General features: G+C 56.4%; 3 protein-coding genes across 9 annotated transcripts; all 3 read left to right on the top strand.

Annotated features, from left to right (window-relative positions):
- Positions 1-3067: 3067 nt before the first annotated feature.
- Positions 3068-22884, top strand: GRK2 (G protein-coupled receptor kinase 2). The gene is made up of 21 exons (XM_012452885.3): positions 3068-3198; positions 13399-13475; positions 15254-15327; positions 15472-15573; positions 15680-15754; positions 15894-15955; positions 16781-16832; positions 17105-17196; positions 17475-17574; positions 17656-17734; positions 17827-17957; positions 18266-18360; positions 18431-18538; positions 18751-18817; positions 19509-19609; positions 20088-20154; positions 20234-20329; positions 20606-20768; positions 21226-21362; positions 21450-21563; positions 21664-22884. The coding sequence occupies exons 1-21, from the start codon at positions 3086-3088 to the stop codon at positions 21826-21828; spliced, it is 2070 nt and encodes a 689-aa protein (XP_012308308.1). The 5' UTR covers positions 3068-3085; the 3' UTR covers positions 21829-22884.
- A 2712-nt stretch (positions 22885-25596) lies between these two features.
- ANKRD13D (ankyrin repeat domain 13D) lies at positions 25597-39593 on the top strand. 6 transcript variants are annotated; one of them, XM_012452893.3, is made up of 15 exons: positions 25597-25850; positions 26371-26506; positions 26614-26738; positions 28039-28084; positions 28164-28307; positions 28541-28730; positions 36223-36289; positions 36686-36767; positions 36983-37044; positions 37148-37278; positions 38111-38268; positions 38393-38509; positions 38599-38762; positions 38843-38934; positions 39229-39593. In XM_012452893.3, the coding sequence occupies exons 1-15, from the start codon at positions 25761-25763 to the stop codon at positions 39440-39442; spliced, it is 1818 nt and encodes a 605-aa protein (XP_012308316.3). In that variant the 5' UTR covers positions 25597-25760; the 3' UTR covers positions 39443-39593. The 6 variants fall into 6 exon arrangements, with proteins under 6 accessions (XP_012308316.3, XP_064220751.1, XP_064220750.1 ...); XM_064364681.1 differs by lacking the exon at positions 25597-25850 and having other exon boundaries at positions 25957-26506; positions 26614-26754; positions 36223-36298; positions 36686-36777; positions 37188-37278; XM_064364680.1 differs by lacking the exon at positions 25597-25850 and having other exon boundaries at positions 25959-26506; positions 26614-26754; positions 28547-28730; positions 36223-36298.
- Positions 39594-39685: 92 nt separating this feature from the next.
- SSH3 (slingshot protein phosphatase 3) lies at positions 39686-48707 on the top strand. Of its 2 annotated transcripts, XM_064364679.1 has the most exons (15): positions 39686-40095; positions 40266-40313; positions 41138-41175; positions 41794-42028; positions 43092-43216; positions 43296-43367; positions 43610-43675; positions 43786-43974; positions 44087-44180; positions 44407-44535; positions 44648-44694; positions 45630-45776; positions 45999-46199; positions 46283-46556; positions 47767-48707. In XM_064364679.1, exons 1-15 carry the CDS (start codon positions 39823-39825, stop codon positions 48043-48045), a joined length of 2217 nt encoding a protein of 738 aa, XP_064220749.1. In that variant the 5' UTR covers positions 39686-39822; the 3' UTR covers positions 48046-48707. The 2 variants fall into 2 exon arrangements, with proteins under 2 accessions (XP_064220749.1, XP_012308309.1); XM_012452886.2 differs by lacking the exons at positions 39686-40095; positions 40266-40313 and adding an exon at positions 40565-40726.
- The last annotated feature ends 12241 nt before the right edge of the window (positions 48708-60948 follow it).

Genomic DNA, 60948 nt, shown 5'->3' with positions numbered 1-60948 from the left:
AGGTTTGTTGAGAGAAGGAAGGCCTGAAGCTGGCCTGCAAAGGCAAGTTTGCAGTCGACCTTCCCAGGACCACCAGAGGGCAGCACCATCCCAAAAACCAGTCTTCCCCATGCCTGGGGCTCACACCAACCTCTTCTGAACCTGGGGCTTCCTGTAGTCCTTTTTCCTGGGCCCAGGAATCAATAAAGGGAGACCAGCCCCCCTCAAAAGATCCCAGCTTCAGGCCTGGCAGGGGGTGTGGATTGGGCTGTGGGTGGGAGGGGCTGAGTTTTCAGGTGGGGGTAGGAAGGTAAGGCCACCTCCTGGAACAGGACGGCTGGCATTTCAGAACCCACACACAGACTCTGGTCAGACAAGTTCATCAGGCAGAATATTTTAAATAGAGGCTATTCCCGAAAACCCTGGTCGACATGTGGCTGTGTTCACAGTCCAGAAGAGTCAGGGCAGGGCAGTGGGAGAAGAGGTTAGAGGCTTCATGTTGTGGCATCTGGTCTTGTTCCAACCCAAACTCCATGTGCCCCAAGAGCTCATTCACTCATTCATTCACTCAGCAAACATTGATGCCTTTGAGTCAGGTCCTGTGGTGAGCACTGGGAGCAAGGGAAGAACTAGGGGCACCAGTGACAGTAGGAGACAGTATGTACTCTTCAAATATATATATAGATGAGCATTTCCAACATCAGGATGCATTTTCCAATTGATGCAGACATGTAATTAGGCTTCACTCCCCACTGTCAAAACTTGCAATGATGCATCTTGCAACTGGTGATGGATAATAGGGCCTAGAAAGTGGTAGGTGTAGAATTGGAGATGTATATTGTTGGAGTCAGGAAGTCAGGGAAGACTACCTGGAGGAGGTGAGTCTTAGCAGATGAATAGGAGTTGACCAGGGAGGAAGGCACACAGAAGGGCTTCCGGGCCCAGGAAACAGCAGAGGCACAGAAGTGAGAATGGGTGGGTGAGTTGGTGGGGGATCTCCAGGTGCAGAGGATGGTGGCAAAACAAACAAGCTGGAGTGTCCAAGGTCCAAGTCCTTCAAGATCTTGACTTGCAGATTAAGGAGTCTGTTCACCTACTCTGCTTTGGGCAGAGTGGGGTGAGTCCTAGAGACCCTTCTAGGTCTGTCATTCTCAATATCCCTAGAAGGCCTGGAGAGCTGCTTCTTGGTGCCAAGCAGGCAGTGACTCCATCAGATCTAGATCTGGGAAGGGCATCTCTGGTCAGGGCCTGCATCAGGGCAGTGGCCGGCCATGGGGACCCTGAGAAGTAAATAGATTGAAGGAGATTCACAGGAGGTCAGAGAGTAGGCTACAGTGATAAATCAGATCAGAGAAGGGGAGAGAATGAAGGAGCAGTCAGGGAAAGGAAACCTGGGGCTCTGATATGGGTATCTGGGTGGCAGATGTCACCCACTGAGAAGAGGACCTCACCAGCTGTGACGTGCTCTGGTTCCAGGTTCTGCTGGGGCTGATCCAAGAAGGTAGCCTAGAAGTACACAGAGGTAGGAGTCTTGCTTTGCAAAAAGATCCTGGTTGCTGGTCTGCAAAGTGGTTATGAGATTTGAGCTCTATGTGCCCAGGGCTGGGAGGAGGGTCCTGTCACTTTGAAAGCAGAGAGGGGGTTGAGAGAGGGGCATGTTGAGATATGAATGCTGCCTTGAGATACTGGCTTTCCCCGCTCCAGGTGGACTCTCAGCAGGGTGGTTTTTCCCTGCCAGGCGCCACTGAAACCTCTGTGCCCTCTGGGGCTGGGAGAGGTTTTACCCTACATGTGGCACCATCATGAAGGAATGTCTGGAAGGGATGGGGTACAGGGAAGGGAGCTGCCAAGCATGCTGGCCAGGGACCTGGGTCTACGAGCCGGTTGAGGGGTGAGCTTGGGTGCAGGGTCCTTGATCCTGAGTGTGCCTCCTGTGCCAGGATTGGTTCTGGAGTAGGAGGGGTGGGACTGGGGATGGGGGAAGCCTGTAACTGGACTGCAGTTGTCAGGTCCCAGGTTCCGGGTGACCTACTAAGGATTCTGGGTCCAGTGTGGGCCCCAGGTTAGATGTCCTAGTCCTGAGTCTGTGTCCACAGTTCAGGGTGTTGGGTCTAGGACAGTGGTTTGGAGTCAGTAGTCCAAGTCTAGGTCTGAACCCTGACCCCAAGTCTAGGTTCAGGGTCATGGTAGTGGCCTGGGGTCAGAATCAAGGTTGGGGTCAGTAACCAGGATGGGATCGAGGTCATGGTCCAAAATCTGGATCTGGGACCTGTTGGGAATCTGGAGTGAGTGTCACAGTCTGGGTATGGCGTTGGAAACCCAGGGCTGTGATCTGAGGTCATGGTCAGAGTCTGAGGTGGTGGGCCAAGTTTAAGTCTGGGGTCCTGTTTGGAGTCTGGTGTCAGGTCGTGACTGCGTCCAAGGCCAGGGAGTCCGGGGTTATAGCCAGGGTCTGAGATGGAAGTCCCGGGATCGTGTTCCGAGGTCTGAATCTGTGTCTTGGTGAGTGTCCAGGGTCCTTGTGATCCACGTCTGGTGTCAGGGCCACGGCCTGATTGGGGAGCCTGGAATTCAGAGATGTGACCCGAGGTTATGGTCTGGGAGTGGGTCTGGGGTCGTCTTCGGTGCCGGGTTCCTGTCGTGTTCCAGGCCCGCGTCGCCGCCCAGCATCCAGGGCCGTGGTCAAGGCCGGGGGCTGAGCCCGCGGTCTCAGGTCTGGTTCGGGGTCAGGCTCCGCGCGGCCTCCAGGGGGCGCCGCCGCCCGCCCGGCTCGGCCCCTAGCGGGCTCGCTGGCGCTGTGCGCGGCAGGCGGGGCCGGAGGCGGCGGCGGCTCCGGGGCGCGGGCGCGCGGGCGGCGGCGGCGGCGGCGCCCCGACTGCAGTCCCGGCGGGAGCGGAGCGCAAGCCGGGGCCGGGCCCGAGCCGGCGCCATGGGGCGGCGCCGCCTGTGAGCGGCGGCGAGTGGAGCCGCGGGAGCCGAGTGGGGCCAGGCGGGAGGCGGCGGCGCCCGAGGCCGAGCGAGCCGCGGCCGGGCCGGGCCGAGCGCCGAGGGAGCGGGAGCGGCGGCGGCGGCGGCGGCGGCGGGAGGAGGCAGCGCCGCCGCCAAGATGGCGGACCTGGAGGCGGTGCTGGCCGACGTGAGCTACCTGATGGCCATGGAGAAGAGCAAGGCCACACCGGCCGCGCGCGCCAGCAAGAAGATCCTGCTGCCCGAGCCCAGGTGAGGAGAAGCCGCCTGCGGCCCCAGCCGGACCCCGCGGGCGCCCCGGTCGCGGCCCCACACCAGGGGCCCCGCGCTCGACCCCGCGACCCGGACCCCCGAGCCCGGTCCTCGAGACCCCCTGTCGGCCTCCGAGCCCGGAGCAGCGCGGCCTTGGCGCCTGCGGATCCAGACCCTAAGCCCCAGACCCTGGCGCCTGAGCCTGGAGCGCCCCAACTCCTGAGCTCCTCTGCCCCATCGACCCCCGGACCCGCTCGGGTACCCCCGGCCACCTTGCTGCCTCCTTATCGCGCTCCATCGGCCCCCCGCCCCGCCGGTCGCTGTCAGCCTCTGGCTCCCGCCTTCTCCCACAGGGGCCCTGTGCACCCCTTCATCCTCCTCCGAGCAGCCCTTGGTCCCCTCCCCTCCGCCGGCCACCATTTACCTCGCCTGACTATGTCACCCACCCTTTTGCTGTCCCTGTTCCCGGCACCCCCCTTGGGGTTTCTACTACCCCCACCCGTCTCTCCTCCTGTCTACACTTATGTGAGGTGTGGGGAGACAGCCAGTCTTCGGACTCTTCTCCCACCCTCTGGTGGGGTCGCTGTCCTGGAGTTGGGCTTGAGAGTGCTTTCAGGGCGGCGTGGTGTGCAGGACCTGGAGTGCTGCGGGCACCCTCCCCCTCAGACTGCGCTCAGGTGGAGGAAACATCCCCTGTGCCCTCTCCCCCACGTTCCTCCTCTGGCGGGCCCTGCATATGGTGCCCTGTGGGTGCTGTTGACCAGGGGCCCTCCCAGCACACCTGCAACAGCTGGACCTTAGCTGCCACCTCTCTGTAAGACAACTGACATCACACCTGGTATCAAAGTTTAGACTGTTGAGGATGTAGGTGCAAAAGTACACAGGATGTGGACGATTGCTGCGGTTTGTCCAGCATTTTATGACTGATAGTCTCTCTCCACTGTGTGAGCCTCTCAGCAGCTCGTGGGGTAGGGAGGACAGGTGTGGCTTTTGTCCCTGTGGAACAGGTGGGGAAACTGAAGCTCCAGAGGTGAGTGGCCTATCCAGAGTCCACAGGTAGTCCCAGGTGGCATCTGGCCAACAGATCAGGGCTTCAGACTTCCGGTTCCACATTTCATCGCCTACTCTGGCCTGTGCCAGGGAGCAGATGTGCCCGCCACGATTCCTTGTGTCGTGTGGCAACTCCTCGTGCATGCTTGACAGTTAGCCTCCTGGTGCCCACTGGGGCCTGTCCACACTGCTGTGGTCTTATCCTGTGACTCTGGGTCTTATCTTGCGACCCACCCTTCCCGCACTGGGCCTTGGTCTTCTCATCTGTGAAATGTGGATGGCGTGAAATGAGAGCTGTGACTCTGTGGTGTCTCTCGGCCTTTGAAGCAGCCGTCTCAGCCCCGGCTGACACTGCAGGGGTGCCATGCCTGTGGCCTTCACTGGCCCCCTCTGCCATGCCCTGCTCACTGGGTGTTCAGATTGACTGAACATCAAGCCTGAGAGAGGAAAATTGGTCTGCATTTTGAAAAGGCCGTTAGGGCCTTTATTTTTTTCTAAGACATTTACAATCAGATTTCTCAAAACAGGAACCAGACTGACTGTCAGCTGGGGGCTGTCCAGGGAGCAGTGACAGTTAGTACAGAAATGAGTTCAGAAATGACAAGCCACGAGGGAGGAAACAGGGGAGTCAGCCTCTAGGGCTCGAAACGGCTCTCCTTGGTGGCCACAGCCTCGAGATCCCCCTGCAGGATGGAGTTCTGCAACGTGTGAGGCGGGGCCTTTTCTGGAACTCTCTGCCTTCGGGTAATCTCTCCCCAGAATGCATTGCTTCAGATGGGGTGCCGCGTTGGCTGGACTCTGCAGGTGTTGGAACCCTGAGAAAAGAGATGTTCTTCTTCTCCTGTCCCCTTTCCTATCCATGGTAGTGATGGTGGTGATAGCAATAATGATAGGAATTATTACAGACTTGCTTATTTTGACATCTGTCATCTCAATTCAGCCAACAACCAACCTGTGAAGCTGGCAAGGTGATGCCTGGCATGTAGTAGTTGCTCAAGAAATACCAGGACTGTGTGATGCCCCATGCAGTCCTGAACAGAAACAAGGTCAGTTGGGATTCTAGAAGGACAGCAGGAGGCCCAGTCGGGCAGCCTAGATTTTCACATTGGGTCACCATCAGCAGCATGGCTTTCGGCAAATTGCCCACATCTGTGAAATGGACTGGAGGCGCTAGTGCCGAATGTCAGTATGCTGAGGCCTGGGAAGGGCTGCGGGCTGCCCTGCCTGGGGCTCCAGGGCTGGGGCATTGGAGGCAGGCCACCCTTTGCGTAATGCCTTGCACACCCAGGGGGGCAGAGGCTCCCCCACCCGGGAAGGTGATCCTGCTGTGTCTCATGTTTGCCTGGCACCTTCTGGTTTGCAGTGCTTTTTACTTCATTTTGTCCATTTGACAACTGTGGGAGGCAGACCCAGCAGGTGGGATTCTCCCCTTTAGCAATTAGAGTCATTGAGACTCAGGGATGGGAAGAGTCCTGTCCTCATCACAGAGGAAAGCTGGAATGGGGCCTTGGGTTTCTGGACCACACAGGCCAGTGCTGTTTCTCTGTTGTGCTGTACCCCCTCCACCCACACCTGCACACCACTGTTGTCGCCCCTGTCCGCATTTTGCAGTGTGGGCTGACTGGCGCACCTCATCTGGGGCCATCAGCTGTCACAGTTCACCAGGCTCAGCCTTCTCCGTGTTGGCTGGGATGGAGCTGCCCTGGCAAGGCTACTGCACTGAGGGGCAGCTCCACTTCAGGGCACCGTCAGATACAGGAACCTGTCTTCCCCATGCCCACAAGGTCAAGGGCAGAGGCAGGTAGAGGGGCTGTGGCTTCTCCCTGTGACAGGGTGCCACTGGGAATTGTTCACACCTTGGAGTGGCCCACCTTGGCAGCACACCCATGGCTCGTGCCTGGAGATGTGGCTTGGCCAGGAGCTGGGCTGGCATCACAGCTCTGCGTTCCAAAGGCTAGGGAATGGGAGTGGTTGGGCACGGTGCTACACTGAGTTGGCACAGGGGCCTCCCCTTCTGTCACCCTGTAGAATCCGAGGACACAGTCCCTTTCCCCGACTTTCTTGTGGAAGGGGCAGCGTAATGCAGCATTGTGTATCTGGAAGATGGGATACCTGGCTTCTCCCTCTGTAATACCACCAACTCACATGGGACCCAGGCGAGTCCCTTAGTCCCAGTGGGCCTGCCTCAGTTTCCACCTCGGTAAAATGAGGGGGCTGCTCCTTCACTCTCAGGGTCTGTGGTCTGGGCCTTGCCCTGAAGGAAGTGCTGTCTCCCTTTCCCGGCAGCCAGTAGTCTTGTAATTATCATCATTTGCTTAATATGACCACTAAGGCCTCACGTAATTAATCTCTGGGCTCCTAGCTGAGAACCCTGACTGGGCGGTCCCGGGAGGTTTCCCTGCCCTCCCCGGTGACAGTGGCAGCCCCAGCAGCAGATTGTCAGAGCTGGGTGCCTCTTGCAGCCTCCCGATTTCTTGGCTGTTTCCTGGTCCCTCCCCCACAGAGAGTTTCCTCCTTCCTGCCCCTTTCTGGCTTCCCCGTCTCCCCAGACTCTGCCCCTGTTCCTCCACTGCTGCCGCATTCCTGTTAACTCTTTGCAGCCAGAACTTCCTGCCTTCGATTTGTGGGGGAAGGGGTCCACAGGAAGCTTTTCTCCCTCCCTCCCTCCTTCCTCCATTCCTGCAGCACCCGCTGAAACCCTGCTTCTTCCAGCCTTTGTCCCTTACCCAGAAGTTTCCACTTCAGCGGCAGCGTTCTCCCGACTTCTTTCCCTGAAAACAAGATGATCTTTCCTGCAGTCACTCCCTCTGGGCCTTTGAAGCGCTGCCGTTCCCCAGGAATGGGACTCTGGGATGTCTTTCCCATCTGTTTTCCTTTCCAGAGCATGGGTTTCATTTATTTGCCATTAAGTCGCCCGCCCACCATTACCTGGGTAAATGGATTTGAAGGGAGTGTGAGCAATGCGGGTTGGAATCTGTGCAGGAGAATCTGGGATCTGTTAACTCAGAATGAGGTGTCCTATTAATGCATGATCAATTCCTAGTAGTAAGTTCCTGGTGACGTAAGGTGAAGGCACGATCCACAGCCAGCGTCTCCTCCCCATGCCTAGGTTACACCCAGGTGGGCTTGGCAGAGGGGCCGCGTGCTCAGGCTGCTGGTGGGTTTGGACTGCGCGTGGCTGGTTGCTGCTTTCAGGATATTATGTTCTTGCCTCGGAACACACAGCAGAAACCAAATCACAGTATAGCCCTTGAGGACGCACAGCCTCCCTCACACCTGCCCCTTCTTCCCGGGCCCCTTCCCGACTCTCCGCTGGCTCCCTATGGGTCAGTTTCTACTACTGGAGGGAGCTATATTCACGTTATTTCTACTCTGCTGCAAATGAGTTGCTAAAAATGAGGTGTTTGACTGCAGCTTTTTTCTGAAACAATAACATCCCTTCTCTGCTTTGCTGCTTACTGCAAAGGGACCTGTCTATGCTGGCAGAAGTGGCTTTTTCTGGTATTAACATGTTGGCAGCTCTGTTCCCTGGTGGGGACAGTTTTCTGACTCTAGAAACCATCTTGTGTTTGGGGTAGGGGACAGCCTCCTCCTGGGAACTGCAGGGCACGGAGTTCTGGAAGTTTGTTCTTGGTGCATTCTAACGTGATGTAGATTACGGTCTCCATGTCGGCAGGAAATTGCAGGGTGTGGGTGCTCATGTCATATTTGTGAAGAAGCCGTGACATTTGACAAGGCCGCCAGAGTGCCTCTTCCCAATCATCCCCGCAAGGGAGCTGCTTTGTGGCCGCCGCGACGTTCCGGAGCCCGAGCTGCTGCAGATCCTGGCTGCCTGTGCGGCCCCTGCTCAGGGCTTGCCTTGGACCTGACGGTTTGGGCTGGTCTTTCCCATTTGGTCTATAGGCCTGTCCTTGGTCCTTGAGCTCTGAGGACATTGTTGGCCCCAGGGAGAGTCATTGAGAAATATTAAGAAGCCCCAGGGGACTTCCTCCTGCTGCTGCCACCTTGGTGTCAGGTTTCCTGGAAATGCCACAGGGAGCACCTCTGCCGCAGCCACAGGCCCTGCTTCGCTGGCTGGTGAATGCTCGTCTCCCACGCCACGATGGTTCCCAGAGTGGCTGCACCAGACCTGCCAGGCTTGTAGCCTTCGTGCCAGTTCGCACCGTCCTGGATTAAAGCTTTAGCATCACTGTTGCACGAGGGGCACAGGAACCATGGCCCCTGGCTGCCAGCTGTCGGCCGAGGCTGCCTCCATCCTAGGTTCCTGGGAGTAGGGGCTACCCGCTTCCTGCAGCCCGTGGTCGGGGAAAGGAAGGCAGCCAGGCCAGAGGCTGGGCACGTGTCAGGGTCCTCTGACCCCATACCCAGCTCTTCCACAGAGGTCAAGGGAAGAGTGGAGGGTGCTGTGGTGGGAGGTCATTTCTCAGGGAGCCTTTGGACATTCTCTTTGCCACTCACTCACTGTGGGCTTTGGAGCATGTGGCCCAGTCAGCTTCCTCCAGCCTCGGTTTCCTCGCTGTCAGCAAGAGTGTTTGCCTCTGACTTGTCACCCCCTCCTGTTCACACAGCTATGGTCTCTGACCCTGAGCAGGAGCCACCTGAGAGAGCCCAGGCCACAGAGCGTGGCCTGGACTTTGCATTTCTTCTGAACCATGAGGTGCCAGAAGCTACCGGAAGTGCTCCCCTCAGTGCCCACTCCTTCCTGTCACCCAGCGCTCAGTGCTACAGCTGCTCACTGCCTTCTGTCACCAGCGTCGGACTGGGCCTGCTCTGGGAGCAGCAGGAGCTGGTGCAGGCTGTCCTCGCTGCCACGGTGCTGGGAGTGGGGCTGACCACTCCCTCCCAGGGCTGGGCGGGCCTCCCGGGCACTAAGTGCCTCTGTGCAAGGAGCCCTTGACTTTGGCAGGGCAGGCTTCAGGCTCTACCCTCTGGGCCGCAGTGGAGCCATGCAGTGCCTGAAGCTGGTCTGTGAGCAGGGGAGTCCCAGCCACCCCGCTCGGCTCAGCCCTGGCCACAGGCCCCGTCCTCCGAGGACACGGCAAGTGTGGAGAAGAGGCTCGAGCGAGACCGGTTACTGGGTGATTCCACTGTGGACTGTTGGTGAGCTATGGGGCGCTGAGGAACAGGGCTCGGGCCGCTGTCTCCCACGGCCCAGCAGGCAAGGCACGGCGGGCAGCATGGCCAGACTGGCATCTTAGGAGTCCCCTCTCCTGCCGTGTCCGCCAGGCTTTGTAAACGGCCAGTGCAGCGGTGGCGATTCAGTATCTCGTTGACATCTTCATTTTACAGGTGGGGAAAATTGACATTTAAAGTTTGTGACCAGGCCTGGCCTCCCAGGGAAGGAGGTGGGGAGGGCCATTTGGAACCCAGGCACCCATCCAACAGCCAGAGCAAAGGTGGCTCTGAGGCCCTTCCCCAAAGGCCTTGGGAACCTGAGGGTCCTTCTGTCTGGGACTGTTGAGGCCTCTTGGTTCTCCTGATGCTCCGGAGTGGATCTTGGAAGCCACGTGCCCCTGAATCTCAGGGTTGCTGACCTGGGTTGGGGCAGGGACACGCTCTGGGCTCACTGCCACTCCAGACTCTGCCAGTATCAGGGAGCGGTGTTGGAGACAAGGTGACCCAGCCCAGGAGGCTGCCCTGCCCCTGTGCCCTCCCATGCTTGCCACCCTGGCAGGAGCTGCCCCCAGTGGCATGTTCTTCCAACCTGCCAGTTCCCTTGGCTGCCAGACCCATGGGGATAGACAGGAAACCCTAAAATTGCCACTTTGGGGGCCTTCCATTCGAGGACTCTGCTCATGCCTGACCTTGTGTTTGGTTTCTTGCGGCGGCGGGGCAGGGGGGTGTTTATTTTATTTAAAAAACATTTTTTTCTTTTTAAGGAAGAAAGTAGAGTGCTGTGGGCTGGGAAGAATGCGGTGGCCATGCCCAGGGGTGGCTGCTGAGGGGAGAGACGGCCTCCGAGCCCCGGGTCCTGCTTCCTGCTGTTCCCTAGGAAGGAGAAAGGCCGTGCCCGACAGGTTCCCCTGGCTGTTGTAGGCAGGGTCACTTGGCGAGCATGCTTCCCCCTCGGAGATTTTGTGTGTCCAGTTGAGAAGTGGCAGTGGCTCTTCCCTGGCTCCTAGGTGGCCATTCCCTCTGCCAAGCTGGCAGCATTTTTGCAGGCTCCCGGGAATCAAGTCTGGAGGTCAGTGGGGCTTACTGCTGAAGCCCCACAGCTCTCATTCCCAGGACCATGCCTGGCTCCTAGTGGGTGACCCCCACAGGCTGGAATTGTTTTGCCTGTCATCTGCATCTGCCGTCTCTACCTTCCTCCTGACCAGCACCTGATCATACCCACTTGACCTTCCAGTGCCCCAGAAGACTGGCATTTTGTGATTTTTTTTCATTGCTTTTTTTCATCCCCTTCTGTGTCCCAAAACTCAAAATCTGGGTGCAAAAGCAGAGCACCCAGAGCTGAGGCGAGGGGTGGCAAAGGCCCCACCTTCCCGGCCCACCTCCCACATGAGATGTGGGCCCCTGGCCTTGTGGTTTTCTCCACGCCCCAGTCTCCCAGTGCACAGCCTGTGCCCCAAGGCCGCCCAGGGCCCAGGCCTTCTGTCTGTAGGCACTGAGGGCAGGGACTGTGTCTTTCTCAGTGAAACAGATTTTTTGTGAAGTTCCTGCTGTGTGAGGAGCACCAGTCTCTGTCCATTGTTTCCTGTGTCCCTGGGAGTCCCACATGCCGGGAAGCATGTCCTTGATGGTGGCTGGTGGCTGGTGGACATGAGCTGGTGTGTGGCCTGAAGGGGCGGCTGTGCCAGCGTGGACGAGGGGCCCATCCTCAGAGTTCCTGTCAGTTCTTGGAGGTCATCCTCGCTCTCCGGTCGGCGGGGGCGTGGGCTCTCCTCTTCCCAGCCTGGCAGGGTCTGTTCCAAAGGAGTCACAGTATGCAAACTCAGGGTCACCTAGGCCCATCCTTGTCTTTAGTGTCCTACTTCCTGTTGGAGACAACTTTGGAAGAGATCACAGCCCCTCCCAGCCTCTGAGGGTGGGGAGCAGGCGAGGGGGTGGCGGTCTCAGACCGTGCTCACAGCAGCCCTGCTGGCTCATGCTATCTCACATGGCCTTTCCTGAGGAAGGCTCGAACCAAGTTAGATCAGGGGCCAAGGCCTGGGTTCCACTGCAGCCCTTCTTGGAAGGACAGTGCCTAGCAGAAACGGATAGGAGCCCCCTCGAACCCAAGGCCAGAGGCCAGGCAGGGTCCACAGGCCAGGTCCACTCTGCCGGGAACCGCTCTGCACAGACTGCTCTTCCGGCTGGAGCTGCTGCTCTTCCAGACCCTCGGGCCCAAAGCCTGGAAGCCCTCCTGGGGCTGGCCTCATAACCCTTCTCCCCAACAGCCTGAGCCTTCTCCCACCCACCCTCTTCCCCTTCTTCCTAGCCAAGTGTCGCCTCTGCCTGGGCTTCCTTCCCATGGCGCCTCCAGTGGAGTGGGGCCACCACCACCCTGGGCCGAGCCTCCTGAGTCCTGCTCTCCCTGCTACTCCTTGGCTCTGAAGCCCCCTGGTTTGCAAGGCTCTGCCCTTGCTCTCACCATGGCCTTTGAGTGCCCTCTCCCCTGCCCTGTTGGCCTCTTGCTCTTCCCTGGGCATACTCTCTCCTGCCTGTTCCCATGTTCACCGACCTCCCTGGCTTCACCACCTGCTGACATTCCGTTTGCCCTCCAGGAACCCAATGGAGTTCACCTTCTCCACACAACCTCTCCCCAACCCAGAGGCCTCTACCCCTTCCCAAGGCCTCTGCACATGCTGTCTGGCATCACAGAGTCAGAACCATGCCCTGAGCAGGGCTGCCTGGAGCAGGGGTAGCTTACACATGATGTACACAGTGCCTCATGGGTAGATGTGTAGCAGGTCGTTGTGACCACAGCCTGGGTGGCCAGTCCAACCAGCTCTGGGCTGGGCTCCTAGGGTCAGGGCCAGGGGTGCAGAGAGGCAGGGGCCGTGCCAAGCACAGAGAGCCTGGACTTGTGGATCCAAGTCTCTACCAGCTGTAGTCTTTTCACGGGAGGCCTGCTGGTGGCCCCATAAATCCTGCAGGACCACGTGAGTGTGACATGGGCTCAGGTGTATTGGCCCTACAAGCCCCCAGCCCCACACATGCCCTCAGTATGGCAGCTACGCTATACCCCAGGAGCCCAGACTAGTGAAAACCAGATGCCAACCACCGCTGGCTGTTGGGACAGACAGGGCTGAGCTGGAGGTGGCCCAGGAGAGGGCAGGAGGGGACAGTTAGGTGGTATCTGAGGCAGGGAATGTCACCTGGTGTGGCTCTCCCAGACAGCGTTCAGTGTGGGGGTGAGATAAACAGGGTGGGGGTGTCGGGTTGGGTTTTGGGGATCACAATGGCCAGGCCCTCCCCTACGGCCATACCAAGGAACCCAGGGCAGAGGTCACATTTATATCTGAGCACTAGGGACACATGAACCAAGACATGGTCTTTTCTTACAATTTAGAAAATCGAGATGTAATTCATACAAAATTCACTTTATTATGCGATGTAGTTTTTAGTACATTCACCATGTTGTGCAACCCTTACCCCAAAAAAAAACCCCATCCCCCAGCCCCAGCAGCCACGGATCTGCATTCTGTGTCCGTGGATCTGTTCACAGGAGTGGAATCTCACCATATGCTACGACCCTTTGTGACTGGCTTCGTTCAGCCTCATGTTTTCAAGGCTCATCCATGTGGTGGCCCGTGTCAGTGCCTTGTTCCTTTTTATAGCTGAGCTGTGTGCCACTGTGTGGAGATGCCACATATATATCTGTTCATCAGCTCACAAACCAGGCTTTTGTGATTTGGCCAAGTTCCCAAAGTCAGCCGGTGGCAGCACTGGGACCAGACCCCACAGGCCGTGGGACTCTGAGCAGGGGGCCACCTGCTGGCCACCCTGGCCTTTGGGGACACAGCCTGGCAAGGGTGGTGCAGGCAAAGGCTTCCTCGAAGCCCTCTGGTCTGACCTGTGGCTGGGATAAGTGAGTAGACCCGACAGGGTGGCCTCCTTCCTGGAGGGAGCAGTGACACCACCAGCAGTGCCCTCAGCTCGTGTTTCTGGGCCCACAGCCCTGACGGGGCTCTGGGGGCTTCTGCTTACTGTACCCCCATCCCTCAGCATCCGCAGTGTCATGCAGAAGTACCTGGAGGACCGAGGCGAGGTGACCTTTGAGAAGATCTTTTCCCAGAAGCTGGGTGAGTATGGCAGCGGCTCTGCCAGCCACTGGGGTGGACTTCTTGCCCTACCCCAACCGGCCCACCTGTGCTCCCCAGTCTCTGGAGGTTTGGCCTCCCATCCACTCAGCGAGACCCCAGGGGTTGCTCCAAGTCTCGGTGACCCCACATGCCTCCCAGACCCTGGCCATCAGCCCAGGGAGCCCCGTGGTGGGGGTGGGGGCCCAGAGTCTTCCAGGGCCATCAGGGAAGTTCCTCCTTTGGGGTTTTTGTTTTTGAGAGTTGCAGCTTCCCCTTGGCGCTGCCGCAGCTGCTCTGAGCCGTTGGTAGAACTGACAGGAAGAGGCGGGGCCCTTCCTGTGGCGCCTGCTGAGCTGTGGTTGGCCCCGTCCCACCCCATGGGCCCTCTTTGTAAGCAACCTGCCTGGCGCTGGCCCTCCATTTCTCCAGCTGGTGTCTGATGCCTGCTGTCAGGAGTCTTATGCGACCCACCCTGTGGACCTGGCCCAGAGGGCAGGCTTGGGGCAAGTCTCGAGGAAGCAGGTGCCGGCCCCACATGGCTCTGATTTGGCCTTCCCAAGAACAGGAGCTGAGCTCTGGACAGAGAGTATTCTGGCCCAATAGGATCAAGCATTGGAGATCAGCCTGGGGGAGTCGGTGTATCAGGAAGCACAACATTTGGGTCCCAGGCCTGTGCCATGTGTCCTTGGGCCAGTTGCTTCGCCTCTCTGAGCTGATGATGTCCTTATCTGGGAGATGGGACTCATGAGTCCCACTGCACAGGCCTGTCAGGGTTAGATGAGAGCACTGTGCCCACTGTGAAGCTCCACCCTGTTCCTCAAAGACCCTACCCTAAAGGCCAGACTGAAGTGATGGCCGCCGTTCTGACCCAGGTGCCCAGGCAGTGTCCCTGAAGACCTGGGAGGCCACCCAGCATGAGCTCGGTCACCGTGTCGGACTGAAGGCCTGAGGAGGGCCTGTCCCCCGGCAGTGCTCGGGGGCCAGGTCCCAGGGCCCAGGCCCCTCATTCAAGCATGAGGACACCCTATCTGGGGTCTCCTGAGAGCCTTTCCCGCAGCCCACCTTGCCTCTCCAGTTTCCTGTGGCCCATCCCCTTTCCATACCCGCTTCCCTGAGCTCCTATCCCCTAACCTCTTTCCCAGGGACCTGCTACCTGGTGGAGGAGCCCAGAGTTCCACTCAAGCCTCTGCCACAGACAGTGTGTCTGACCAGCTCCCTGAGCCTCAGTTTCCCCAACTGGACCCACCCTCCCTGCCACTTTCTCAGACTGCTGTGCAAATCAGCCAGACAATGGAGGGGGGATGGGTCCAGAGGAGTGGTGTGGCCCCTCAGAGCCCCCTGCTCACCTTCCCCACATGCTGGAGCCTGACCTGGCCCTGGTGGCCACAGCATCGCAGGGCCCCTAGATGGGATCGTGTTGTACCTGCACAGCCCGCGCTGGTGGGGGATGTTGGCCTCACAGAGCAGGCACAGGGCCCTCCTGCAGTGAGTGGGGGCCCAGGTGCCAACCCTGGCTGCCCATCGCCGTCCAGCTGCCGCCTGGGGAAACAGATTTCAGGAAGAGGGTAGAAACACAGGGGCCCCAACTCGGAATCCAGGAATCTTCAGGTTGGCAGCAGCCTTAGCAGCCGCCTGGCCCACCCCCTACCTGGGGCCGAGACCACTTCTGCCACCTCCATACCCAGTTCTGCCCAGGGAGCCCCAAACCGTGCCATCTGCAATGATGGGAAGGGCTCTGAGAGAGGCGTGGCTCTGTGACCTGATACGGTTGCCTTCAGGGTACCTGCTCTTCCGAGACTTCTGCCTGAACCACCTGGAGGAGGCCAGGCCCTTGGTGGAGTTCTACGAGGAGGTGAGGCCCAGAGGCCCAGGCCCTGCTCTGGCTGGAAAAAGGGAAGGAGGTTGGGGCAGCTTTGTGGAATCCACAAGCCACCTGGCGTAGGCGCCCCTGTGTCCTGCTGGGCTATAGATGACCTGCGGGAATCCTATCCTCCAGATCAAGAAGTACGAGAAGCTGGAGACGGAGGAGGAGCGTGTGGCCCGCAGCCGGGAGATCTTTGACTCGTACATCATGAAGGAGCTGCTGGCCTGCTCGCACGTGAGTGTCCTCTACTGGCTCCGCGTGCTGGCCCAGAGTCACCTGTGCGTTGGGAGGGGAAGAGAGGACCCTGCGGAGAATTCATGGCCACTTCTGTCTTTCTCAGCCCTTCTCGAAGAGTGCCACTGAGCATGTCCAAGGCCGCCTGGGGAAGAAGCAGGTGCCTCCGGATCTCTTCCAGGTGTGTGCCTCCCAGTCCCCGCCCAGGCGAGGTCACCTTGGACAGCCCCAGGTCAAAGAGCCTGGTCAGCTGGGGGGCGGGGCCTGGGCAGCCATGGTCTCTAGGGGCTCAGTCACAAACTTCCAGCTTCCTCCCTTAGCCATACATCGAAGAGATTTGTCAGAACCTCCGAGGGGACGTGTTCCAGAAATTCATCGAGAGGTGAGCACGGGGTGGTGTGGAAAAGGAAGGGGGAGGAAGGGGCCACTCTCAGAGGGATGTGGCTGGTGTGGAGGGTAGAAGCCAGCCTTCGTTAGGCCCTGAGCTAGCAGGTGGCTGGTCCATCAGTGGCCCCCTTGCTAGGTCTCCTGAGAGGTCAGACAGGCTGCAGGTCATCCTCTCCCACCCTGCCCTCCTCAGCACCAGGCAGCTCACAGCCTGTCTCAGGCTGTTCTGTGGGAGCTAGGAGAGCTGCACCACCTGTGGCTCTTTCTCTCCTGAGGGCTATGTAGCACTTTGCTGGCCCACCTGGGCTGAGAAGCATCAGGGTCGGTAGGGGTGGGCGCAGGAGAGCACATGGCCCCCATGGCCCTCACAGCCAGAGTTGACACAGCGGGTGGGAATTGTTGGCAGATTTCGGCTAGCTTTAGGGAGTGGCTTTTTTAGTGTCACTGCTGCCCAGCCATGGAGTGAGCTCTGTGTCACTAGAGGTATGCTAGCAGGGATGGGAGATGCACTTGTCAAGGATATGGGAGCAGGAAGTCTGGGTTAGACTGGAAGACCTCCTTTCTATGCTGATCTGTTTCCAGCAGGAAGCCACAGCCAGGTGGCCGAGGCCTGTGCTGGGCACCTAAGCAGCCCTGGCTGGCACTGTGGGTGGGCAGGCCCTCAACATTTCATTCCTGGAAGAGGACATTAAAGCTCATGATGTTTCCACATCTACCCTGATGGGACCCCGGGGAGTGGCCGATAGGTGGGGTAGGCTCACAACAGCATCGTTCTTCCCACACCCTGAGTGGCCCCTGAGTCCAGGTTATTCTCTTCCAGCGATAAGTTCACACGGTTTTGCCAGTGGAAGAACGTGGAGCTTAACATCCATGTGAGTGGGGCTGAGTGGGACGTGGAAAGCCGTGCACCGTTACTCCTCTCCCAGGAGCCGGGCCTGGGACTTGGCTGAGAGTGGGGAGATCAGGGGGTGTCTGTCCTTCAGCCCCTAGGGCCATGGCTATGGGGGTCAGGGCCGGGATGCCAGCATGGGGAGGCTGGAACAGGTAAATGTGTGGCCAGGACACAGGTATAGAGACCGGTTACCTCTGCCTCACTGCCGGGCCCAGGCAGCCTGTGGTGACCGCAGCTGTCGCTGCCCTGCAGCTGACCATGAATGACTTCAGCGTGCATCGCATCATTGGGCGCGGGGGCTTCGGCGAGGTCTATGGGTGCCGGAAGGCCGACACAGGCAAGATGTAAGCACGCTGCTTGGCGTAGGGGGATGCTGGGGGAGCAGGGATCCTGGGAGGCCCTGATGACCGGGTTCCGCACAGGGCCACGTGCTGCCCCACCCACCCCTGTCTTGCCTCGCTATTACCCTCCTGCAGGCTTCTCTGGCCCCAACCCTCCCTGTCTCTGATTTGTGTCACAGGCTGGTCCTGGGTCTAGTCTTTTCCTCGAGCACCCCCAGAGGCAGTCCTGGGCCCCTGTGTCAAGGGTGGGTGTTGACTGTCGCCCTCTGTCTGCCCCGTAGGTATGCCATGAAGTGCCTGGACAAAAAGCGCATCAAGATGAAGCAGGGGGAGACCCTGGCCCTGAACGAGCGTATCATGCTCTCGCTCGTCAGCACCGGGGTGAGCTGGGCAGGCTGGGCCACTGCTGAGGCGCTGGAACCCCCATTGCCACTGCTGACCTCCCCTTCCCTCCCCTCCTAGGACTGCCCATTCATTGTCTGCATGTCGTATGCGTTCCACACGCCAGACAAGCTCAGCTTCATCCTGGACCTCATGAACGGTGAGTGCTGGCCAGGGCCCAGGGTGAGCTGGGCCTAAGCGCAGAGGCTGGGGCAGGATGCTGAGTGCTGCCTATGGGGCTGCCTCCCTCAGGTGGGGACCTGCACTACCACCTGTCCCAGCACGGGGTCTTCTCCGAGGCTGACATGCGCTTCTATGCGGCTGAGATCATCCTGGGCCTGGAACACATGCACAACCGCTTCGTGGTCTACCGGGACCTGAAGGTACATGCCCCTACTGGCCCCAGGCTGCGCCTCCGTGGCTGTCCTCTCCCTCCGCTCAGCATCCCGGCCACCAGACCCAGAGGAGTGGGGCTCTGGGACACGGCTGCCCTGTGTCTTCCCATCTCTTCCCCTGCACTTCCCACTCTCTGGGTCCAGGTTATGACTGGGGACGGGAGAGAGGACTCCACCTTTGCCCTTTCCTTGGGGACCCATTGTCCTCTCCAGTGAAACAGTGACCCAGCTGGCATCTTGCCTGGCTGGGCCCCATCCTGAGCCGTGCTGGGCAGCTCACTGGGCTTCCTCCACAGCCGGCCAACATCCTTCTGGACGAGCATGGCCACGTGCGGATCTCGGACCTGGGCCTGGCCTGCGACTTCTCTAAGAAGAAGCCACATGCCAGCGTGTGAGTGCCCTGCCACCCTCCCCCTCCTCACCCCTCAGTACTCCTACTCATGGCCCCCTTGCTCTCACAGGGGCACCCACGGGTACATGGCTCCGGAGGTCCTGCAGAAGGGCGTGGCCTACGACAGCAGTGCTGACTGGTTCTCTCTGGGCTGCATGCTCTTCAAGTTGCTGAGGGGGTGAGTGGCCTGTCCCAGCTGGGCAGGCGGGTCAGGCGGAGAGAAGCTCCTCCCCAGTCCAGGTGGGAAGCCAGAGGAGGGAAGCCCATAGCTAGCTGCCTTGGTGTTAGGGGTCGCACCGTCCCTGACTTTGCCCACAGCTCATTCACGCTGCCTGCCTCCATTTCTCCATTCCTGTCCTTTGACTTTGGTTTTTGGCCCCTCTTGCCCAGACATAGCCCCTTCCGGCAGCACAAGACCAAAGACAAGCACGAGATCGACCGCATGACGCTGACAATGGTGGGTGTGGGTCTCAGCGTGGGCCTCGGGGGGTGGGGGGCTCCTGTGGGTGATGCTGGCAACGGTGGATGCCGGTCTCAGCATGGTGGGGCAGGAGGCTCCTGTGGGTGATGCTGGCAACGGTGGGTACGGATCTCAGCTCAGGGCCACAGTGGGGTGGGGGATCCTATGGGGCTGGGGTCTCCTGTGGGTGATGGTGACAGTGGTGGGTGCAGGTCTCAGTTTGGGGCCCCAGAGGGCTGGGGGCTCCTGTGGGTGACACAGTGGTGGATGTGAGTCTCAGTGCCAGGCCTCGGGGGGATGGGGGCTCCTAACACTAATCATGGTGGATGTGGGTCTCAGCATGGGGGCTGCCGGGGGTGCTGGGGGCTCCTGTGGGTGACGTTGACAGTGGTGGGTGCAGGTCTCAGTGCAGGCCACAGTGAGGCTGGGGCCTCTTGTGAGTGTCAGGGTTGTGACTCTTGGTTCCGACCAGCAGGTAGAGATCTCGGCCACTGCCCCTGCTCTGGCCTCTGAGACAGACCTCCTGCCCCATAGGCTCTCGCCCTCGCTATGCTGTTGGAGCATGACTGCCGGGCGAGCTAGGAAGCTGCGCCCTGTCTCTCTGTGGGCCTGGGCCCCTCTCCCCTGAGCTGGGATGGGGTCAAGTGCTTTTCCTCAGCTCCTGCCTATGTCCCACTCCTCTCCAAAGGCCGTGGAGCTGCCCGACTCCTTCTCCCCTGAACTCCGCTCCCTGCTGGAGGGTTTGCTGCAGAGGGATGTCAACCGGAGACTGGGCTGCCTGGGCCAAGGGTGAGTGCCCTGGCGCCTTGGGCATGCTGCTGGCTGTGCCCCCCTGAGGACAAGGGCTGTGTCCAGTCACCTGGTGCCCCCTCCAAGGTCCCAGCCTCCTTGGAGGAGCTCACAAGTTGGGGCATGGCCAGCCCCGTCCAATGTTCTCAGGGTGGAGGGGCTGCCCTGGGGGTTGCAGCTGCTGGAACCAGCTGGTAACTGGCTTCCAGAGGGACCCTTGTCACAGACGATGATGATAGCACCTTTTTGTGTTTATTGAACATTTATTAAGCATTAGGCACAGGGTTATAAAATGTACCAGTGCTTAAACTCAAGAAGCCTGTGATGTAGGAACTGCTGTTCTCCCATTTGAGATGAGGAAGCAGCTCAGGCTTAAGGAACTTACCCAACTTCACAGAGCCAGAAAGTGGCTCAACCAGGAGTGAAGCCCAGGGCTCTGGGGAGGTGCTGAGCCCAGATGACCGGCCCCTCCCCACAGGGCTCAGGAGGTGAAGGAGAGCCCCTTCTTCCGCTCCCTGGACTGGCAGATGGTCTTCTTGCAGAAGGTAAAAGTCTGTAGCAGGGGCTTGGGGGCTCCGCACCCCTACCCCCAAACTAATGCCCATGACCCCTGTTCTGCTGCAGTACCCTCCCCCGCTGATCCCCCCACGAGGGGAGGTGAATGCAGCTGACGCCTTCGACATTGGCTCCTTTGATGAGGAGGACACAAAAGGAATCAAGGTACTGGGCCTTGCCTGGCCTCTTGCACCTGGGCTCTGATCCTGGCCTGGGGGTGGATCTCTGTCCCTTCTTGCCACCTGTGATTCCCTGTGCCAGCCCTGCCAGCTTGTGAGCCTCAGCTCCTCCACAGCCAACTTCCCTGGGGGTAGCACTTGCCCTGATCATCCCTACCCAGGGCCTTGGGTCTGGGCAGCCTGTAGCTGAGGGTATTCCAGCATCTGATGGTGTTCTGGCATCTGTCTATCCATGTGCCTCTGTCCTGTCCACCTGGTAAAGTTACTGGACAGTGACCAGGAGCTCTACCGCAACTTCCCCCTCACCATCTCGGAGCGGTGGCAGCAGGAGGTGGCAGAGACCGTCTTTGACACCATCAATGCTGAGACAGACCGGCTGGAGGCCCGCAAGAAAGCCAAGAACAAGCAGCTGGGCCACGAGGAAGGTGAGGATCGCCAGCTGCTGTGGCACCAGGCCCCCGCCTGCTTAGGAGTGAGCAGTTGGCTCGGGTTTAAGGAACTCGCCCTGGATCACAGCCAGAAAGTGGCCGCTTTGGGATGGAAACCCAGGCCGGAGTCAGGCGTGGTGGTTCACGCCTATAATCCCAGCACTTTGGGAGGCTGAGGACCGTAGATCACTTGAGGTCAGGAGTTCGAGACCAGCCTGGCCAACATGGTGAAACCCTGTGTCTACCAAAAAATTACCCGGGCACGGTGGCACGCGCCTGTACTCCCAGCTACCCGGGAGGCTGAGGTGGGAGGATAGCTTGAACCCGGGAGGTGGAGGTTGCAGTGAGCCAAGATTGCGCCACTGCCTGGGCGACAGAGCGGAGACCCTGTCTCAAAACAACAAAAAAGCAACCTAGGCTGGGCCGGCTGAGCCTCCTTTGTCTCTCGCCTCAGACTACGCCCTGGGCAAGGACTGCATCATGCATGGCTACATGTCCAAGATGGGCAACCCCTTCCTGACCCAGTGGCAGCGGCGGTACTTCTACCTGTTCCCCAACCGCCTCGAGTGGCGGGGTGAGGGCGAGGCCCCGGTAAGGAGCCCGCGCGGGGTCGGGAGCCGGGCTTCTGGGTGGCTGGAGGGCCGGCCCTTACCCGCACCACCGTCCCTGGCCCTGCAGCAGAGCCTGCTGACCATGGAGGAGATCCAGTCGGTGGAGGAGACACAGATCAAGGAGCGCAAGTGCCTGCTCCTCAAGATCCGCGGTGGGAAGCAGTTCGTGTTGCAGTGCGATGTGAGTGGGGTCTGGGACGGGGGTGGGAGGGCCGAGGGGCCGGGCCGGGCCAGGCAGGCTCCGGAGAGCCCCAGCTGACAGCTGGGCTTGGTGTGTGCAGAGCGACCCTGAGCTGGTGCAGTGGAAGAAGGAGCTGCGCGACGCCTACCGTGAGGCCCAGCAGCTGGTGCAGCGGGTGCCCAAGATGAAGAACAAGCCGCGCTCGCCCGTGGTGGAGCTGAGCAAGGTGCCGCTGGTCCAGCGTGGCAGTGCCAATGGCCTCTGACCCGCCCGCCTGCCTTTTATAAACCTCTAATTTATTTTGTTGAATTTTTATTATTTGTTTTCCCGCCAAGCGGAAAAGGTTTTATTTTATAATTATTGTGATTTCCTGTGGCCCCAGCCTGGCCCAGCCCCCCAGGAGAGGCCCGCTTGCCTCGGCTCCTGCTGCACCAACCCAGCCGCTGCCCGGCACCCTCCGTCCTGACCCCAGGGGCTGCCCGCTCCCAGTGTCTTCCTGTGGGGGAAGAGTGCAGCCCTCCCACCCCTTCCCCGAGGGATGATGCCATGCCAAGTTGTGCCACCCTGGGCTCTGTGGGCTGTGCTCTGTGCCAATGGGCACTGCTGGGTGGTCCAACCTCCCTCACCAGGGGCAGGTGCAGCACAGGGATCCGACTTGAATTTTCCTGCTGCAGAGGGGCAGGCCCTGCACTATCCTGCCCCATGGTGTTAGCGAGAGGAGGGGCTCCTGTGCCCTTATTCAGGAAAAGCCTCTGTGTCACTGGCTGCCTCCACTCCCACTTCCTGGACACTGCGGGGCTCGGCCAAGAGGGTGGCACTGGCGGCAGGTGCTGCTACCCTCCCTGAGGTCCTCTCTTGCCCCCACCCTCAGCTCCTGGGCTCAGGGACCACAGCAAGGCAACTGCGGATTGGGCCATAATGGCCTGGCCTGGCCTGAGGTCTCCCTGATGCTGGGCCAGATGCCACCCTATCTGCCCACAGTGCCAGCCGGGTGGGCAGGCAGTGCAGCAAGGAGGCGAACTGGGGCCCGTCAGTGTACCCTCCGCCCCAGCCCATCAGTGTGCCCCCACCCGGGCTGGCCAGCCCCACAGCCCACGTCCTGTCAGTGCCGCTGCCTCGGGGTGCCGCCTCGCCCACCGCATGCCCCCTCGTGCCAGTCGCGCTGCCTGTGTGGTGTTGCGCCTCCTCCCCCTCGGGGCTGGGTTGGCGCACCCTCCCCTCCCGTCTACTCATTCCCCGGGGCGTTTCTTTGCCGATTTTTGAATGTGATTTTAAAGAGTAAAAAATGAGACTATGCGTTTTTATAAAAAATGGTGCCTGAGTTGGCTGTCTCAGACTCTTTTTGTACCTAGTGACCGCTTTTCAGCTTCTGCTGGGCTGGGGCCCGCAGGGGAGGGTCTCGGTGGTACCAGGTCCCCTCCACTGCCATGGCTTCCAGAGCAGCCTGCTCAGGCTCAGGCCGTCTTCCCGGTGGGGTGAAGCAGTGGATCCCACCCTGCCTCCGTCCCTCCCAGCTGATAGTCTTCCCGCTTAGTGACTGTCCAGCACCCATCCCTCACCTTTTCCAGGGAAGAGAGGGCAGCTTCTGCCACTTCCCAGGTAAGCAGGAGGAGGTGCCAGCACTGTTATGCCTGGGGCAGTGTCTGGGCTGACTGGGACCGTCTCAGGCTCATAGAGCACCCCTGCACGGCAGGCACCAAGCTGAGGCCCCTCCCCAGAGACAAGGCACCTCTGGGCCCTTGGCCAGCTCTGGCTTTGGCCTCTCTGGCCTCACTGTGCAGCCCTAGTAGTGGTCCCTGAGGCCTGAGGGAAACCCCAGCACCAGGCCTCTCCTCTACCGAGAGGCTACTGTCAACTTCCCTTTCCCCACATCCCTGCCTTGCAGGCCCCTGGAGTGACTGAACAGATAGATACATGTTGCTGCCCACTCCACACAGGGCTCTGCTGGGCATGACTGGGGCCCATGGCCAAAGCACAGCAGGCCAGGCAGAGAAGGGAAGCAGGCAGCTGGACAGGGTACTCTGGGCTGGTTACCAAAGAGTCAGGGGCAATGGCCTTTGAACTGAGCCTCCAGCATTGGGGTGGGAAGGAGGGAGGACATTTCTGAGGCAGGGAAGGGCCAGGCACTCATGAGTGGCTCGGGCTGGCCAGAGGACCATGGGAAGGAGCACTGAATGCCAGGCTTAACCTAGCCCGGAGCCAGATGTGTGCTCAGGAACTGCAGAATGAAGGTACAAACAACATGGAGTCCAGACCTGCCTGCTCTGGGAGCCCTTGAAGGCACCGAACAGGGCCGAGGGTGGTGAGAGCTCGCTCTAAAGTGATTGCCTGGTTACTGAGTGCAGGATGTGGGGAGGGAGGCAAAGAACAGGAGGCAGGGAGACAGACCGCTGCAGTGGGAGAGGAAGAGATGAAAAGAGGTCAGACGGGAAGAACGTGGTCCAACAGGAACAGGCTGAACTTGGGGCTGAGCGAGGCGGGAGTCAGGGGAAAGGGGTAGGTGTGATTGGGTTGCCTTCAGACACGGTCATGGGATAGCATGGCATAGACATGTCCTGGAGTAAGCTGAAATGCAGACCTGGAGGTGGCATCAGGGTGACAATGGGAACAGACAGGCTCTCTGCCAGGGACATGGGGGTCAGGGAGAGAGAAGAGGCTGTGGAAGAGGGTTGAGAAGGCACTGTCATAGAATTAAGGGCCAGTGGGAAGCTGTGTTCAAGATGGCAGAAATCAGGAGAGGCTAGGAGCAAGAAAGCCCTGTCAGATAGGGTTTGGAGAGGGCTCAGAAAAGGGACGGCCTCTTTGAGAAAGGTGGTGGCCAGGGAGGCCTGTGGCCATGGTGAGCAGGTGAGTTGATCTGACAACTCTGGGCATTCAGAAGCCTTCAGGTTGCTATCAACCCCAGAACCTCAGGGATGACACCATAGCATGGGGTGACAAAGTGATCCCAGATGGCAAAGGCACCACGTGACTACAAGAAGGAGGGGTAAAAGTGGCAATCAGGCCTTCCAGCCCAGAGTCTCAGAAATGAGGACGCCCTACAGCAGGAGGTGACCCTCAAGATAGCTGGCCCTCCTCAATCAAGCTATCCAGCCATGTTCCACGCAGGGAAACGCAGAGCAGAGGGTCAGCCTTAGCCACCCAACAAAACCAGAGCCTGAGACCCCGGCTGGGCCTCCAGTAACCAAGGGCCGGAACTGAGCTGACGGAGGCCTGCACCCTAGTTCCGGTGCGGGTGGAAGGGCCGGCCCCGATTTCGAAACTCGCCTTCCTCTCCCGATGCTAGCAGCCAAGAGCAGCCTCTGCAAAAGGGACTCGGGCGTGAGGCCGGCGAAGGCAGCCGTTCACCGCGGGCGGTCCTCCGCCGGGACGGCTCTGTCGCTGCCCGGACCTGCGACCCCTCTCCCCGAACTCCTATCCCTGACTTAAGGGCTCCGGGGGCCGACCCCCGCATCGCTGGGCCTGCAGACATCGGCCGAGTCCCAGGGAAAGGTGCTTCCCGCTCAGCCGACGAGCACTTAGTGGCGTCGGCTAGTGGCTGGTCTCCAGGCCGGGTGCTCAGTGATGCGAGGGGAGTCGGGTCCCCCCACTTCACCCGCACCCTCCGGCAGAGTCGGTGCCCGCGGGACCTGGGGTAGGAAGACCGGGGCGAGTGCTGGGGTCTACGGGGGAAACGCAGGTTATCTCGGTGGCAGCAGGACCGCGGCCCGCGGCCCGCGGCCCGCGGCGCACGCACGCGCACGACCCGGGGCCCAGTCCCCGCCCCTCCCGGGACCCGCCTTCCCGCTCCGGACCCGCCACCGAGGGTCTGAGCAGGGCTCAGGGCGCCTCCTGCGGGCCGCGGGCGGAGCTGTAACCGGGCCCCGCCCTCCAGGCCTCCCCAGCGGACCCGGGCCCGACCGAGGCCGGGGGGCAGGCCCAGGGCCGGGCATCTCCTCGGGCGCGCGCGATTGGCCCGGCGCGCGCGGGCCTGGCCGCGGTTGCCATGGTTGCGGGGGGCGGGGGCGCGCGCGAAGCCCCGCCCCGCCCCGCCGCTCGCCCCGCCGCCCGCGCTGCCACCGCCACCGCCGCCGCCGCCGCCTCTACTGCTGCGGGGGCCGCGGGGGTCGCAGCTGGGGCGCGGCCCTGAGGGGAGGCGAGGGGGCCGCGCCAGGCCCGAAGCCGAGGCGGGGCCGGGATGCGGCGCTGAAGCCCAGCATGGCCGGCCCGGGCCCCACCTTCCCGCTGCACCGGCTCGTCTGGGCGAACCGGCACCGCGAACTAGAGGCCGCACTGCACAGCCGCCAGGTGAGGCCCCGCCAGGGCACCCGGCCCGTCCCCCAGATCCCCCACCCAAGGCTGTGGTCTCCGTCCTGGAGGCCGCGCGCCCCTGCTCAGCTCCACAGCCACATCCTGGGCCTCCCTCCCTTGCACGATCCCAAGCCCAGGTCACCGGCCCCTAACCCGGAGCCTCTGGCCTCGTCTCCACCGCGCTGGGCCTCACCCTGCTCGCCCGAAGTCGCTTCTGCATCCCCACTGAGCCAGGCTGAGGACAAGAACTCTGGTCCTGGTCCCCAGGCTCCACCAAACTCCTGACATCCTGCACCTCTGGCCGACCAGGCCCCACTGCCAGGCCCTGGGCTCTGCCCCTGCCCTCCCCCCTGCCCTCTCCTCTCCCCTGCCAGGACATGCAGGCCACCCTCTGCCATCTCCCTGGCCAGTCCACTGTCCTTGTTTCCCACAGCGATTCCCAGCCCTGCTTGCCCTAGCAGCCTCCCTGCCTTGACCTCTTCTCTCCTGCCCTTTGTGAGTGTCCCATCTCCCCCAGCACGACATTGAACAGGAGGATCCCCGCGGGCGGACCCCCCTGGAGCTGGCCGTGTCTCTGGGAAACCTGGAGTCCGTGCGAGTGCTCCTTCGGCACAATGCTAACGTGGGCAAAGAGAACCGCCAGGGCTGGGCAGGTACTACCGAGGGCAAGGAGCTCCCCCGAGACTGGCAGGTGGGGGGCAATGAGCAACCAGGCCCGGGGTCATCCAGAGGGCTCCCCTCAGCAGCCTGGTGCCCGCAGTCCTGCAGGAGGCAGTCAGCACTGGAGACCCCGAGATGGTGCAGCTGGTGCTCCAATATCGGGACTACCAGAGGGCCACTCAGAGGCTGGCGGGCATTCCAGAACTGCTCAACAAACTTCGCCAGGTACAGCAGGGCACAGGTATGGAGGTGGGGTACCATGGCAGGGCACCACGCTGGTTACCTGGCCAGGCCTGGCCTTGGTAGGGCACACAGTTTGTGCAGTGTGCTTCCCACCAACAGCGAGGAGATCTGTCTATGTTGACCCCAGCCCAGGGTCATGTAGAAAGAGACACCCGGGCTCATGTGGGAGAGACTGGGTCTTTTGGAAGAGAAGTCTTGCCAGCTATGGGCCTCCTGAAGGATGAAGATTACCTGAAGCAGGGACTTCAGGTTGACTTGGTAGATTATGGCCTGAGCCTGTGGAATACCTGCTACCATGCACCCTTCTGGAAGCACACAAGGGGCCTGGCTGGCAGAGTATACTACCTCATGCCCCCTCCTCCAGGGTAAGGCTTGGAGGGGGCCGCTCTGCCCCCTTTACAGAGGAGGACTCTGAGACCCAGTGGAAGCAAAAGCTCTCCCAGGGCCCTGCCCAGGCTCATGGTCAGGTTGAGGCTGGCCCTCCGCCTCCAGGTGCTTACAGCCTCATTGCCCGAGGACCATTGTCAGGCCTCTCCTGGGCAGAGAGGTTGGGTGTAGCTGGACCATGGCAGTGCATCAAGACTTGATGAAGGGCAAGGCATTGTGGCTCCTGCCTGTAATACCAGCACTTTGGGAGGCTGAAGCGGGTGGATCACTTGAGCCCATGAGTTCGAGATCAGCCTGGGTAACATGGTGAAACCCCTGTCTCTACAAAAAATACAAAAATTATCTGGGAGTGGTGGCACACACCTGTGGTCCCAGCTACTTGGGAGGCTGAGGTGGGAGACTCACCTGAGTCCAGGGAGGCAGAGGTTACAGTGAGCCATGATTGTCCCACTGCACTCCAGCCTGGGTGACAGAGCAAGTCTCAAAAAAAAAGAAAAAGCCAGGCGGGGTGGCTCACACCTGTAATCCCAGCACTTTCAGAGGCCGAGGTGTGACGGATCACCTGAGGTCAGGAGTTTGAGACCAGCCTGACCAACATGGAGAAACCCTGTCTCTACTAAAAATGCAAAATTAGCCGGGCGTGATGGTGTGCGCCTGTAATCCCAGCTACTTGGGAGGCTGAGGCAGGAGAATCGCTTGAACCTGGGACGCTGAGGTTGCAGTGAGCTGAGATCGAGCCACTGTAGTCCAGCCTGGGCAACAAGAGAGAAAACTCTGTCTTAAAAAAAAAAAAAATACTTGCTGAAGGGCTGGGCTAGCTGTGGACAAGGGGCTCCTGGGCCTGCTGGACCCGGTACGAGGCAGGGCCCTGACAAGCAGCTCTGGTCTCTCTTAGGCCCCTGATTTCTATGTGGAGATGAAGTGGGAGTTCACCAGCTGGGGTGAGTGGGGACCTCTGGGCTCCCAGGGATTGGGGCGGGGCCTTTGGGAGATCCCTGGTGACCCCCATGCACCCTGCAGTACCCCTTGTGTCCAAGATGTGCCCGAGCGATGTGTACCGCGTGTGGAAGCGGGGTGAGAGCCTGCGAGTGGACACCAGTCTCCTGGGCTTCGAGCACATGACCTGGCAGCGGGGCCGGAGGAGCTTCATCTTCAAGGGCCAGGGTGAGCTCGGGAGGCGCTCACTGCAGTGCCTCAGCCCTCAGCTTCTCCTGAGGCTTGGGAGGACAGTGCTATCCTTTCGTTCCACTTTCCAGATGTGGAAGCTGAGGTTGGAGGTGGAGGGGGATCCAGGGACCAAGGCCGACCCACTTGGCAGCAGGCGGCTGAGGGTACATGATAGCCCTCTCTGTGCTGCTGGCACCCGACACTGATTGGCGCCCCCTCTGTGCTGGCAGAGGCAGGAGCCTTGGTGATGGAAGTGGACCATGACCGGCAGGTGGTGCACGCAGAGACGCTGGGGCTCGCTTTGCAGGAGCCTGAAGCACTGCTGGCGGCCATGCGGCCCAGCGAGGAGCACGTGGCCAGTCGCCTCACTTCTCCTATCGTCTCCACCCACCTGGACACTCGGAATGTGGCCTTTGAGAGGTCAGTTGGGGCCTGGCACACAGTGGGTGGGATGGGGACAGATAGTAAGAGCCACCACTAATGAGGGCAGGGCTATCCTTGAAGATCCTGGTTCAGGCCTCTGGGTGGCTGAGCCACTCACCGGGGGCTGGGCAGGGGCAGGCGGGTTGTTGCAGCCCATGTCTCACCCAGACTGCCAGGGTGGTCGGGCTCCTGTGGCCACCTTTGTGGGGAAAGGTAAGGTCAAGATGTTCCCAGTTTCTTGACTTCTGACCTCATATGTTTTCCCGTAAAGACAAAGATTCAGGCTGTGATTCACGGCAGCTGTTTGCACCAATGTTGGCTTGTCATTGGTGTGGCTTTGTTGGGGGCAGAGTCCTTTGTGGGTAGCCTGGGAACCTGACCCTTCCAGCAAGAGTTCCTCTCACAACACATGCCCCCTGATGCCTTAACAGTCAGTGGAAATGCTTAAAACAAAAACAAAAAGTCCCAGCTTTATTGAGATATAATCTCATATACCATACCGTATAGATCACCCATTTAAAGAACATAGCTTCGTGACTTTTAGTATATTTATTCACAGATTTGTACATCACCACAGTCAATTTTAGAGCGTTTTTATCACCTCAGGAAGAAACCCCCTACCCTTTAGCTAACTCTCCGCCAAACTCCTCATCCCTCTCCCCGTCCTAAGCGACACTAATCTCCTTTTTATTTCTGTAGAGTTCCCTATTCTGAGCTCTCATCTGAATGGGATTTTATAACGTGTTGCCTTTTGTGTCTGGCTTCTTTCACTTAGTATATAATATATTCAAGGTTCATCCAAGTTGTAGCATGTAACTACTTCATTCCTTTCTGTGGCCATTGTGTTAATATGTCATACCTTGTTTATTCATTAACCCATCGATAGACATTTGGGTTATCCGCATTATTTGACGATTATGAATAATGCCACTATAAGTATTCATATGCAGGATTTTGTGTAGACATATGTTTTTTGTTTGTTTGTTTTTTGAAACAGAGTTTTGCTCTTGTTGCCCAGGCTGGAGTGCAATGGCATGATCTCGGCTCACTGAAATTTCGGCCTCCCGGTTTCCTGCCTCAGCCTCCTAAGTAGCTGGGACTACAGGCAAATGCCACCACACCCAGCTAATTTTTGTATTTTTAGTAGAGATGGGGTTTCAGCATGTTGGCCAGGATGGTCTTGATCTCTTGGCCTCATGATCCGCCTGCCTCGGCCTCCCAAAGTCCTGGGATTACAGGTGTGAGCCGCTGTGCCTGACTGATAGGTGTTTTAATTTCTCTTTCATATGTTTTCATTTCTCTCGGGTATATACCTAAGAGTGGAATTGCTAGGTTATTGATAACTCAATGTTTAATTGAGGAACTGCCAGGGTGTTTTCCAAAGGAGCTGTGCTGGTTTACATTCCCACCAGCAGCCTGCGAGAGTTCCAGTTTCTCCACGTCCTCATCAACACTTATTTATTATTCATTCGTTTGTTTTGGAATCTAGCCAGCCTAGCCGGTGAGAACTGATTTTGATTTCCCTTTCCCTGATGACTAATGAAGTTGAGCATCTTTTCATGTGCTTACTAGTCAGTTGTGTATCTTCTTTATAGAAATGTCTGTTCAGATCATTTACCCATTTTTTATTTAATTTTATTTATTATTTTGAGATGGGTTCTGGCCTTGTCACCTAGGATGTAGTGCAGTGACATGATCATGGCTCACTGCAACCTCGACCTCTCAGGCTCAACTCATTCAAGTAACTGGGACTACAGATGCATGCCACCATGCCCAACTAATTTTTTAATTATTTGTAATTATTTTATTATATTATTTAATTACTTTATTTTATTATTTGTAGACAGGGTCCAAAGACTGGTCTTGGGTGGCAGCGGTGGAGAAAAAAAAAAAAAGGCTGGTCTTGAACTCATAGGCTCAAGCAATCTGCCTACCTTGGCCTCCCAAAGTGCTAGGATTACAGGCATGAGCCACCACACCTGTCCCTTTACCCATTTTAAAAATTGTGTTGTCTTTTTATTATGGAATTGTAAGAGTTTTATAGTTTTAGTTGTTACACTTAGGTCTTTGAGCCATTTTAAGTTAATGCTTGTATATAATGGAAGATTTTCTTGCATGTGACTATCCAGTTGTCCTAGCCCCCTTTGTTGAAAAAGACTATGCTTTTCGCATTGAATGGTCTTGTCACCCTTGTCGAAAATCAGTTGACCATAGATAAATGAGTTACTTTCAGACTCCCAGGTTAGTTCCATTGGTCTACATGTCTGTCTTTATGCCAATACTATACTGTTTTAATTACTGTTGCTTTGCAGTAAGTTTTGAAATTGGAAAGTATGAGTCTTCCTACTTTGTTTACTTTTTCAGAGTTATTTCACTATTTTGGGAGCCTTGAATTTTATATGAATTTTCTTTTTTCTCCAACCAATTGTAGGCAGAATATATGAACTCTAGATACAGTTTGTCAATTTCTAGTCATATGGGATTCTGATAGGGATTGCACTGAATCTATAAATCAGTTTGGGTAATAGTAACATGTTAACAATGTTAAGTCTTCTAATCCATGAACATGGGATGTTTTTCCACTTATTTGGATCTGCTTTAATTTCTTTCAACATTATTTTACAGTTTTCAGGGTATAAGTTTTGCACTTCTTTTGTTAGTTTATTCCTAAGTGTTTTATTCTTTTTTGTTTTGTTTTGTTTTGTTTTTCTGAGGTGGAGTCTCGCTCTGTTGCTCAGGCTGGAGTGCAGTGGCATGATCTTGGCTCACTGCAACCTCCACCTCCTGGGTTCGAGTGATTCTCCTGCCTCAGCTTCCCAAGTAGATGGGATTACAGGTGCCCACCACCACGCCTGGCTAATTTTCTTTTTTTTAGTAGAAATGGGGTTTCACAATGTTGGACCAGGTTGGTCTTAAACTCCTGACCTCAGGTGATCTGCCCATCTTGGCCTCCCAAAGTACTGGAATTACAGATGTGAGTCACTGCACTTGGCCACTAAGTGTTTTATTCTTTTTGATACAATTACGAATCAAATATTTTTTCATTTTATTTTTTGATTGTGTATTGCAAATGTATAAAAATACAATTGATTTCTGTATATTGAGCATGTATTCTGCAACATTGCTGAACTCGTTTATTCAAGTAGATTTTTAGTGGATTCTTTTCCTCAGTTTTTTTTTTTTTTTTTTTTAACATATAAGATTATATTATCTGGCCAGGCACAGTGGCTAATCCCTGTAATCCTAGCACTTTGGGAGGCCGAGGTGGGTGGATCACCTGTGGTCAAGAGTTTGAGACAAGCCTGGCCAACATGGCAAAACCCCGTCTCTACTAAAAATACAAAAATTAGCTGGGAGTGGTTGGGCACACCTGTAATCCCAGCTACTCATGAGGCTAAGGAAGGAGAATCGCTTGAACCCAGGAGGTGGAGATTGCAGTGAGCCGAGATCATGCCAATTAGATGCCTTTTATTTCTTTTTCTTGCTTAATTGTTCTGGCTAGAACTTAAAGTGGAATATTAATTAGAAGTGGTTAGAACAGGCTGGTAGTAGTGGCTGATGCCTATAATCCCAAAACTTTGGGAGGCTGAGGCAGGCAGATCACTTGAGATCAGGAGTTTGAGACCAGCCTGGCAAACATGGTGAAACAGCATCTCTACTAAAAATTAAAAAAAAAAAAAAAATTAGCGAGGCCTGGTGGTGGTGCCTGTAGTCCCAGCTGCTTGAGAGGCTGAGGCACAAGAATTGCTTGAACCCAGGAGGCAGAGGTTGCAGTGAGCCCAGATTGTGCTACTGCACTCCAGCCTGGGTGACAGAGCAAGACCCCATCTTAAAAAAAAAAAGAAAAGGGCCGGGCGCGGTGGCTCACGCCTATAATCCCAGCACTTTGGGAGGCCGAGACGGGTGGATCATGAGGTCAACAGATTGAGACCATCCTGGTCAACATGGTGAAACCCCGTCTCTACTAAAAATACAAAAAATTAGCTGGGCATAGTGGCACGTGCCTGTAATCCCAGCTACTCAGGAGGCTGAGGCAGGAGAATTGCCTGAGCCCAGGAGGCGGAGGTTGTGGTGAGCCGAGATCGCACCATTGCACTCCAGCCTGGGTAACAAGAGCAAAACTCTGTCTCAAAAAAAAAAAAGAAAGAAAAGAAAAGGAAAGAAAAAAAGAAGTGGTTAGAGCAGTATCCTTGTATTGTTCCTGATCTTAGGGGAAAAGCATTCAGTCTTACCATTAAGTATTATATTAATTGTGAGTTTTTGGTAGATACCCTTCATCAGGTTGAGGAAGTTCCCTTCCATTCCTAGTTTGTAGAGTGTTTTTATCATGAAAGGGTGTTGGATTTTTCAAAATGCTTTTTTCTGTGTTTATCGATATGATCATGTGATTTAAAAAAAAAATTCTATTGATACATTACATCAATTGACCTGGATATTGAACCAACCTTGCATTCCTGCCATAAGTTCCACTTGTTGATGGTGTATAATTCTTTTCATATGATGCTAGATTTGGTTGGGTCGTATTTTGTTGATGATTTTGTGTCTACATTCCTAAGCGATATTGGTCTGTAGTTTTTTTGTGATATATGTCTGGTTTTGGTATCTGAGTGATGCCTCATAAAGTGGGAAATGTCACCTCTTTATTTTTTCAAATAGTTTGTGAATAATTGGTATTAATTAGTTTTCAAAAGATTGGTAGAATTCAGTGGTGAAGCCATCTGGGCCTGAGCTTTGTGTGTGTATGTGTGCGCGTGTGTTTGTAGTTTTTTGTTGTATTTCTCAATCAATCTCTTGACTTGTTATCTGTCTATTCAGATTATCTATTTATTCTCAAGTTAGTTTTGGTAGCTTGTGCCTCACTAGGAATTTGTCCATTTCATCTAAATTATAAAATTTGTTGGTGTACAGCTATTCATCATATCCTTTTATAATGCTTTTTATTTTTATTGCTCCCCTCTTTCATTTCTGATTCTGGTAAGTAATTCAAATTTTTTTTTTTTTTTTTTTTTTTTTTTTTTTTGAGACAGAGTCTCACTCTGCTACCCAGGCTGAAGTGCAATGGCATGATAGGAGCTCACTGCAGCCTTGAAGTCCTGGGCTTGGGTGATCCTCCCACCTTAGCCTCCCAAGTAGCTGGGACTACAGGTGTGCACTACCATGCCCAGCTAATTTTCTTTTTTTGTAGAGATGGGGTCTCACTACATCATCCAGGCTGCTTTTGAACTCCTGGCCTCAAACAGTCCTCCTGTCTTGGCCTCCCAAAGCACTAGGATTACAGGTGTGAACCACCACCCCCAGCTAAGTCTTCTCTATTTTTCCCCACCATGGTCAACCTAGCTAAAGGTTTGTCAATTTTGTTGATGTTTTCTTTTTTTTTTTGAGACGGGGTTTCACCATGTTGGCCAGGCTGGTATCGAACTCCTGACCTCATGTAATCCGGCTGATGTTTTCAAAGAGCCAGCTTTTTGTTTCATTACTTTCCTCTATTTTTTTATTCTCTGTTTCATTAACCTTTACTGTAATATTTATTATTTATTTCTGCTCTTTCTGGTTTAGTTTGCTCTTTTTTCATTGTCTTAATGTGGAAGGTTAGGTTAAGATTATTGATTTGAGATCTTTCTTAATATAGGCATTCACACATATTATGTTACATTACCTTTACACGCCTAGGCACGTCTGTCTTCTCTTTTTTTGACATAGGGTCTCTATCACCCAGGCTGGAGTGCAGTGGTGTGATCTCAGCTCACTGCAACCTCTCCATCTCCCAGGCTCAGGTGATCCTCCCATCTCACTCTCCCAAATAGCTGGGAAGACAGGCGCCAGCTAATTTCTTCTATTTTAGTAGAGATGGAGTTTCACCGTGTTGCACAGGCTGGTCTCGAACTCCTGAGCTCAAGTAGTCTGCCTGCCTCAGCCTCCCAAAGTGCTAGGATTACAGGCATGAGCTACTGGGCCCAGCCTTTACATGTGTTACATAAGTTTTGATATGTTGTGTCTTCATTTCTGTTTGTCTCTGAATATTTTCTGATTTTTCTTTTATTATTTGAGCCATTCGCTATTTAGGAGTATGTTGCTTACTTTCCATATATTCGTGAGTTTCCCAAGTGTTTTTTCTGCTACTGATTTCTAATTTCATTCCATTGTAATTGGAAAACATACACTGTATGACTATCCTTTCAATTGTATTGAGGTTTTCTTTCTTTTTCTTTTTCTTTTTTTTTTTTTTGGCTCTGTCACCCAGGCTGGAGTGCAGTGTCTCAATCTTGGCTCACTGCAACCTCCGCCTCCCCCATTCAAGTGATTCTCCCGCCTCAGCCTCCCAAGTAGCTGGGACTACAGGCGCGCACCACCACACCTGGCTGAATTTTTGTATTTTTAGTAGAGATGGGGTTTCACTGTGTGAGCCAAGATAGTCTCGATCCCCAACCTCGTGATCCGCCTGCCTCGGCCTCCCAAAGTGCTGGGATTACAGGCATGAGCCACTGCACCTGGCCGCATTGAGGTTTTCTTTTTTTCTTTTTTTTTTTTTTAAATGATGGGGTTTCACCATGATGGCCAGGCTGGTTTTGAACTCCTGACCTCAAGTGATCCACCCACCTCGGCCTCCCAAAGTGCTAGGATTACAGGCCTGAGCCACCACGCCCGGCCGAGGTTTTCTTAATGGTCTAGTATATGGTCCGTCTTGAAGGGTGTTCCATGTGCACTTGAGAAGCATTTGTGTTGTTGGTACTGGGTAGAGTGTTCTAACCTGTTTATAAAGTCTAGTTATAGTGTTCTTATCTTCCATTTCTTTGTTTTTGTTTGTTTATTTATTTATTTGTTTATTTATTTTTTTAAAGACGGGGTTTCACCATGTTGGTCAGGCTGGTCTTGAACTCCTGACCTCAGGTGATCCGCCTGCCTTGGCCTCCAGAGTGCTTGGATTACAGGCGTGAGCCACCGCACCCAGCCCTCTTTGTTGATCTTCTAGTTGTTCTATCCATTATTGAAAGCGGGGTACTGGAGTCTCCAACTGACGTACTTTATTTTTTTACGAAAAATTTCAAACATATATGAAAGAAGAGAGAAGGCACTTACTCATCACCAACATGTATCAACATCTTACCAACCTTATTGAATCTACCCTTCCTTACCTTTTTTTCTTTTTCTTCCCTAGAGTATGTCAAAGCCCATCCCAGATGTCCTCATGTTTTAATAGTAAATGCTTCTGCACAACTCTAAAACACAAGGATGTTTCTAAACCCAGCCCCAACGCTGTCATACCTCACAAGTTTCATGCTAATTATTCGTGTCTTCTAGTCCCAAGTTCATGCTCGAGTGTCCCCAGCTGTCCAGGCACCCTCTTCAGGGCTCCTTCATGTTTCACAGTGACAAGGGACCCTCAGAGTTGGGCACCCAGGGCAGGCTTATTGGAGGGGGTTTGGAAAGGAAGCTTTGACCAGGGTGTGAGGGTGCAGGTCCTCACGAGCTCCTGTTTGGTCTGTTTCAGGAACAAATGTGGTATCTGGGGCTGGCGGTCTGAGAAGATGGAAACTGTTAGCGGCTACGAGGCCAAGGCAGGAGAGGCTAGTGGTGGGGGCCTGGGGGTAGATGAGGTCCAGGAACTCGGCTGGTCTCCACATCCATCCCAGAGTAGCCCTTGGGCTCTGGAAACCCTGAGCATTTGTGGGAACTCAGTGGGCCTGAGTGCCCAGCCCCTGCGGAGTACGGAGGGCTCACCCACATCACGGGCCCCACCCAGGGTACTGAGATCAAATGAGGAGCGTGTTCCTTTTTACCCTGGGGCTGCATTTCTCACTGTGACTTCCTGGGGTTCAGACCCTGCCACCTCCTCCATTGTGGGGAGCAAGATCGCACCTGCCTCTGGGACGGGGGACTTGGGTTCTACACTGGTGAGGCTGTGTGGGGAGCAGGCTCTGAGCCCCCAGCTCCCTCTGTGCCCTGCTCCTCAGGTATACAGTGCCACCAACGTGGAGCTGGTGACACGCACACGCACGGAGCACCTCTCTGATCAGGACAAGTCGAGGAGCAAAGGTAAACCCAGGTGCGCCTGCCTGCTGCCCAGTCACACCGTGCAGTGGGGTCTCCCTGGCCAGGGGTCAGGGGCCAGAATTTCCTGGGATGAGCTGGGAGGTCTCCTCATTCCCATCTGCCCCTCTTCCCCCGGACAGGAGGCTCCCAGGGTGGAGGTAGGTGGGGGCAGTGCGGGGGTACTGGCCCCCTCATGGGCTCCCACCCCTTCTCTGTAGGGGGGAAGACTCCGTTCCAGTCCTTCCTGGGGATGGCCCAACAGCACTCCTCCCACACTGGGGTGAGCCAGGGCTGGGCTGAGACAGGGCTGGCGAGGGCTGAGCCTGGGCGGGAGGGTGCCCTCCATCGCCGTGATTGCTGAGTCTGCCCTGGGACCCACACAGGCCCCCGTGCAGCAGGCAGCTAGCCCCACCAACCCCACAGCTATCTCCCCTGAGGAGTACTTCGACCCCAGCTTCAGCCTGGAGTCACGGAACATTGGCCGCCCCATCGAGATGTCCAGCAAAGTACAGAGGTAAGGTCTGAGAGCTGGCTGGGGACTTGTCTCGGGACGGGGGCCCCTCCTGGGACCCCTGAGCTCTTGCAGGCCCCTGTCTGGACCTATCATAGTGAGGGGCGCACTCGCTCAGCCGGCTTCTCTCTGGACTCCACTCCTGGAGGGCAGGAGTCCTGTCTGCCTTATCCATGGTCCTCAGCCCTTAGCAGGGGGATTGGCACAGAGAACAGGTGGCTTGTCCTTGATGAATGGATGGTACCACCTATGTATGGTTCTCTATTGAATTTCATGAGTATCTGCTGGGGCCAGCGTGACAGTGGGAAGGGCCTCCAGCAGTGTGGCCTGGGAGTGGAGCGTCCGCCTGGGTGGACAGAACAGTCACGCTTGCCTCATGAGGAGCGCTGAGCAGGCGTAGCTGGTAACAGCGGGCATAGCACCTGCACAAGCCCGGCGCTCTCCCAGCCACCTCAGGAGGATTCTCTTAGCCACCCACAGTCTCTGGGATTCGAACCCTGGACACGAAATTTCGGCACCATGTGAGCTGGTGGCCAGCTCTGGGCTGAGGCAGAGAACAGGGCTGTGGGCCAGGCCCAGGGAGAAGCCCACAGCCTGGCACCTGGCCTCCTTGTCCAGACCAGATGAACAGGCATGAAACCCTCAGGAACCCCAACCTGGGCAACGTAGACAGGACACCAGCTCCCAGGGGAGGCGGGCAGTGGCATCTGAGCAGAGTAGGGCACCTCAGGCCAGGTGGAAGGTGGGTAAAGACAGCTGCCCACTGGCCAGAGGGCAGGCCTCAGTGGAAGGGCCACCAGCGGCGCCTCACCATGTTCTGTGGTCGGCTGGGCAGGTTCAAGGCAACACTGTGGCTGAGTGAGGAGCACCCACTCTCCCTGGGTGACCAGGTGACACCCATCATCGACCTAATGGCCATCAGCAACGCTCACTTTGCCAAGCTGCGTGACTTCATCACCCTGCGCCTCCCACCTGGCTTCCCCGTCAAGATTGGTGAGAGGCTGGCCCAGGCAGGAGGGGGACACCTCGGACATGGCGCCCTCCCCATGGAGAGCTGCAGGGGACGGAGGCGCAGGTGGCTATCTGCCAAGGCTGAGGCGTGGCTGTCTCCTCACAGAGATTCCCCTTTTCCATGTGCTCAACGCCCGAATCACCTTCAGCAACCTGTGTGGCTGTGATGAGCCCCTGAGCTCCGTGTGGGTTCCGGCCCCCAGCTCTGCTGTCGCGGCGTCAGGTATCCCTGTGGGAGAAAGAGGGAGGCTGCGCAGCTCTCTGGTCACCAAGCGCTGCGGGTTGAGCGTGGCCCCTCTGCCACATGCGTAGGGAGCCCTTTCCCGTGCGAGGTGGACCCCACCGTGTTTGAGGTGCCCCAGGGGTACAGCGTGCTGGGCACGGAGCGCAGCGAGCCCCTCCGAGATGAGGATGATGACCTGCTGCAGTTCGCCATCCAGCAGAGCCTGCTTGAAGCAGGCACCGAGGCGGAGCAGGTGGGACTCAGGCAGGGTGTGGGCTGTGGCCTCTGCAGCCTCAGGGCAAAGGTGACAGCTGTGGGCTCCGATGGCTGCAGGTGACCGTCTGGGAAGCCCTGACCAACACCCGGCCTGGTGTCCGCCCTCCTCCCCAGGCCACAGTTTATGAGGAACAGCTTCAGCTGGAGCGGTGAGGCCCTCATGGGGCTGGCTGGGTCCCTGCCTCCCCAGCCCTGGCTTGTGGGGAGGGGGGTAGCAGGAAGGTCCTAGGACCCTAGGCCCTCTGCAAGGCCACCCTCCATCAGCAGGGCTGTCTGCTGCCAAAGGTGGCGTGAGGGGTGGGGAAGCAGGGCCCTGCCTCGTCTTCTCTCCCTGCCACCCTGTCTTTACCCTTGTCCTCTAAAACCAGTCCCCAGCCCCTTGGCTTCTGCCCCAGCCTTGGTGCTCACCAGCCTGCTCTTCCCTCCCATGCCCTGCCTGGAAGGGCCCTCCAGGAAAGCCTGCGGCTGTCCACAGAGCCCAGGGGCCCAGGATCCCCTCCCAGGACACCCCCAGCCCCCGGCCCACCCAGCTTTGAGGAGCAGCTGCGCCTGGCCCTGGAGTTGTCTTCGCGGGAGCAGGAGGAGCGGGAGCGGCGCGGGCAGCAGGAGGAGGAGGACTTACAGCGGATCCTGCAGCTGTCACTCACTGAGCACTGAGCCACAGCCCCTGAGAGGGCGTCCGGCCTCTCCCTGCCCGCTTTTCTAATTTATTTATTTATAAACTCTGCTGCTGAGCTTGGGGCCTGGAGCCCCAGGGATGGGTGGGCAGGGGAGACAGAGATGGAAATAAAGAGACTGCTGCAGCAGGGCTGCTCTGCTGACTGGGCTGGAGCCGTGGGGACCTGAAGGTGGGGCGCTGAGGAGACACTGGGTGGCAGCCCAGACCTGGGCTTGAATCCTGCCCACGGTCCCCTTAGCCTCTCTGAGCCTCAGTTTCTTCAGTTGTAAAATGAGGAGACCACCCCCCACCCTCTGCCCCTCAGGGCTGAAAGGAGCTGGTGAGAGTCATGTGTCCTTACCAAGCAGGCATCCTGTGAATGTCAGTTCCCCCTCGCCGTCCCACCTGCTGGGGACCCGGTTTGTCCTGCCTCCCAGCCTGGCCTTACTGGAAACCGGCCCAAGCGCCCGTTGGAGAGAGAAAGACTGGGTCCCCAGACCCCATTCACCTCCAGCTGGGAAGAGCCCCCATGCCGCTAACCGCTGCAGCCAAGGCCAGGCCGGGCCCTGACTGGGGTGCATTCCCTGCAGGTGGCTTTGTGCAAGTCACTTCTCTCTGCGCAGCTGGGAGCCCCGCCTTGCTCGCCTCCGAGGTGGGAGTTTCCTGGGTTATTTCTAAACCCCAGGCTGATTTCCCCGGAAGCCTGTCTCCCAATGGGAGCGGGAAGGCGGACCAGCAGGGAGAAATGTTTGTGGTGGCGGGCGAGGGCGCACGCCGTGCCTGATCCTCTCTAGACCTGTGGCCCCGCCTCTGCCCCTCTAGGACCCTCCTCTGCCCGGCACAGGACGCTGGAGGCCCAGAACAGCTCAGGTGCTCCCGCAGGGCAGCCGGGGCCGGGGGCTTCCTGGGAAGGGGGTCAAACTCCGGGCCTCCCGCTCCTGCCCTCCCTGTCTCCCGGCTCTGCACCTGCTCTCGCCCCCGACCTGTGCCCGGAGCAGGCCAAACCGCGGAGACCGGAGGGGCGGGGTTCGGCGGCCCTGAGAAGCTCCACCGGAGTGGCTGGGCGAGTGTCTGGCCCTTTAAGGGCCGCCCCCGAGGAGGTGCCAGGCCCGGGTAGCGCCGTCTCTCCTTCCTGGTCCTGCGGGGCCGAGACCGTCCGCGGGGCTGAGGGACGGGGCCGTGCCCGGTGCGAGCCCAGGTGCCCCCAGCCTGGCCCCATGGCCCTGGTCACAGTGAGCCGCTCGCCCCCGGGCAGCGGCGCGTCCACGCCCGTGGGACCCCGGGTGAGTGTGGCCCGCCCGTGGTGCCGCCCACGCAGTTGCTGCCCGGGCCCGGGAGCCCGTCCTGCCCGCCTCGAGCGGGGACTTGCGGAGGTGGACCCGGGACTCGGGCCGGAGGGTGCTGGGGGCCTCGAGGGTCTCTGGTACTGGCGCCAAGGCAAGATCCAGAGCCCTGCGCGTCGCCTGGGCTGAGGAGGCCCAGATCTGGGCGCGCCCGTCACCCTCAGCGCCCCCTCAGCTGACCTGGCCTTGGGCCGGGGCTGCGCGGGGCCTCTCGGTGGGGCGTGGACTGGGGTGGGAAGACAAACGGCATCTGGTGCCTTTTCTGGCCTTCCTCCACCCCAGAATTCCTGAGAGAGGGGAGAGGACAGCGCTCCCCGCGCTCACCCTCCCCTGGGGCTGCTCTCTCGGCAGGACCCGGCGGTCCAGCGGAGGAGTCGACTCCAGCGAAGGTGAGCGCCGCCTCCCCAACGCAGACGCTTCCGTCCGCCCGGTACCTGGCCACGGCCATCCTGGACTCCGGGTGCAGGGACAGAAGGCTCCCCGGAGGACGCGCAACCGAAGCCCACTGCCAAATTTGTGGGACAGTGTTCCGGGTGGCACCGGCTGGTGGGCCAGGCAGCCAGATGGCCTTGGCCTTCACCCTCCCCCTGGTCAACTGGGGCTGCCTCACCCACTGCCCTGGGCTTTGGCTCAGGTGGTGGCCACGACCCAAAGGGCAAGAGGCATGACGGGCCTGAGGACTCCTGGGCCTCCAACCAAGTTCCCAGCAGCTCCCTGAGTTAGGCAGGTGGGAGGGAAAGAGAGCAGGCCCCTCGCCCTACAGACAAGAATAGAGAGGCTGAGAGCTTGGAAGCCTGCAAGACTGGTTCTCAGCGTGGTGGCAACATTGCCACGGGGCCAGTTAAAAGTGCAGATGCTCAGGCCTCCACTCCAGACCTGTTGACTGCGTGGGGGCCCATGAATCCATGTGGACAAGGCCTGCAGATGAATGTGATGCATGCTAGACTTTGAGAGCCCCTACCCTAAGGGGGATGAGGGGCCATGACAGTTTCCCACTGCCCCACCAGGCAGAGCTTTGCAGTGCTCCGAGGGGCTGTCCTGGGACTGCAGGATGGAGGGGACGATGATGATGCAGCAGAGGCCAGTCCTGAGCCATCAGAGGAGCCCCCAAGTGAAGAGCAGCCCCGTGGGGACCAGACAGACTTTGGGCAAGGACCCCAGAGTCCCCAGAAACAGGAGGAGCAGAGGCAGCACCTTCACCTCATGGTGCAGCTGCTGAGGCCGCAGGACGACATCCGCCTGGTGAGGGCCCATCTGGAAGAGACGTGCCCGAGGGCACGGGGGAGAGGACAGAATGGAGCCCTGTGTGTGCGTGCTTGTGGAATAATGGTGTGAGGGCAGGGGGCAGCCTGGGGAGTGCTGGGGTTACCCATACGCCAATGATCCTGCTGTTTCAGAAAAGGCAGAGATGTTTTGACTGGGTGAGGTCGTGGCTGCAGGTCTCTGGAAGGGAAGGAACAGGGGAGGTTTGTCCTGTGTAAGCCAATAGGGCCAAATTAGGTCCAAAAGGTGGGAATTCTGCAGACAGATTTCTTCTCAACCAGTAGAGGACTTTCCTGATGGCATGAGCTGTCCCGAAATGGACCGGTGCCCAAGGCAGGCTTGCTGGACACCCACTGGGGGCAGGTGTGCTGGAGGGACTAGGCAGACGGGAGGAAGATTCCAGCCCCATGGAGGAAGGGAATCCAGGTAGAGCCGGAACCGGGGCCCAAATGCTTGTGGAGACAGCTCACTGTCCGCAGCAAGACGTGGCAAACAAGATGCAGTGAATCTTTCGTAAAGCTGAATTTACAACAGAAGCATCATCCCCTTTTGTGAGAGTATGTCCTTAATATTTCTTTGGTGATAAACATTTCTTGAATGAAATGATAGCACTGGCAAGTGAACAGGGTTTAAAAAAACCAAAACACCCAAAACCTCCTCCTTACTGGGCACAGTGGCTCACGGCTGTGATCCCAGTGCTTTGGGAGGCTGAGGTGGGAGGATCACGTGAGCCTGGGAGTCTGGGGCTGCAGTGAGCTGTGACAGTAGCACTGCACTCCAGCCTGGGCAACAGAGACCCTGTCTCAAAACAAAAACAAAAACCACCTCCATCCTTGGCAGAAATAAAAAATGGGCAACCTGTGTCAGCCCTGTTCCCTGCTTTTTTCCACACAGTCCCTCTTTAGCCACTGATTTTATATCTGGGAAGAGGGGAGATGGGAAAGGAGGGAGCAGGGTCAGCGCTGTTCTGGACCTGGGGGTGTCCAGGTGGGGAGCAGGGTCCTTGGGGCCACTGTGACCCCGGGCTCCTCATCCTCCCCAGGCAGCCCAGCTGGAGGCAGCCCGGCCTCCCCGGCTCCGCTACCTGCTGGTAGTTTCTACACGAGAAGGAGAAGGCCTGAGCCAGGATGAGACGGTCCTTCTGGGCGTGGATTTCCCTGACAGCAGGTGCGAGCAGGGAGAGGAAAGGAGAGGCAAAGAGGTGAGGGACAGGGGGTACAATGACTCTCCCCCTGTCCCCTGCCAGCTCCCCCAGCTGCACCCTGGGCCTGGTCTTGCCCCTCTGGAGTGACACCCAGGTGTACTTAGATGGAGACGGGTAAGCAGGGGGCAGGAGGGTGGAATTACCATGTGTGACGGGTATGACGGGGCCTGGGCGCCGGGGTGCGGTAGAACTCTAGGCTGGGACTCTGGTACCTGCTCCCAGCTCCACCTCAGATTCACTGTGATCCTGAGCAAGGCACCTGACTCCCGGACCTCAGCTTCCTGTGTCTGGCCAAAGGGCAGGTTCTCTGTCACAGAGGCTGGAGTCTGGCTTCACCGGCACCTGCTCTCCTGCAGGGGCTTCATCGTAACGTCTGGTGGGCAGAGCCGGATCTTCAAGCCCATCTCCATCCAGACCATGTGGTAAGGACAGACGCTGCCTGTACTTGGGCCAGCCTCTCTTTCTAAGAAGGCTGCAGGGCCTGGGGAAGGCAGCAGGGGACAGAGTGACCCAGCTTCTCCTCCTGTCCCAGGGCCACGCTCCAGGTATTGCACCAGGCATGTGAGGCAGCTCTAGGCAGCGGCCTTGTGCCCGGTAGCAGTGCCCTCACCTGGGCCAACCACTACCAGGAGAGACTGAACTCCAACCAGAGCTGCCTCAATGAGTGGACGGCTATGGCTGACCTAGAGTCTCTGCGGCCTCCCAGCACCGAGCCTGGCCGGTCAGCGAAGGGAGGGGAGGGCCTGGGTGGAGGGGAAAACAGGACAAAGAGGGAGCAGGGGGGCATGGCAGAGAGGGGAAGGGGCCCCTTGACTGAGGGGCTCTGCTCCCAGGCCCTCAGAACAGGAGCAGATGGAGCAGGCGATCCGTGCTGAGCTGCGGAAAGTGTTGGATGCCAGCGACCTGGAGAGCGTCACTTCCAAAGAGGTGGGCAGGGGGCCTGGGGCAAGTCCCCTCCAGCAGGGGCTGCAGGCTTGTCTCTCTTGGGAGCCCTCCCCACCTTGCCAAGTCCTGACCCATTCCTGGATGCCTTGGCCTTGGCCCTAGTCTGTCTAGATGGGACAGGGTGCTGTCTTCAGAGGCCCCAGAGGGAAGGTGGTGGGTCAGGCACTTGGAGAACCCCAGCCTCTCTTGCTCTGGGCTCTGCCTGCAGATCCGCCAGGCCCTGGAGCTGCGCCTGGGGCACCCCCTCCAGCAGCACCGTGACTTCATAGACAACCAGATGCTGCTGCTGGTGGCACAGAGGGACCGGGCCTCCCGCATCTTCCCCCACCTCTACCTGGTGAGCTGCCACTGGGCCTGGGCCATGGGGACTGCTGGCAGTTGTGAGGGCAGCGGGGTGCCAGAAGCAGAAGCTGGAGAAAAGGGAGAATGTGCTGCTCCCTCTCTCCCAGGGCTCGGAGTGGAATGCGGCAAACCTGGAGGAGCTGCAGAGGAACAGGTAAGGCCATGATCCCCTCGGGCCACCCACCCCATCGTCCCTTCTCCTGGCCTCCCTGCATTGGGTGGTAGCCAGCTTCAAAAACCACCCTCAGCAGCTGCTAGCTCTGCTTGTAACTCTGTCCTGGGGCTGTTACCCTGGTGTGGGTGCCCAGGTCGGGACAGGAGACCCGCTGGCCAGCCCCACCCACTCTCCTCCCCTCCCCCACTGTGAAACAAGGACAGAAACAAAGGGCCTCAGCCACGCCAAGACCGGAAGCAGCAGAGCCCACTGCTGTAACTGCCTTGGACGAGCAGAAAAAGGCTCCTCTTGGCCAGGCGTGGTGGCACACACCTGCAATCCCAGCTACTCGCGAGGCTGAGGCAGAGAATGGCTTGAACCCGGGAGGCAGAGGTTGCAGTGAGTGGAGATCACACCACTGCACTCCAGCCTGGGCAACAGAGACAGACCCTGTCTCTAAAAAATAAGAAAAAAGAGAGAAAAAGCCTCTTCTTCACCTGGCCCTTTCCCAGGGAAGAAGGAACTGGCCTTCTCCCTGTGGGGACCTGGCTGCCTGCTCTGACAGGTACTTGTCATCTGTCCACCATGGGCTTCCGGGAGACCTGCTGTATCTGTCACCCCACTGCTGCAGACCCACCCACGCTCAGCTTAGCTCAAAAGCTGTCCTCTAACTTACTTCTGAGAGGAACGGAAGGGCTGGAGTTGCAGCTGACCCAGCTGACTGGACTAGATGGGGAAACAGGCCTAGCAGGGTCAAATGATTGGTTCAAGGTCTCAGCCATCTGACAGCTGAGTCAGTTCTCCTCCCACTGTCACTGCTACCACCATCTGACTTGAAACTCAGCTAAACAGAGGCCCAGGTTCTGCCAGGTCCGATGGCCAGTGGCCCTGGTACCTTTGCCCACGTCAGCCTGGCCTTGGGCCCTCTGGGACAGGGTCACCCACATCTTGAACATGGCCCGAGAGATCGACAACTTCTACCCTGAGCGCTTCACTTACCACAACGTGCGCCTCTGGGATGAGGAGTCGGCCCAGCTGCTGCCACACTGGAAGGAGACATACTGCTTCATTGAGGCCGCAAGGTAAGCACCCGGCTCCCCTGACTGCCCCGCTGTGGCTTCACGTGGTCCCCAGTGCCCTTCTCCTGCCCACTCTGCCATCGGCTCTGCCATTCCTTCCAGCCCCCAGTGTCCTTGCCTCCTTCTCTACTCTCAGCTGCTTGTGAGCCCTTTACCTGCCCTCTCCCACAGCAGGCAAGTCCTTCATGGTGAGGGGAGGGTGCTGACCCTGTCCTGCCTCCACAGAGCACAGGGCACCCGCGTGCTGGTCCACTGCAAGATGGGCGTCAGCCGCTCTGCGGCCACAGTGCTAGCCTATGCCATGAAGCAGTATGGCTGCAGCCTGGAGCAGGCCCTGCACCACGTGCAGGAGCTCCGGCCCATCGCCCGCCCCAACCCCGGCTTCCTGCGCCAGCTGCAGATCTACCAGGGCATCCTGACTGCCAGGTATGGGATGGGGGTGAGGAGGTTGGTTTGCGGGGTGTGGCTGCTGGGTCACTCAGAGCTGACTCAGGGCCACCTCCTCACAGCCGCCAGAGCCATGTCTGGGAGCAGAAAGCAGGTGGGGTCTCCCCAGAGGAGCACCCAGCCCCTGAAGTCTCTACACCATTCCCGCCTCTTCCGCCAGAACCTGGGGGTGGTGGGGAGGAGAAGGTTGTGGGCGTGGAGGAGAGCCAGGCAGCCCCAAAAGAGAAGCCTGGGCCACGGCCACGTATCAACCTCCGAGGGGTCATGAGGTCCATCAGTCTCCTGGAACCCTCCTTGGAGCTGGAGAGCAGCTCAGAGGCCAGTGACATGCCAGAGGTGAGGTTGGGACTCGGGGAGCTCGGCCTGCAGGGGTGGGGACCAGAAGGAGGGAGGTGGGGAAAGACCAGGACGGCGTTTGACCGTAGGCCTGAGCAGGGCGTACCTGGGCTCGGCCTGGTCCACCCATGCAGGGTGTCCTGGGAGGACCCTGGGGGCCTGGTCCCAGCCTCCTTCACAGTCAGCCTAATACCGCTCAGCACCAGACATCTCCAGCCCATCCCATGAGTATCCCTGAAGACAGGGACCAGCCCTGTCCTGGGCTCCCGAGAGCAGCTGAGACCCAGTGAGGGCAGGTGTGGGGGCTGCAGGCACAGACTGGAGAGGGGCCACGGGGCAGGGCAGGAGGCAGCGCCTGTTTCTGGGCGAGCCAGCCCCGGCCAGGGTCACAGGCGGTTTCCAGACTGACCACAGGACTAGCTGTCTAAGGGGCAGGGCTGCCTCCCCAGGCCACGAGCTCCACAGCCACCTGCTGGCCCTGGGGGCGTCTCTAACCCCTCATGAGGGGAGGGTAAATGAATCTCCGAAGCCTCTCCTGGGTCTGAGGAGCAGCACCTCCAAGCGTTCAAGCAGTTGAGGTGCAGAGGAGTCTGTGCACTCACGCCACCCAAGTCCTGCCTAAGTGAGCCCCCTCGACGCTCAGTGCTGCGGGCCCAAGCAAAAGACTGGGAGCCAGGCCCTGTGTGGGACTCAGCGCCAAATGGCTGACTTGGAAGAAGGAGTGTCCACCGAGGGCAGGAACATTTGGGAGAGGCTTCCTGGAGGAGGTGTGGGTGGGGAAGGATAGGGAGGCATGGTGGGTTGGTGGGTGGGTGTCTGTGTAGCTAAAGGCAGGAGGTCCTCGCCCAGCACTGACACCCGCATCCACCCAGCCCAGGTCAGGGCTGGTGCAGGCATGGTTTCACCTGCTGGCTGCCTGCGCAAAGGCAGAGGAAGGATAGGAGGAGCGGAGGAGGGCAGGGAGGCCTGGGTCTCAGGGGAGCTGAGGAGGGCTGCTGGGGGCCAGAAGGAAGCTATAGGCAGGTAGGACTCAAGGAGCAGGGCAGCAGGGTGGGGGTGTCGTCCTCCCCACTGGGGAAGCATGGCTGTGGACAGCGTGGCTTTTGGTGTGTGTGCCGCAAACATTCTGCCCCTCAGCTCCTCCCGGCTCTGCTTGGTGCCCTGCCCCGAAAAGGCCTCCCATGGCCTCCATATCCTCGCGCCTCTCCAGGTTTTCTCTTCCCCTGAGTCTTCACACGAAGAGCCTCCGCAGCCCTTCCTGCAGTTCGCAAGGACCAAGGGAGGCCAGCAGGTGGGCCGGGGGCCGCAGCCGGCCCTGAAGTCCCGCCAGTCGGTGGTTGCTCTCCAGAGCGCCGCCCTGGTGGCCAGCCGGACCCGGGCCTTCCAGGAGCAGAGGCAGGGCGAGCCCGGCATTTCCTCTACGCCCAGATTCCGGAAGGTGGTGAGGCAGGCCAGCGTGGATGACAGTGGAGAGGAGGGCGACGCCTGAGTCCTCACACACGCCCATGTTCCCCTAGACACTAAATAGAGGGTCCACAGCTCCTCAGGGAAACGCCCCTCATGTCTCCGGCAGCGCCCATTCCTCTCAGCTCCTCCCACAACAGCTCCTCCCCTCACGACAGCCACACCTCCCACAGCCCTGAGTCCCAGACCCACGTCCACCTGTTGGAGGCTCAAGACTTTCTAACTGGGATGTGGTAGAGGGACTGAAGGTGCCATCAGCGGCAACCGCATCCTAGTTTCATTCTCAACTCTTGCTCTGAACATTCACCTGCAGTCACAGAATAAAAACAGCTTCCAGTGCAGAAAGGCTCCTGTCCCCCACTCCTGCCCCATCCCTATGCCTCCCATCCTCCCCCAGTTCATTCCTGGAACCAGCCAGGCCAGGCAACCCCTGGCCTCCAAAGGCAGGCAGGCCCCTCAGCCCCAGCCGCAGGAGGTTTGAGGGGTAGCAGGTTGCTGCCCTCATCCACCTCAAGCCGTCCGGGTCTTTGCTGCTGTCCCCAGGCCTCCTGCGTCACTGCGCTGGATCACAGGGCACCAGGCCAGAGAGTCTTCTTTTTGTCCTTTATGGTCTTTGGCTAGTCAGGTTTTCACAGCCTTAGAGTATCTGGCTTTGTACTGAGAAATAAAACACATTTTCATATTCGATTATTTTCAATCTGATTATGATGATGAAGCCGTCTCTATCGCAGTCAGACCCTTCTTAGCTGGCCAGGGAGGGTGGCTGCCCATTCCTCCCAGCAATTTCCTCACAGTTCCCAGGTGTCTCGATACACACCTATCTGGGGGGAGCGGCGTGTTTGGGCGTGGTGTGGGAGGAAGATTGTGTACAGAAGAGAGGAGGTCAGTGCTGTCTCCTCATCTCCTGGGGCAGAGCTGGTGAATGTTAGCTGCCCACACCTGCTCAGGCAGGTCGGGCAAGGGAACAAGTCCTCACCGGACAGCAGGCGTGTGCTTTGCTGCGAGAGCTGGAGGGAGTTACTCACGAGGAAGTGCCTACCTGGACAAGACCAAGCCTGTTCCAAAAGCGAAGATGCCTTCTGGACAGTGATGCCAGCTCTATGGCATATTTTGGACCCCAAGACTCATCTTCCTCCTGCTACAGTGCAAAAGGGCCTGATTTCCAAGCCAGCCTATTGCTACCTGGGAAGAGGGACCCTTGGTGACCCTTCTTCTCCTGCCTAGGGGTTCCTTCTGCTCAACTTTAGTGTCCAAGAAAAGTTAGTCGTTCCATCTTTTTTTTCTTTTTTTGAGGCAGTCTTGTTCTGTTGCCCAGGCTGGAGTGTAGTGGTGCAATGATGGCTCAGTACAGCCTTAAATTCCCAGGCTCGAGCGATCTTCTCACTTCAGCCTCCCGAGTAGCTGGGACCACAGGCACGTGCTACCACACCTAGCTAAGTGGTGATATCTTTGTCATTTCTTTCTTGTTTTTTGAGACAGGTCTTGCTCTGTCACCCAGAATGGAGTGCAGTGGTATGATCTTGGATTTTTTATAGCCTCAACCTCCTGGGCTCAAGTGATCCTCCCGCCTCAGCCCCCTGAGTAGCTGGGACTACCTGCACACACCACCATGCCCAGCTAATTTATATATATATATTTTTTTGTAGAGACAGGGTTTTACCATGTTGCCCAGGTTGGTCTCAAACTCCTGGGCTCAAGCAATCCACACCTCAGCCTCTCAAAGTGCTGGAATTACAGGTGTGAGCTGCCGTGCCTGGCCCATCTTTCTCACTTCTATCCCTCTTTCTAAGATTATGCTCTCTGCCCTATGATACCCTACCCTGATTTGGGGAAGGGGCTGGATTCAACTCCTTCCCTCAAAGCTGTCCTTAGAGATGGGAGCTGGCACCGAGCATTCTCAGTGATTGAGACTTCATGCCCAGTTTTAAGAATGAATCTCTCACCCAGGCCGTTGTGGGACTCCCAGCACTGCTCTAACCCTGAAGTGCCCAGTGGCAGGGGACTTGGATTCTGGCCCCAGCTAGAGTCTCTGTTTCTTTCTGTAAAACAAAGGGATTACACCTGGAAATCCCTAAGTACCCCTCTACACTTTGATGCATTTTATTTTATTTTTATTTGAGACGGGGTCTCACTCTGTCACCCAGGTTAGAGTGCAGTGGGGTGATCTCGGCTCACTGTACCCTCTGCCTCCCAGGCTCAAGAGATCCCACCTCAGGCTCCTGAGTAGCTGGGACTACACGGCCACCACGCATGGCTACACTTTGATACATTTAAACAATACATGAGGCCGGGTGCAATGGCTCATGCCTATAATCCCAGCATTTTGGGAGGCTGAGGCGGGCAGATCACCTGAGGTTGGGAGTTTGAAACCAACCTGACCAACATGGAGAAACCCCGCCTCTACAAAAAATACAAAAAAAAAAAAAAAAAAAAATTAGCCAGGTGTGGTGGTGGGAGCCTGTAATCCAAACTACTCAGGAGGCTAAGGCAGGAGAATCACTTGAACCCAGACGGTGGAGGTTGTGGTGAGCCAAGATCGCACCACTACATTCTAGCCTGGGCAACAGAGCGAGACTCTGTCTAAAAAAACAAAACGAAACAAACAAACAAAAACATGCTATCTAGACATTGCTAGAACTTAGCCTCTACCTCCCTTCCAGAAGAGGAATCGTGGGCACCTATCTGGGTGGTATGCCTAAGGGTCATAAGACGTGGGGTACAGGGAAGCTAGTTCTGACTCCTGATCCATCCTACTGAACAAACATTGGGGGCTGCCCCCCATTCTTTGGCCAACCAGGAGTCCTACCCAGGCTGCCCTTTCCGTATTCCTAGGGCTGCAGGTGGGTGGGTGGTGGTGAGAGTGTCAGGGGAAGCCAAGGCCAGGCCCTGCCCTCCTGCAGCCTGCGCATCTCAGAAGGCAGATCCGATCCGGAACTCAGAGCCACGGGACTCACTAGAATCCATGAGGATTCCAAGGAGTAAGAAGTCAGCCATCAGGAAAAGGAAGACTGGAGGGGAAACTGCATCAAAAATGCAGACAAGAGGGCGCCAGGCATTGTGGCTCACTCCCGTAATCCCAGCACTTTGGGAGGCTGAGGCAAGTGGAACGCTTGAGCTCAGGAGTTCGAGACCTGCCTGGGCAACATGGTGAAACCCCATCTCTACAAAACAAAATAAGAACCTTATGGGCTGGGCGTGGTGGCTCATGCCTGTACTCCCAGCACTTTGGGAGGCTAAGATGGTTGAATCACCTGAAATCAGGAGTTCGAGACCAGTCTGGCCAACATGACGAAACCCCATCTCTACTAAAAAAAAATTACAAAAATTAGCCGGGCGTGGTGGTGCGTGCCTGTAATCCCAGCTATTTGAGAAGCTGAGGCAGGAGAATTGCTTGAACCCGGGAGGCAGAGGTTGCAAGATGGAGATGGCACCACTGCATTCCAGCCTTGGTGACAGAGGGCGACTCTGTCTCAAAAAAAAAAAAAAAAGAACCCTATGTGTACACAAAGCTCATAGAAATTGCTAAAGGGTCAAAAAATAACAAAGAAGCATATAAAACGAAAAGTAAACTCACTCCTACTCTGTCTTCCAGTCCTTCCTGTCTACTCAGGCAATGACTGCAGCTGCCTTCGAGGCCCTCCAGTTATCCCATGCTTACATAATCAAATATATTGGTATGCATATTTTTATTTTTATTTTTGAGACAGAGTCTTTCTCTGTCACCTAGGCTGGAGTGCAATGGCGTGATCTTGGCTCACTGCAACCTCTGCCTCCGGGGTTCAAGCGATTCTCCTGCCTCAGCCTCCTGAGTAGCTGGGATTATAGGTGCCCACCACCGCACCTGGCTCTATTTTTAGTAGAGACGGGGTTTCATCATGTTGGACAGGCTGGTCTCGAACTCCTGACCTTAGGTGATCCACCCGCCTCGGCCTCCCAAAGTGCAGGGATTACAAGCGTGAGCCACTGCTCCCGGCCAGATCCTAGGTTTCTAGATTCTCATTCTTTGAGCCTAACTCGGGAGTGGGGAAGGTGGCTCCCGAGCAGTCAACTGACTGCACAGTTCCGCCCAAGGCAGGCCGTGGGTCCAGAAGTGCTCGGAGCTCGCGGGTGCGAGGATCCGGATGGCTGCTCCTCCCAGAGCCCGCTTTCAATTCCCACGGGGCACAGGAGCCCCTCAGCAGCGCGAGGGGTCGCCCAGCCCGGACGTGGAACACTTGCTGCACGACCGTGGCGCGCATCCCTCTGGAACCAGCTCCCACAATCCGAGCGTCCTCCCTCCTCCGCGTCCGGCTGTGCCCAGGCTGGGGCGGGGCCTCAGAAGCGACCGCCCTCGAGCTAGCCAGGGCAGCCCCTCGTTACGCCAACTTTTCAAACGGCAAAATCAACCGCGCTGAAGAGACTGTGCCTCCGTCTCCTCACTCCGCATCTCAGTTGCCTCCGAGAAATTATCTTTGAGACCTTCGCGGCCTCTCCTGCGCCCGCAGCGCTCGGGAGCGGGGCACCCGGACTTATCCACATCGACTGCGACGTTTGGGCGCCACCTTGTGTCCATTCCGTTACCCTCCATGGACAACCCGGAAACCACATTTCCCAGCGTGCCTAGCGCCTCTGAGCAGGCGCAAAGAGTGTTCCCTCGTTGCCATGGGAACCTCGCCCCTCTTAGAGTCCCGACAGCTTGACTCCGCAAAGCGCGAAGGTGTCGTTTCTTCCTCAGGTGCGCTGGGGCTGGGACCCGCTTTGCAGAAGGTCCGAGGGGGCGGCGTAGGGGGCTTGAGGAGAGGAGACCAAGCTGGCCTTGCCTCCGAGACCAGTGCTTCCAAATTCTCGGCGGCGTCCCGGCGTCCACACGCTCCTGAGGCCTCGGCGTTCTGAGGAGAAGGACTGGCGAGGCGACCCGGGTCCGCGAGGCCGGGGTCCGGCTGTGGCCCGCGAAGCCCCGCTCGCCTGCGCCAGCGTCTGGTCACTTCGAGCCGAGGGCCTGAGCGTGGCGGACAGGTACTCCCGGGCGCTGGCAGCCCGCGGGGAGGATTCGCGCCGCAGGTGAACGCGGAGGTAGAATCGGGCAGGGCGGTGAGTGCGCCCGAGGCTGGATCTGGCTCAGCCGCTGATGGATTCGGAACCCGGGAGGGCCCCAGGCGCTGTGGGCTTCAGTTCCTCCGCTCTGTAAAATGGGGCTTGGACTGGAATTCTAGTGCCCATTGCGATTCCGTTGCAGAGCAGGCCCTGGCTCTGTGTGACCTACCAGTTCCTTGCTCTGTAGAATAAGGAGTCTGAAACAGAAGCCTCTTCTGAGGGTGCAGTATGTCACACGCTACTGGCCTCATTGCTCCATATTGCACCCCAAGTGCAAGAAGAAAGAAGAGGACCAGAGATGATCTGAGCCAGACTCTCAGCTTAGGATCTAGAGTCAGAGAAACTTGGGTTTCTGACTTCGGACAAAGTTAGCCTCAGCTTCTTCACTTGCAAGACTGGGGATAATGTTAACACCACCTCAGATTTTTCTGGATTAAATGAGATGATGCATGTAAGGTGTTTTTTGTTTTGTTTTATTTTTGAGACGGAATCTTCCTCTGTCGCCCGGGCTGGAGTACAATGGCGCGATCTCGGCTCACTGCAACCTGTGCCTCCCAGGTTCAAGCGATTTTCCTGCCCCAGCATCCCGAGTAGCTGAGACTACAGGCCTGCGCTACCACACCCGGCTAATTTTTTGTATTTTTAGTAGAGATGGGGTTTCACCGTGTTAGCCAGGATGGTCTCAATCTTCCTGACCTCGTGATCCGCCCGCCTTGGCCTCCCAAAGTGCAGAGATTACAGGCGTGAGCCACCTAGCCCAGCCCTACCAGTTCCCCCACGACCCCCCCCACCCCCCACCCCCCGCCCCCCGCCCCGAGACGGAGTTTTGCTCTTGTTGCCCAGGCTGGAGTGCAGTGGCACGATCTCAGCTCACTGCAACATCTGCCTCCCGAGTTCAAGCGATTATCCTGCCTCAGCCTCCTGAGTAGGTGGGATTACAGGCATGCACCACCATGTCCAACTAATTTTGAATTCTTAGTAGAGATGGGGTTTCTCCATGTTGGTCATACTGGTCTCTAACTCCTGACCTCAGGTGATCTGCCCATCTCGGCCTCCCAAAGTGCTGGGATTACAAGCGTGAGTCTGGCCACATGTAAGTTTTTAGTCCAGGGACTGCATAGAGGAAGTGCTATCCCATGTCCCAGCTGTCATTTTTGATAATTTTTACAACAGTCCCTAGCCACTGTAAGACCTTTTCTTAATTTTTGAAGTCATTTTATTTCTTGGCAAATCCATTCTCCTAGGCAGGACAGTTTTTTGTTTTCTTGTTTTGAGACAGGGTCTCACTCTATGGTCCAGGCTGGAGTGCAGTGGCATGATCTCTGCCCACTGCAACCTTCTCCGCCTCCTGGGTTCAAGCGGTTATTATGCCTCAGCCTCCTGAGTAGATAGGACTACAGGCACGTGCCATCGCGCCTGGTGAATTTTTGTATTTTTTGGTAGGGATGAGGTTTCATCATTTTGGCCAGACTGGTCTCGAACTCCTGGCCTCAAGAGATCTGTCCGCCTCGGCCTCCCAAAGTGCTGGGATTACAAGCATGAGCAACCTCGCCCAGCCTGAAGTTCTTTTATTAGACTTACATGCTGTCTCAGAGCCATTCTTCTAGGGGAAGGAGGTGAATGGGCAGATCATTACAGGGCAAGGGCCATATTGTTGGCATCTTTAGTATAGTACCAGCTAATTGAGAGCCAAGGGAACGAGGTGCATAAATGGATAGGGGGTTTATGAGCCTCTTTCCCTGGAACTAAGGTGAAGAACCACGAGGGAAAGAAATTGAAGCATAGGATCACGTGGCAGTCCTCAGGACCAGTGATACCAGTGATGGATAGTCCCTTGACTCTTGTGTTCATTCTTGGCTTTTCTTTTTCTATGGCTTACTCCTTCCTGGGGAGGTTTCTCTCCCATCTGTGACCTAACTGGGAATTGGAAACTATGTCCACCATGCCAACAGATTGCCAAGGCCTGCAGCTGCTGCACAGGGAGGAAGCTGGCTTCCAGGGCCTGCCCTTCTCCAGTTCTGTCCAGGGCTGAACCTGCACTAGGAGCTAGCCTTGAAGGACACCCCTTAGAGACGGGTGTCTAATGGCCTGTAGAGGGGAGAACTACCTCAGGACCTGGGACAGCAAAAGTGGAAAAGGTCAAAAGGAGAATGGCCTGAGGACAAGTCCTGTTTCATTCATCAAAGGTCTCGATTCCCTGCTGGAGTCTTCTGTTGCTCAGAAGGTGCAGTCATCCTCAGAACAAGGAAGCTGGGGAGAGATTAAGCAGGTGCAACCAGAGAGGAGAGGAGATAGAGCACAACTGACTGTCTTTTTTGTCCCTAGATTTGGGAGACTGGAGGACATCTGGAGGCACAAATGCTCCTTTTCCTAGAGACTCAACTCAAGGTGAGCCTTTATACCATCCTTCTGGCAGTCTGTGCTCCCATCTCAGAGAGCGGTTCTTCCTTTTCATCCTTCTTTCCCAGTTCACTCCTACTCCACAGGCCGCAGGTAAGAGCCTGCAGCGTGCATCAGGATTTCCTTATAGCTAAATGCCATGTGAAGCCCGAGGAACTCCGGGCCTGGTACTTGAGAAAAGGTTATGACAGCCCAGTGCCCGCCACAGAGCCTTCTGTCTGCCTGCTTTAAAGGCATTATGGTCCTATACAATTCACTAAGCACTGGCACTTACATGAGATCTCATTTGATCTCAACAGCTGTAAGGTCTTGTGTTGCGACTTTCACTTTTCCACATGAGGGATCTGATTTCTTAGGTTGTAGGTCAGAGAACTGAATGATGCCACTAAGTCCAGTGATCTTTCCACTGCCTCCATTATCACTGACAGGATGCCATCTGTCTCCTAGTGAGAGCACTGTCCTAGGAAAACCTGAAACTAGACCAAGACTCTCCTTTTTTCCCATTTCAGCTAGAATTTCCGGCCCATTTTCCTCAGTGTTCTATCCCAGCACAGCTTCTCCCCGTCATTGGACGCATTTGATCCAAGTTTCTCACTCTCATGCCCTCAGTGATGCTGACTTGTTCTTAGGGCAGTGGGTCCCATCAGAGAGCTCGTGCTCTTCCCCTTGACTCTTCCAGGTGCGCTCTCTCCCAGGTAGGCACCCTGGGTAGCTGTGAGTCTTTAGGGAATTCTGTTTCTGGGTTAGAGAACCAGGAATAGGAAAAGTGTTCCCCCACTGGGTGGGAAAGGAAGTTAGCAAAAGTTTACCTGAAGGGATTGGCCTGCGTAGTAATGCTATACCCTATGCGACTCCGTCTCATTGGCACCCCTGACAGAGCAGCTCAGTGAGCTATAGAGGTAAAGGTAGAAGGTGAGTGTGGCAGGGAAGGTGAAAGCCCAGGCTAAAGGCTAAAGCAGGACCCCACCTGCTGGCATAACTCAAGCCAGAGCCATGGAGGTGGAGGTGGGAGACAGGTTTGGGTAAAGGAGGATGCCCCTGGGGAGAGGGAGCTGGTTATATGCATCCTACATAATTGATCTTAACATGGCCTGAGAAGGCTTGGGGCTGGTCTGGTTTGCCCAGAACAGCAAACCCAGGCAGCGCACACTGCTATGCAGCTCCTCTCTTGGTTTGTGGACTGACTCCCATCCTTTCATGGTCCTCCACCCTCTCTGGTGGCTTAGCTAGGTACCTTCTCCAGCTCTGTCTGCCATCTGAGTGTTCCTATGCCAGGCTGAACTCTGCCTTCTCAGAATGTCCTTGCTCCTGCCAAACTGAAGCTCTTATTTTCAACACAGAAATGAGAAATTGGGAGAGAAGCCAAGTGCCATGGGGCTAGAGTATGTGGTTTGGAGGCAACCAATGGAATAATTTTGGGGTCAATGGGATGCTGAGCTGATAAGCAGAGATCCTCCCCACCCCTACTGTGGTGGGTGGGGCTGTGTAGAGCAAGGCCTATATACAACAAGATCCGCAGGTGGTCCCCACTTGCCCACCTACCATCCTGCGCCAGCTTCACCCTCCACCTTGGCCCTGTTCATTCCTCTCTTCCCTCTTTCCCGCCTCTCCTCCCTCTAGGTAGTGCAAGCAGCAGCTATTGATCATGGGGGCACGTATGCTTGCCTTGCCTGTCTGCATTGAGCTTCCTGCCGGTGCCCATCTTGGCCTGCGTGTTGCAGGACTTTTAGTAGAGATGGGGTTTCACTATGTTGGCCTGTGGTCCTGATCTCTTGACCTTGTGATCTGCCCTCCTCGGCCTCCCAAAGTGCTGGGATTACAGGCGTGAGCCACCACGCCCGGCCGATTCTTCTCCTCTTAAAGAGGAAAAAAGACTCAGATAAGAGAGGAGGTTAAGGAAAGACTTGGAACTATATGGAGGCTAAATAGGAACTAAGTTGAAGGGACGCTGTCAGAGAAGAACTGAAGGTGCCAGGAGCCCAGGCTAGCTGTAAGGACCTAATGGTACCCGGGACTGGGTTGTGGGGCCAGGTGAGGCTGGTCTGATGGAGGAACTGTCCTTGGAAGGAGAATTCTGTTTCTGGCTGGATGCTTGTTTGAGTACAAGGGACTGTGAAGGATTCATTTTACAGGAAGCCTGGGATGAAACTAAACTCATTCTTTTTTCTTACGGCTCACCCCTGAGTCTTGAGCTTCAAACCAGCCCCTCCTGCTGATTTTTCCATTACTGCTAGTCTCCTATACCCAGGTGTAAACCTCATGGTAAGTCTGACTTTCCACATTTAATCAATTACCAGATTCCAATGGTCCTTCACAAAACAGTTGCCTTTTGCCCCCACTTCCTTCACCCAGCCCAAGTCCCTGTTCCCATGCCTCAGCTACTGTGACAGCCTTCCAGCTGGCTATGCCCCTCAGTCTGTCCTGAGCATCTTCACTACATAGAAGTATTAATCACTTTGCATGTGTTATTCCTAAGCTAAATGCCTTTGGTAATGCTCTCCATTGCCTGCCATGTACAATACAGACTCTCTATTCTTTTTCTTTTTCTCTTTTTTGAGACAGAGTCTCGCTCTGTCACCCCACCTGGAGTGCAGTGGCACGACCTCAGCTCACTACAACCTCCACCTCCTGGGTTCAAGAGATTTTCCTGCCTCAGCTTCCCAGGTAGCTGGGATTATAGGCACGTGCCACCGTGCCCGGCTAATTTTTGTATTTTTAGTAGAGGCAGGGTTTCACCATGTTGGCCAGGCTGGTCTTGAACTCCTGACCTTCTGATCCGCCTGCCTCGGCCTCCCAAAGTGCTAGGATTACAGGCATGAGCCACTGCGCCTGGCCCAGACTCGATTCTTTTGCTAAAGGCCTTTATCAATCTGATGCTAGCCTACCTTTCTGGCTTTATCTCCCAGAACATCCTAGTATGTATCTTTCACTCTCATCAAACTAGACTACCAACTGTTTCTTGAAAACACTTTTTCCACCTCTTCACCTTTGCTCATGCTTCTCTTTTCTGTCCAGGAGGGTCTCCTCCACCGTTCATCTCTTCATTTAAAAATATTTTTTGAGCACTTTTTAGTTTGAAAATTCAATGCAGAGAAGTTGAAAGAGTAGTGCAGTGAACAGCTATGTAACCTACACCTAGATCACCAGTTGTTATTGCCACATTTCTTTTCTCTCCCATTTTTTCCTGGACCTGTTGAAAATAAGTTGTGGGCATTATGACATTTCACTCCTAAATATTTTGGTCTGTATCTCCTCATAAGGAGGACATCATCCTACATAACTACAATCTTTTCTTTTCTTTTTTTTTTAAAGAAAAGATTGCACCCAGCCAATATTTTCTTTAAAAAAAAAAAAAAGTCTGGGACTGAGTGTGGTGGCTCATGCCTGTAATCCCAGCACTTTGGGAGGCTGAGGTGGGAGGATCGCTTGAGGCCAGGAGTTCAAGACTAGCCTGGACAGCATAGTGAGATTCCCATCTCTACAAAAATATTTAAAAATTAGGCCGGGCGCTGTGGCTCACGCCTGTAATCCCAGCACTTTGGGAGGCCGAGGCGGGTGGATCACGAGGTCAAGAGATCGAGACCATCCTGGTCAACATGGTGAAACCCCGTCTCGACTAAAAATACAAAAAATTAGCTGGGCACAGTGGCGCATGCCTGTAATCCCAGCTACTCAGAAGGCTGAGGCAGGAGAATTGCCTGAACCCAGGAGGTGGAGGTTGCGGTGAGCCGAGATCGCGCCATTGCATTCCAGCCTGGGTAACAAGAGTGAAACTCCGTCTCAAAAAAAAAAAAAAAAAAAAAAATTAGCCTGGGTTGGCCAGATGCGGTGGCTCATGCCTGTAATTCCAGCACTTTGGGAGGCCAAGGCAGGCGAGTCATGAGGTCAGGAATTCGAGACCAGCCTGGCCAACATGGTGAAACCCTGTCTCTACTAAGAACACAAAAAATTAGCTAGGCATAGTGGTGGGCGGCTGTAATCCCAGTTATTTGAGAGGCTGAGGCAGGAGAATGGCTTGAACCTGGGAGGCAGAGGTTACAGTGAGCTGACATCATGCCACTGCACTCCAGCCTGGCAACAGAGCAAGACTCTGTCTCAAAAAAAAAAAAAAAAGAAAAAAAAGATAATATGATTTTTAGGCCAGGCATGGTAGCTCATGCCTGTAATCCCAGCACTTTGAGAGTCTGAGGCAGGAAGAGCACTTGAGCCCAGGAGGTTGAGGCTACACTGAGCAATGTTCTTGTGACTGCACTCTAGCCTCAGCAACAGAGCAAGACACTATCTAAAAAAAACCAAAAAATTAAAAATTAACTGGGCATAGTAGTGTGTGCCTATAGTGCTAACTACTCAGGAGGCTGAGACAAGAGGATGGCTTGAGCCCAGGAGTTTGAGAGGCTGCGGTGAGCCATGGTTGCATCTCTGCACTCCAGCCTGGGTGACAGGGAGACATCATCTCTAAAAAAACAACAAAAAATAAAAACATGGTAAACTATACATAACATTTACTATTTTACCATTTTAAAGTATATCATTGTGGCATTACGTACATTCACAATGTCGTGTAACCATCACCACCATGCGTTTCCAGAACTTTTTCATCATCACAAACAGAAACTGTGTACCCATTGAATGATAGCTCTCCATTCCCCCTGTGTAACCTTGGTTCTGCTTTCTGTCTGTGAATTTGCCTCTTCTGATTACCTCATGTAAGTTGAGACCTACATTATTTTTCCTTTGATGCGTGGCTTATTTCACTTAACATAATGTTTTTAGGGTTCAGCCATGTTGTAGCACATGTTCAGAATTTCAGTCCTTTTTTAAGGCTGAATAATACTCTCTTGTATGGATAGGCCACTTTTGTTTATCCATTCATCTGCTGATAGACATTTGGAATGTTTTAGCCTTTGCATGTTGTGAATATGCTGCCATGAACATTGGTTTACTAGTATTGGAGTCACAGCTTTCAGTTCTTTTGTGTACATACTAAGAGTGGAATTGCTAGATAACATGGCAATTCTGTTAACTTTCTGAGGAACTGCCACACCGTTTTACAAAGTGACCCAGAAATAAAAATGCGATATTATTATCTAGACTGCAGATCATAATTACATTTCTCTAAATATCCGTATGTTTTCCATTACAGCTTTAAAAAATATCTGATTCAGGATTAGATGAGGGATCACTGATTGTATTTGGTTGCCATGTCTCTAGATTCTTCTTTAATTTAGAATAGTCTTCCTGTCATTTTGTTTTTCATGACATTGACATTTTTGAAAAATCCAAGCTAGCTGTCTTGTGGATATCCTTCAGTTTGGGTCTCTTTGAATGTTTCCTTATGATTAAATTCACGGTAAGCTTTTATGCAAGAATGCTACATAATACTACATAATAGTACAAGAATACTAAGGATGTTGCATAACATGTTCTTCCTATTTGTTGCATTACTTTAGTCATA

This window comes from Aotus nancymaae, unplaced genomic scaffold (assembly GCF_030222135.1).
Source record: "Aotus nancymaae isolate 86718 unplaced genomic scaffold, 86718_ANA_hifiasm-v0.15.2.pri h1tg000059l, whole genome shotgun sequence".
NCBI lineage: Eukaryota > Metazoa > Chordata > Mammalia > Primates > Aotidae > Aotus > Aotus nancymaae.
This window is presented reverse-complemented; position numbering and strand designations above follow the sequence as displayed.

Bases quoted from the DNA above. Each gene is read 5' to 3' on its own strand.
- GRK2 (XM_012452885.3), top strand. From the start codon at position 3,086: ATGGCGGACCTGGAGGCGGTGCTGGCCGACGTGAGCTACCTGATGGCC. The intron at 17,735-17,826 runs GTGAGTGCTGGC...TGCCTCCCTCAG, and splicing joins CATCCTGGACCTCATGAACG to GTGGGGACCTGCACTACCAC. The intron at 21,564-21,663 runs GTGAGTGGGGTC...TGGTGTGTGCAG, and splicing joins AGTTCGTGTTGCAGTGCGAT to AGCGACCCTGAGCTGGTGCA.
- ANKRD13D (XM_012452893.3), top strand. From the start codon at position 25,761: ATGGCCGGCCCGGGCCCCACCTTCCCGCTGCACCGGCTCGTCTGGGCG. The intron at 25,851-26,370 runs GTGAGGCCCCGC...CATCTCCCCCAG, and splicing joins CCGCACTGCACAGCCGCCAG to CACGACATTGAACAGGAGGA. The intron at 37,045-37,147 runs GTGAGCCAGGGC...GGACCCACACAG, and splicing joins AGCACTCCTCCCACACTGGG to GCCCCCGTGCAGCAGGCAGC.
- SSH3 (XM_064364679.1), top strand. From the start codon at position 39,823: ATGTCAGTTCCCCCTCGCCGTCCCACCTGCTGGGGACCCGGTTTGTCC. The intron at 44,536-44,647 runs GTGAGCTGCCAC...CCTCTCTCCCAG, and splicing joins TCTTCCCCCACCTCTACCTG to GGCTCGGAGTGGAATGCGGC. The intron at 44,695-45,629 runs GTAAGGCCATGA...CCTCTGGGACAG, and splicing joins GAGGAGCTGCAGAGGAACAG to GGTCACCCACATCTTGAACA.